We start from the raw sequence: 72089 nt of genomic DNA on the forward strand, positions 1-72089 counted from the left end.
TTTGCTCGTTCTATAAACAACGCCGAGATGACCACCAATCAACAGGATACACTCGCGTTGTTGTGTAACACGCAGTTTGAAATTAATAATCTGCGGAAAGAAATCATCAAACCTGCCATCAGTCCTCGATTTGCCGGGCTGTGTAAAACACCAGCCGATGAGCCAGACAGGCTGCTCTTCGGGAAAGACCTACCTAAACGCATGAAGGACATGACCGAGGCCTCAAGAACTCAAGGCCTCATGAAGGCAGGGTATAAAACGAGCAAACTGTAAACACACACCACCAAGTGGCAGCACCCCGCCGCATCCACCAGTAAACATCCGCCATTCAACACTGGTGAAAGCTCGGGGTCCGCTTACTTTCACCGTAAGTCTTTTTTAGACCAGGGCCCAGAGCGGACCCCATGGAAAATGCGCCAACCCCCAACAAACACGCCACATCAGACACCTCGCAAGCCTCGTCCGACCAAAGGGAATCAGAGGAAATACCCTTAACCATGGAGGTAGGTGGGTCTGGTTCCTATCAACTTTTGGGAGGTGGAGGCTTAATACTAACAGGAGGTAGATTGCACCAGTTTAAAGCAGCATGGGAGTCTATCACGAGTGATCAGTATATACTCAATGGCATTAGTGGATACAAAATACAGTTTATATCAGGTAACTTGCCACCAGTTCAGCATTTACCCCAAAGGGTATTCTCCCTCTCAGTAAAAGAGAGACGAGAAGGACAAGTTGAACTGATGAGACTAGTTACAAAGGGTATCATTGAAAAAGCAAAACATGAACCCTTGGAATTTGAAAAAGGGTATTTCTCACTCCGTCAAAGAGAAACGTGAGGGACAAGCTGAACTGGTGAGACTTATCACAAAGGGGGTCATCGAAAAGACCAAACATGAACCTTTGGAATTTGTATCGAATATATTCACTAAAACCAAAAAAGATGGTGGCTGTCGCATCATCATTGACTTAACATCACTAAACAAATTTGTTAAGTATATACATTTCAAAATGGAGACATATGTTACTGCCAAACAACTGAATTCCAAAGGACACTTCATGGCAAGTATTTATCTTAAAGATGCTTACTATCTAGTACCCATATACAAGGATCATCGCAGATACCTAAAATTTATCTGGATGGTACAAAGCATTGCCCTATGGGCTAACTTCAGCCCCAAGATTATTCACCAAAATATTGAACCCAGCCATGGCAATACTAAGAAAACAAAAACATATTGTCATGGCATATCTGGATGATATTCTGATAGTAGGGGAAATGATGGAATTGGCTGTGGCAGCAGTATCAGCTACAAAACAGCTCCTCGAAACTTTGGGGTTCGTCCTACATCCAGATAAATCTAAGTTGAAGCCATCCACTATCATGGACTACCTGGGCTTCACAATTAATTCAGTCCAGATGACTGTTACCTTGCCAAAGGCAAAAATGGTTGAATTAGCACAATCATGCAACAATTTAATGGTCAACGAGCGACCAACTATTCGACAAGTAGCAAGAGTAATTGGGGAAATGGTAGCAGCATTTCCGGCTACACAATTCGGACCTTTGCACTATCAAAACATTTACAGAGAGCAAAGGTACAGGCAATAAAACGACATACAGGTCACTATGATCGTGTCATGAACTTACCCACTGAAGCAATATCAGAGCTACAGTGGTGGGCAGAAAACGTTTGGCATAGTTTCAGCCCTATCTTTATCACTAACCCTACTTTAGTTATTCAAACAGATGCCAGTGCTCAAGGCTGGGGAGCGACTAACTCCATATCCAGCACAGGTGGTAGATGGACTAACCTAGAGTCATCATTACTACTTACACTGGGCATTAACTATCTAGAGATGTTGGGCACCTTTTATGGTTTAAAAGCATATGTATCTAATATGCAGCACTTGCATGTTCGGTTACAAATTGATAAATACTACGGTGATGGCTTATATTAACCATATGGGTGGCATAAAATCATTATCATGCGACAAATTGGTCAACATGATTTGGCAATGGTGTGTCGAAAGACATATTTGGCTATCAGCTACTTACCTACCAGGTAAGCTAAACACCCATGCCATGAGAAAATTAAACGCCTGGGTTGCAAGTTTGAACAGACCTTACCTGGAACTGGGATTGTCCAAACAAACCATCACCATGTCGGCATCCCTTCGAACATCCACCAAGAGGCAGTACTTAACCAGCATCAAAAAAGGGAGAAGTACTGCCAGGAAACATGGACAACATACGCAACAGCTACAGCCACCAACATACTGGAGTTCCTGGCCATCTACACCACGATGTAGGGATCAGCTACAGTGCCATCAACACAGTGCAGAGTGCTCTTTCTGCTTATCTCAAACCAGCGGCAGGACAACAGGCGATGGGATCCCATCCACTGGTGGTAAAACTGATGAAGGGCATTTACAATATCAAGCCCTAAGCCCAGGTATACCCATATTTGGGATATCAGTGTGGTCCTGACATATCTCAGGGAATGGCCACCAGCCAGATCCCCCGGCCTCGAGCAAGCTACACTAAAGACGCTCATGTTGATGGCACTTGTATCCGCTCAGAGGGTCCAGTCACTACACCTATTGCGACTGGACAACATGATCACAGCTCCAGACCAGATCTGTCGTTATCCAGCGACTGATCAAACAGAGCAGACCAGGAACACCTAATCCAGTCGTGGCTTACCCACCAGAAACACGGTTATGTGCCATGACTCACCTACTATCCTACATAGACACAACCAAAATATTCGAGGGAGATGAAAAGCCTTGTGGGTCAGTCACAAAAACCTTATGGTCGGGGTGACGAGCCAAACCATTGCGAGATGGCTCAAGCAGGGTGCTAGAAACTGCTGGGATAAACACTAACATGTACAAATTTTATTCCACCAGGACAGCATCCATGTCGACGGCTAAAGAATGGACATGCCTATAGACCACATCCTGGCTACAGCAGGATGGTGGGGGGGGGAAAGACCGTTCAGAAATTTTATAATAAGCCGTTGGCAAAACCTGGTTTATTTGCAGTAAAGATTTACGAACTGCAAATATTTAATTTAAGCCCAGGGGAGCAACTTAATTCTTTGTTGTTATTGTTTAAAAAATACCATTGTGTTTTTCTACAAATAGACTCATTGGTTGATTATGATAACACTTCCTCCCTCAAGAACTTCGGCAGTGAGTGAAATGAAACTGTTACACGGTTTGAAATCACAGAGTTTTGAAATCTTCACGTAGTCACTCACGTGACTCCGAAGTAAAATAGTAAGATTAAACGAGAACTTACCAGTTTGAAGTTTGATCTGTATTTTATGAGGAGTTACGATGAGGGATTACGTGCCCTCCGCTCCCACCCTCATTATATGGATCAAACTAATAAATTGATGTCTCCTTATCTTTACTATGTTTACTTCAAATAACTGTGTCTATCTGTGATTCCGCACCGCTGCTTGGAAGTATGCCGCGCCTGCGCACTGAGCGGGTTCTTCACGTAATCCCTCATCGTAACTCCTCATAAAATACAGATCAAACTTCAAACTGGTAAGTTCTCGTTTAATCTTACTATTTTTTGACCTGTCAAATATTTATATATCTCCATTTGTAATCAGTGATTACAATCACACTGTTACTGCACATGCCTCTAGTTTCCTGTTGAACATCACCACATCATCACCAAGTGTTGCTGGCTGGCAACTAATACTATTGAGGAAGTTAGAGAGAGAAGGGGGCTCGACAACTACCAATCACCACCAGTCTCCACTGCCCACGTTGCTCCAAGGTGTGTGGATCGCGGATCAGCCTCCACAGACATCTGCAGTCCCACAAGTAGATGACCCTATGGAGAGGACAGGACAGTCAGACTTGTTTCGAGTGACCGCTGACAATGAAAAGATATCTGACATGTTCATCACATTGGTGCCATCACAAAGCAAGATCATCAATTCCTCTACTTCCTTAGAATAGACAATAGACAATAGGTGCAGGAGTAGGCCATTTGGCCCTTCGAACCAGCACCGCCATTCAATGTGATCATGGCTGATCATCCCCAATCAGTACCCCGTTCCTACCTTCTCCCCATATCCCCTGACTCCGCTATTTTTAAGAGCTCTATCTAGCTCTCTCTTGAAAGTATCCAGAGAACCGGCCTCCACCGCCCTTTGAGGCACAGAATGTCCTTCCTCAAATTAGGGATTGAGGATATTCAGTATGTTGAGGAATACTCGATGGAACTTCTACAGCTGTCTATAACGAGTTCAGTAACTCGAACACCCAGGAATGAAGGAGGTTTGGTGGACAACTGTTCAGTCCATCATGGGCACTGACCTCCCCACCATCGAAGGGATCTACAGAGAGTGGTGGATACTGCCAAGTCCATCACAGGTACTGACTGCATGGCTGCAACCTTCCCTCCATTGATGAACTGTACACTGCAAGGGCCAGGAAGCGAGCGGGCAAGATCATCTCTGACCCCTCCCACCCTGGCCACAAACTCTTTGAATCACTTCCCTCTGGAAGGCGACTCCGGACTGTCAAAGCTGCCACAGCCAGACATAAAAACAGTTTTTATCCACGAGTAGTTGCTCTACTCAACAGCCAAAAATCTGTAGCCTCCCTTTGCTCTGGTATTTTATTTAATTCACAAGTTTAATCAATAATGTTTTATTATTAATGTTTAGTGTTTTATGTCATGTATGTCATGAATGTCATGTTGTTACTTGTGGGCGGAGCACCAAGACAAATTCCTTGTATGTGAATACTTGGACAATAAACTTATTCATTCATTCATGACCTTCCCACCTTTGAAGGGATCTGCAGGAGTTGTCCACGTGCGCCCTGGGGGATTTGTGGGACCTCTGGGCACCGCGGGGGGTTGAATCCATCCTGAATAAGGATTGTAATTTTGTTGTATAGTAGTTTATTTAATATGTGTAAGAAAGAACTGCAGATGCTGGTTTAAATCGAGATAAACACAAAATACTGGAGTAACTCAGCGGGACAGGCAGCATCTCTGGAGCGAAGGAATGGGCGACGTTTCGTGCTTGTTTGTCTTGTTTTATGGTGTTGGGTTTTGTTTTGATTTATTTCGTATTATAAATAATATTGGAAATAATTAGAAACATAGAAAATAGGTGCAGGAGGAGGCCATTCGGCCCTTCGAGCCTGCACCGCCATTCATTGTGATCATGGCTGATCATTCCCAATCAGTAACCCGTGCCTGCCTTCTCCCCATATCCCTTGATTCCACCAGCCCCTAGAGCTCTATCTAACTCTCTCTTAAATCCATCCAGTGATTTGGCCTCCAAAACCGTCTGTGGCAGGGAATTCCACAAATTCACAACTCTCTGGGTGAAAAAGTTTTTTCTCACCTCAGTCTTAAATGGCCTCCCCCTTTATTCTCAGACTGTGGCCCCTGGTTCTGGACTCGCCCAACATTGGGAACATTTTTCCTGCATCTAGCTTGTCCAGTCCTTTTATAATTTTATATGTTTCTATAAGATCCGAATTGATTAAATAATCTTTGGTTACAAAATTTAAAAAAAAAAGGGATCTACAGGAGTCGCTGCCTCAAAAAGGCAGCCAGCATCATCAGAGACCCACACCACCCTGGCCACGCTCTCATCTCGCTGCTACCATCGGGAAGAAGGTACAGGAGCCTGAAAACCATGACCTCCAGGTTCAAGAACAGCTTCTTCCCAGCAACCATCAGGCTCTTGAACACTGCACAACACTGACCTCAGCAACTGTGATCTTCTATGGACTAGTCCTTCTGCAGTTGTACAGGGCCCTAGTGAGACCACACCTGGAGTATTGTGTGCAGTTTTGGTCTCCAAATTTGAGGAAGGACATTCTTGCTATTGAGGGAGTGCAGCGTAGGTTCACCAGGTTAATTCCCGGGATGGAGCGACTTTGTCATATGCTGAGACAATTGAGCGACTAGGCTTGTATACTCTGGAGTTTAGAAGGATGAGAGGGGATCATAGTGAAACATATGAGATTTTACTTCGGAGTCACGTGAGTGATTCCGTGAAGAACCCGCTCAGCACGCATGCGCGGCATTACCGCCGCATGCGCGGACACAAGAGGAGAAAGAAAAAAAAGGAAATAAACAGAGAAGAAGAGACGGGGGGTTTCTTAAATGTGCATATTTTAATGCTAGGAGCATTGTAAGAAAGGTGGATGAGCTTAGAGTCTGGATAGACACCTGGAAGTATGATGTTGTGGCGATCAGTGAAACATGGTTGCAGGAGGGCTGTGATTGGAAACTAAATATTCCAGGATTTCGTAGCTTCAGGTGTGATAGAATTGGAGGGGCAAGAGGTGGAGGTGTTGCATTGCTTATCAGGGAAGATATTACAGCAGTGCTTTGGCAGGATAGATTGGAGGGCTCATCTAGGGAGGCTATTTGGGTGGAACTGAGAAATGGGAAAGGTGTAGCAACACTTATAGGGGTGTATTATAGACCGCCAAATGGGGAATGAGAATTGGAAGAGCAAATATGTAAGGAGATAGCAGATATTAGTAGTAAGCACAAGGTAGTGATTGTGGGAGATTTCAACTTTCCACACATAGACTGGGAAACACATTCTGTAAATGGGCTGGATGGTTTGGAGTTTGTAAAATGTGTGCAGGATAGTTTTTTGCAGCAATACATAGAGGTACCTACTAGAGGAGGGGCAGTGCTGGACCTCCTGTTAGGAAATGAGACGGGACAGGTGGCGGAGGTATGCGTTGGGGAGCACTTCGGGTCCAGTGATCACAATACCATTAGTTTCAATATAATTATGGAGAAGGTCAGAACTGGACCTAGGGTTGAGATTTTTGATTGGAGAAAGGCTAACTTTGATGAGATGCGAGATGATTTAAAAGGAGTGGACTGGGCCATTTTGTTTTATGGGAAAGATGTAGAAGAGAAATGGTGGACATTTAAAGGGGAAATTTTAAGAGTACAGAATCTTTATGTTCCTGTTCGGTTGAAAGGAAACAGTAAAAATTGGAAAGAGCCCTGGTTTTCAAGGGAAATTGGACATCTTGTTCGGAAAAATAGGGAGATCTACAATAATTATAGGCAGCATGAAGTAAATGAGGTGCTTGTGGAGTATAAGGAATGTAAAAAGAATCTTAAGAAAGAAATTAGAAAAGCTAAAAGAAGATATGAGGTTGCTTTGGCAAGTAAGGTGAAAGTAAATCCAAAGGGTTTCTACAGCTATATTAATAGCAAAAGGATAACGAGGGATAAAATTGGTCCATTGGAGAAACAGAGTGGGCAGCTATCTGCAGAGCCAAAAGAGATGGGGGAGATATTGAACAATTTCTTTTCTTCGGTATTCACCAAGGAGAAGGATATTGAATTATGTGAGGTAAGGGAAACGAGTAGAGTAATTATGGATACTATGAGTTTCAAAGTAAAAGAAGTACTGACACTTTTGAAAAATATAAAAGTGGATAAGTCTCCAGGTCCTGACAGGATATTCCCTAGGACATTGAGGGAAGTTAGTGTAGAAATAGCCGGGGCTATGACAGAAATATTTCAAATGTCATTAGAAACGGGAATAGTCCCCGAGGATTGGCGTACTGCGCTTGTTGTTCCATTGTTTAAAAAGGGTTCTAAGAGTAAACCTAGCAATTATAGACCTGTTAGTTTGACTTCAGTGGTGGGCAAATTAATGGAAAAGATACTTAGAGATAATATATATAAGCATCTGGATAAACAGGGTCTGATTAGGAACAGTCAACATGGATTTGTGCCTGGAAGGTCATGTTTGACTAATCTTCTTGAATTTTTTGAAGAGGTTACTAGGGAAATTGACGAGGGTAAAGCAGTGAATGTTGTCTATATGGACTTTAGTAAGGCCTTTGACAAGGTTCCTCATGGAAGGTTGGTTAAGAAGGTTAAACTGTTGGGTATAAATGCAGGAATAGCAAGATGGATTCAGCAGTGGCTGAATGGGAGAAGCCAGAGGGTAATGGTGGATGGCTGTTTGTCGGGTTGGAGGCAGGTGACTAGTGGGGTGCCTCAGGGATCTGTGTTAGGTCCTTTGTTGTTTGTCATGTACATCAATGATCTGGATGAAGGGGTGGTAAATTGGATTAGTAAGTATGCAGATGATACCAAGATAGGGGGTGTTGTGGATAATGAAGAGGATTTCCAAAGTCTACAGAGTGATTTAGGCCATTTGGAAAAATGGGCTGAAAGATGGCAGATGGAGTTTAATGCTGATAAATGTGAGGTGTTACACCTTGGCAGGACAAATCAAAATAGGACGTACATGATAAATGGTAGGGAATTGAAGAATACAGTTGAACAGAGGGATCTGGGAATAACCGTGCATAGTTCCTTGAAGGTGGAATCTCATATAGATAGGGTGGTAAAGAAAGCTTTTGGTATGCTAGCCTTTATAAATCAGAGCACTGAGTATAGAAGCTGGGACGTAATGTTAAAATTGTACAAGGCATTGGTGAGACCAAATCTGGAGTATGGTGTACAATTTTGGTCGCCCAATTATAGGAAGGATGTCAACAAAATAGAGAGAGTACAGAGGAGATTTACTAGAATGTTGCCTGGGTTTCAACAACTAAGTTACAGAGATAGGTTGAATAAGTTAGGTCTTTATTCTCTGGAGTGCAGAAGGTTAAGGGGGACTTGATAGAGGTCTTTAAAATGATGAGAGGGATAGACAGAGTTGATGTGATCAAGCTTTCCCTTTGAGAATAGGGAAGATTCAAACAAGAGGACATGACTTCAGAATTAAGGGACAGAAGTTTAGGGGTAACATGAGGGGGAACTTCTTTACTCAGAGAGTGGTAGCGGTGTGGAATGAGCTTCCAGTGGAAGTGGTAGCGGCAGGTTCGTTGGTATCATTTAAAAATAAATTGGATAGGCATATGGATGAGAAGGGAATGGAGGGTTATGGTATGAGTGCAGGCAGGTGGGACTAAGGGAAAAAGTGTTCGGCACGGACTTGTAGGGCCGAGATGGCCTGTTTCCATGCTGTAATTGTTATATGGTTATATGGTGATAGGCTAACGTTACCTGTAAGGGGGGTGGGGAGGGTGAGATTCAGCAGCTTCCACTAATCCACCCACAACTGGGCTCAACATCTCTTCCATACGTCAGATACTGGAAGGAATTCTTAAATTTAGAGCAATTCAGAAATTAAAACATTTACAATCTCCCCCCCCCACCCTCCACGACCATCATTCCCCCCCCCTCACTCTCCCAAACCACACCTCCCCCCCTCCATCCCCCCAAAACCCCCACCCTGCCTTAATCCCCCAGACCCCCACTCAACCCGCCACTCCCCATCCTGCAGCCCTCCACCCCTCCATCCATCCATCACCGCCCCAATGCTCTCACCCCCTCCTGTGCGGCCCCCTGTCCCCACCCGGACCCCGGGCCATGTGGGTGACGGTGACGGTGACGCTGCCCCCCCCCCCTCGGCCCCGTGTTGTTCACTTCACTCACCGTCGCGGGGTACTGTTTGTGGATGATCAGCCATGATCACATTGAATGGCGGTGCTGGCTCGAAGGGCCGAATGGCCTACTCCTGCACCTATTGTCTATCCACCGTGTACAGATACATGATAAAGGGATTAACGTTTAGTGCAAGGTTAAGTCCAGTAAAGTCCGATTAAAGAGAGTCTGCGTTCACGTTGCTGCAAAATATAATATTTAAAAAAAAACGAAATCTCTACACTAAAGCCGTTAACTGAAAATAATGACATATATTTTCATGACATATATTTTAAGAGATAAATCCACACTGATTTTCCTTGCTTGGGATACATTCCTTACTGGTCTTGCAGCCTCTAATAAGTGCATTTTACCAGCATTCTTCGCCACAAAACTGTCTCTGCATGTTTTCAACACAACGAATGATCGGATAACCACATGTAACAGGCTCATTACCAGCTCTCAGGGGGTGACTCCCATCTGTAAGTACTTACGTTGGACTTTGCGGCTCAGCAGCCCAAATCATTGCTATTGGTATTGGAAAATGTCCAGCTTCCACAAAAGGTAGGTACACACTAGTTCATCAGAGCACCATTCAGTCGTCTACCAATTTCACATAGTCCTTGCTTTCATAGAAACATAGAAACATAGAAAGTAGGTGCGAGAGTAGACCACCAGGTCCGTCGAGCCCGCACCGCCATTCGCTCATGGCTGAACACTAAACAGACACACTTACCCACAAACAGTAGACACAAGACACAGAACACAAGACACTACCCTCCCCTTTATACCGCTATCACCCCTCTCCACCCCAAGAACCTCGTGATCTCCTGGGGGAGGCAAAAAACCGGATAAAAACCCAGGTCCAATTCGGGAAAAAAATCCGGGAAATTCCTCTCCGACCCCAATCCAGGCGATCGACACTTGTCCAGGAGATCACTCAGGTCTTACTATACTAACCATACCTAGGTCCATATCCCTGCCCTCTCCCCGTAGCCCCTTATCCCCTTGGCAGCTAAAAAACCATCTATTTTAGTCTTAAATATATTTAAAGTTTCTGCTTCCACTGCTCCCTGGGGCAGTGAATTCCATAAATTAACCACCCTCTGGGTGAAGAAGTTCTTCCTCATCTCAGTTTTAAAAGAGCCCCCCCTTATTCTGCAACTATGTCCCCTAGTTCTAGTTTCCCCGATCATTGGGAACATCCTCGGTGCATCCACCCGATCAAGGCCCCTCACGATCTTATATGTTTCAATGAGATCGCCTCTCATTCTTCTAAACTCCAAAGAGTAGAGTTCCAGCCTACTTAACCTTTCCTCATATGTCAATCCCCTCATTGCAGGAATTAATCTTGTAAACCTTCGCTGCACTGCCTCCAGGGCTAGTACATCCTTTCTTAAGTATGGACCCCAGAACTGTACGCAGTATTCCAAATGTGGTCTCACTAATACTGTGTACAGCTGCAGCAAGACCTCCGTGTTTTTATACTCAATCCCCCTAGCAATAAAGGCCAAAACTCCATTGGCCTTCCTGATTGCTTGCTGCACCTGCATACTAACTTTTAGTGATTCATGTACTAATACCCCTAGATCCCTTTGCGTTGCATTACAACGCAGCTCCTCCTCATTTAGAAAATAACTTGCCCTATCATTTTTTTTCCCAAAGTGAATGACTTCACATTTATTAGTATTAAATTTCATCTGCCAAGTTGTTGCCCACTCACCTAGCTTATCTATATCCTTTTGCAGACTCTTCCTATCCTCCTCATCCCCTACTTTTCCTCCCATTTTTGTATCGTCCGCAAATTTTGATATAAATTTCCTCCTTCCTTCTCCTCCCAATAGACAATAGGTGCAGGAGTAGGCCATTCGGCCCTTCGAGCCAGCACCACCATTCAATGTGATCATGGCTGATCATCCACAATCAGTACCCCGTTCCTGCCTTCTCCCCATATCCCCTGACTTCGCTATCTTTAAGAGCCCTATCTAGCTCTCTCTTGAAAGCATCCAGAGAACCTGCCTCCACCGCCCTCTGAGGCAGAGAATTCCACAGACTCACCACTCTCTGTGTGAAAAAGTGTTTCCTCGTCTCCGTTCTAAATGGCTTACCCCTTATTCTTAAACTGTGGCCCCTGGTTCTGGACTCCCCCAACATCGGGAACATGTTTCCTGCCTCTAGCGTGTCCAAACCCTTAACAATCGTATATCTCCTTCGCAGCTCTCCCACAGCCCACTGTCTCTGCCTCTTCCTTTCTTCTTCCCGCCCCCCCCACTCCCACATCATGTCTGAAGAAGGGTCTCGACCCAAAACGTCGCCTATTCCTTTGCTCCATAGATGCTGCCTCACCCGCTGAGTTTCTCCAGCATTTTTATCTACCTTTGATTTTTCCAGCTTCTGCAGTTCCTTCTTAAACATTCAGCCGTCTGGTAACAGAGGGGAACAAGCTGTCCCTGAGTGGTGTGGAGTATGCTTTGCAGCATCTTGAGCTTCAGCCCCACAGGAGAGGGGAGAGGAGGGAATGTCCGGGCTGGGAAAGGTCCATGCTTTCCCAACGTGAAGTGTGGATGGAGTCAAAGACACAAAATGCTGGAGTAACTCAGCGGGACAGGCAGCATCTCTGGAGAGAAGGAATGGGTAATGTTTCGGGACGTGACCCTTCTTCAGACTAGTTACGGATATGGGAAACGAGGGATTTAGATGATGATGATGCAGAGAGATAAAGAACTATGAATGAAAGAAATGCAAACAAAGTAAAGATGATAATGGGAACAGGCCATTGTTAGCTGTTTGTTGGGTGAAAATTAGAAGCTGGTGTGACTTGGGTGGGGGAGGGATAGAGAGAGAGAGGGAATACCGGGGCTACCTGAAGTGAGATAAATCAATATTCATACCACTGGGCTGTGAGCTGCCCAAGTGAAATATGAGATGCTGTTCCTCCAATTTGCGTTTAGCCTCACTCTGGCAATGGAGGAGACCGAGGACAGAAAGGTCACTGTGGGAATGGGAAGGAGAATTAAATTGTCCAGCAACTGGGAGATCAGGTTGGTCCAGGCGGGCTGAGCGAAGGTGTTCAGTGAAACGATCGCCCAGTCTGCGTTTGGTCTCACCCGCCGATGTATAATAGTCCACATCTTGAACAACGGATACAGTAGTTGGAGGAGGTGCAAGTGAACCTCTGCCTAACCTGAAAGGACTGTCAGGATTCCTGGACAGAGTCGAGGGAGGAGGTATAGGGACAGGTGTTGCATCTTCTGTGGTTGCAGGGGAAGATGCCTGGTGAAGGAATGGTTTGGGTGGGAAGGGATGAGTTGACCAGGGAGTTGCAGAGAGAACTGTCTCTGCGGAAGGCGGAAAGGAGTGGAGATGGGAAAATGTGGCTGGTGGTGGGATCCCGTTGGTGGAACATGGATACATAGACAATAGGTGCAGGAGTAGGCCATTCGGCCCTGTGAGCCAGCACCGCCATTCAATGTGATCATGGCTGATCATCCCCAATCAATACCCCATTCCTGCCTTCTCCCAATACCCCTTGATTCTGTTAGCCCTAAGAGCTCTTTCTAACTCTCTTTTGAAAGCATCCAGTGAATCGGCCTCCACTGCCTTCTGAGGCAGACAATTCCACAAATTCAAAACTCTCTGTGTGAAAATGTTTTTCCTCATCTCAGTTCTGAATGGCTTACACCTTATTGTGTGTGGGACTGGGCTACATCTACAATGGTGGGGAGTGTGGTGTGTGTGGGACTGGGCTACATCTACAATGGTGGGGAGTGTGGTGTGTGTGGGACTGGGCTACATCTAGAACTCTCTGATATTTCTTGTGGCCTTTGGCAGAGCTGTTCCCAAACCAAGCTATGATGCATCCCGACAGTATGCTTTCGAAGGTTCATCCTCAGAAATTTGTAAGAGTCAGTGGAATCATGCCGAATTTCCTCAATCTCTTGGTCTTGCACTCAAAGTCAATAGTCAATAGACAATAGGTGCAGGAGTAGGCCATTCAGCCCTTCGAGCCAGCACCGCCATTCAATGTGATCATGGCTGATCATCCCCAATCAGTACCCCGTTCCTGCCTTCTCCCCATAATCCCCTGACTCCACTATTTTTAAGAGCCCCATCTAGCTCTCTCTTGAAAGTATCCAGAGAACCGGCCTCCACCGCAAAGTCTGCACTCGGACGAGAATGGTTCCTGGTGGGACCCTGACACCGTGCCGCGCATCCCACGACTCAGGAGTCACCTCAAGGAGAAAGCCAACTCCTGCTTCAGTGAGTGGCACCGATTGGCCTGATGGTTCAGGATCAATGGTCAAATGGATCAGATGGGTCAAGGGTCAAATGGCTCAAGGGTCAGATGGGTCATGGGTCAAGGGTAAAATGGGTCTAGGGTCAGATGGATCAAGGGTCAGATAGGTCAACGGTCAGATGGATCAAGGGTCAGATGGATCAAGGGTCAGATGGGTCATGGGTCAGATGGGTCAAGGGTCAGATGGATCAAGGGTCAGATGGGTCAAGGGTCAGATGGGTCAAGGGTCAGATGGGTCAAGGGTCAGATGGGTCAAGGGTCAGATGGGTCAAGGGTCAGAAGGGTCAGATGGGTCTCGGTCAAGAGGATTAAATTGATGTAAATACCAGCGACAGAGCAATGAAATTCTTTGCTCGTGCTTTACATTCTCATTGACGCAATTACACACAGAAAGATAATTAGATAAATACACATAATCCGCAATAGGAGATAATGACAACAGTTCCAAACTGAAGTCCATCGTGCAACCACAGACACCGTCCATAGAAGATCACAGTTGCTGAGGTCAGTGTTGTGCAGTGTTCAAGAGCCTGATGGTTGCTGGGAAGAAGCTGTTCTTGAACCTGGAGGTCACGGTTGTGTTTGAAGGGCCTGGAGTTGGAGTGAGGCCCCTGATCCACGCTGCTCTGCCATCAGCAGCATCTCACCGGCCCCACAGAAGAAGCCTCCACGTGGCGGGGCTGGAAACTGGAAGTATCCTGAGCTAATTCTGCTGCCGCCATCATCTATTGCCACAAGTGACGGCTTCCACCGATTGTCGCCGGAAGCTTGTGCCCTTTTGTGGACGGATGATGACAGTGTGGACAACATTTGTAACAAGGTGGACACGAATAGAGGAGAAAGAAGCAGCATCTCACCGCCCCGGAGACACACCACCAGCACCGTGTTCACAGAATGGTCCAAGTTCACCAGTAGGTGGACCAATAGACAATAGACAATAGGTGCAGGAGTAGGCCATTCGGCCCTTCGAGCCAGCACCCCCATTCAATGTGATCATGGCTGATCATCCCCAATCAGTACCCCTTTCCTGCCTTCTCCCCATATCCCCTGACTCTGCTATCTTTAAGAGCCCTATCTAGCTCTCTCTTGAAAGCATCCAGAGAACCTGCCTCCGCCTCTAAGGCAGAGAATTCCACAGACTCACCACTCTCTGTGAGAAAAAGTGTTTCCTCGTCTCCGTTCTAAATGGCTTACTCCTTATTCTTAAATGCCAGTCATTGTCCCAGGCCAACAGACTGACCACCGAGACTGCAACCACACACACGGAGGCTGCACCCGGCGAGTGCCATCATTCACACGCCCAACATCAGGCGCTGAAACCCTCTGCATTGAACTCTTAACTCGGTCAGGCAACTCAACCATCCTACAACCAGAGAGCAGTCCTTAACAGTGTTCATTCACGACTCCACCAGTTCTCCCTGGGTGGGTATAAAAGATCTTGTAGAACTACATTGAACAGGAGGGTTATCTGTTATCTTAATCTACATTTATTCCTCCGAACGGCAGTTTATCAGATCGTTGTAACGTGCAGTTTGAGTCGTCTTGCTGTGAGAATTGGCTGCTGTCAGTCACACCATCATTTCCTAGATGACAAAAATATCCTGCACTCTGAAAGGCACCTCATCTACCAGAGAGCAGTGCTGAACTACTATCTACCGCATTGGTGACCCTCGGACTATCCTAGATCAGACTTCACTGGCTTTACCTTGCACTAAACGTTATTCCCCTATCATGTATCTGTCTATACACTGTAAATGTACGATTGTTTTGTCTTTCCGCTGACTGGTTAGCATGCAACAAAAGCTTTTCACTGTACCTCGGTACACGTGACAATAAACTCAACTGAACTGCCCCAGATGAAGATTACTCAAGGATGAAGTCAAGGATTCAAGGATGAACTCAACGTTTTCTCAAAGAAGATGTACAGCATCACGAGCGTTTTCTGGGAAACTCTGGTCCGTGGCAGCTCAAAATAAGATGGCATCGTTAAAGGCTTGTCCCAACCCGGTCATTCCTTCTTCTCCCCACTCCCGTCCGGCAGAAGGTACAGAAGCTTGAAAGCGCGCACTACATAGAAACATAGAAATTAGGTGCAGGAGTAGGCCATTCGGCCCTTCGAGCCTGCACCGCCATTCAATATGATCGTGGCTGATCATCCAACTCAGTATCCTGTACCTGCCTTCTCTCCATACCCTCTGATCCCCTTAGCCACAAGGGCCACATCTAACTCCCTCTTAAATATAGCCAATGAACTGGCCTCGACTACCCTCTGTGGCAGAGAGTTCCAGAGATTCACCACTCTCTGTGTGAAAAAAGTTCTTCTCATCTCGGTTTTAAAGGATTTCACCCTTATCCTTAAGCTGTGACCCCTTGTCCTGGAGACTACCAGACTCAGGAACAGCTTCCCCTCTGTTATCAGGCTTCTGAACAGCCCTTCCATAAGCTAGGGTGCTGTCTGATTCACCTCTACCCCATTGCGGACATTGGACTTTGTCTGTGGAACTGATGCGCTACAATGTTGAGAACTATATTCTGCACTCTGTATCTTCCCCTTTGCTCCACCTGTTGGACTGGAGTTTGACTTGATTGTGCAACAGTATCTATGGTATTACTTGATCTGTTTGGATAGCATGCAAAACATAATTAGGATAGCATGCAAAACACTGCGCCTGCCAGCAGCACTGCAGAAAATCATGAAATATAGTTGTTAACTTCTCTCTCGGTTATGATATTGTTTACAGTGCACGATGTTTACAGATTCTGCTGTGCTGCAGCAAGTGACAAATTAATTGTTGTATCTGGGACATATGACAATAAAACACTCTTGACTCTAGAAAACAGATCAGACAATACCATGGATACGTTTTTCCATTGAACCTCGGCACATGTGACGATAATAAACCTGAACTGGAACGTGAGGCCATGCGTCAGGAGCGCACGAGGACAGCACCACACCTGGAGTATTGTGTGTAGTTGTATAGGGCCCTAGTGAGACCACACCTGGAGTATTGTGTGCAGTTGTACAGGGCCCTAGTGAGACCACACCTGGAGTATTGTGTGTAGTTGTACAGGGCCCTAGTGAGACCACACCTGGAGTATTGTGTGTGGTTGTACAGGGCCCTAGTGAGACCACACCTGGAGTATTGTGTGTGGTTGTACAGGGCCCTAGTGAGACCACACCTGGAGTATTGTGTGTAGTTGTACAGGGCCCTAGTGAGACCACACCTGGAGTATTGTGTGTAGTTGTACAGGGCCCTAGTGAGACCACACCTGGAGTATTGTGTGCAGTTGTACAGGGCCCTAGTGAGACCACACCTGGAGTATTGTGTACAGTTGTACAGGGCCCTAGTGAGACCACACCTGGAGTATTGTGTGCGGTTTTGGTCCCCTAATTTGAGGAAGAACATTCTTGCTATTGAGGGAGTGCAGCGTAGATTTACAAGGTTAATTCCCGGGATGGCGGGACTGTCATATGCTGAGAGAATGGAGCGGCTGGGCTTGTACACTCTGGAGTTTAGAATCTTATTGAAACATATAGGATTATTAAGAGGTACACAAAAAAGCTGGAGAAACTCAGCGGGTGCAGCAGCATCTATGGAGCGAAGGAAATAGGCAACGTTTCGGGCCGAAACCCTTCTTCAGGCCTCAGAGGGCGGTGGAGGCCGGTTCTCTGGATGCTTTCAAGAGAGAGCTAAATAGGGCTCTTAAAGATAGCGGAGTCTGGGGATATGGGAGAAGGCAGGAACGGGGTACTGATTGTGGATGATCAGCCATGATCACATTGAATGGCGGTACTGGATTGAAGGGCCGAATGGCCTACTCCTGCACCTATTGTCTATTGTTAGCTGAGGGAAGCTCGTTACCTCAGCATCCATCGGTGACCCACCCATCTATCTAGCTCCCATTCCATCTGTGGGAGACTCTACCTTACACATTGGTTTAGGGCATTGGGGTGATGAGGGAACGGATTTAGTAGGGAGCTGAGGGACAACATTTATAAACAAAGGGCGGTGGGTGTGTGGAACGAGCTGCCGGAGGAGGTAGTTGAGGCAGGTACTGTCATAATGCTTCAGAAACATTTAGACAGGTACATGGATAGGACAGGCTTAGAGGGATATGGGCCAAATGCAGGCAGGTGGGACTAGTGTAGATGGGACACGTTGGTTGCTGTGGGCAAGTTGGGCTGAAGGGCCCGTTTCCGTGCAGTGTGATTCTATGACTTCATAAATGCAAAAAAACCCTTGACATTATAATCTAGAAGCACAGTGAAGATTGACCTGATGCCAAGAGTGATCCGATATGAAAATAGTTTTTCAAAATAGCCGGAAAGGCAAAGCATTCTGTGATCGCAGCGGAGAGTTGAACAGAGTTGTTGCTGTGAAAATAGTCGACATTTTCTGCACAGACACCGAGTGCTGGAGTAACTCAGCGGGTCAGGTAGCATCTGTGGAGAACATGGATAGGTGACGTTTCACAGAGTGCTGGAGTAACTCAGCGGGTCAGGCAGCATCTGTGGAGAACATGGATAGGTGACGTTTCACAGAGTGCTGGAGTAACTCAGCGGGTCAGGCAGCATCTGTGGAGAACATGGATAGGTGACGTTTCACAGAGTGCTGGAGTAACTCAGCGGGTCAGGCAGCATCTGTGGAGAACATGGATAGGTGACATTTCACATAGTGCTGGAGTAACTCAGTTGGACGGGCAGCATCTCTGGAGAGAAGGAATGGGTGACGTTTTGGGTCCAGACCCTTCTTCAGACTGGTTAGGGAAAAGGGAAACAAGAGATATAGATGGTGATGTAGAGAAATAAAGAACAATGAATGAAAGAAATGCAAAAAGGTAACGGTGATAAAGGCAACAGGCCATTGTTAGCTGTTTGGGGTGTAAACTACCCAAGCAAAATATGAGTTGCTGCTCCTCCAATTTACGGCGGGCCCAGGACAGAAAGGTCGGATTGGGAATGGGAGGGGGAGTTGAAGTGCTGAGCCACCAGGAGATCAGGTTGGTTATTGCGAACTGAGCGGAGGTGTTGGGCGAAGCGATCGCCAAGCCTACGCTTGGTCTCATCGATGTAGAGCAGCTGACATCTAGAGCAGCGGATGTAATAGATGAGGTTGGAGGAGGTGCAGGTGAACCTCTGTTGCACCTGGAAAGACTGCTTGGATCCTTTCTTCCCAATAACCCTTTCTGGCTTAAGCCCTCCCTTCACCACCTCCAGTTTAAATTCCATTTGGAATATTTTGGAGGACCAAGAAACCAAGAACCAAGAATGGAGTCGAGGGGGGAGGTAAAGGGACAAGTGTAGCATTTCTTGCGGGTGCAAGGGGAAAGTGCCCGGGGAGGGGGTGGTGCGGGTGGGAAGGGACGAATTGATCAGGGAGTTGCGGAGGGAGCGGTCTTTGCGGAAAGCAGACAGGGGGGGAGATGGGAAGATGTGGCGAGTGGTGGGGTCACGTTGGAGGTGGCTAAAATGTCGGAGGATTATTTACACGACCTGCTAGCATGTGGGTAGCATGTGGGTAATGCGTGGGTAGCATGTGGACAGCGCAGGGACGGGCGCATGGAGTGGTGTGGAGAAGTGTGGACTTCGTCCCGCATTAAATCTTCGCGCACCAACGGCCTGTGGCGTAACTGACGGCCAAAGTGGGACAGGCCCAAGACCCTGGCGCGATGCAACGTCTCACCTCCAACAGCAGCAGAAGCAGGCAAACGATCGCCGAGCTCGGCCTGGGGCTCACGGCCGTTGCGGTCCGGATCCGCCCCCACTCCTACTCCCAGAACGGGGCCAAGAAAATTGAAGATGGACACAAAATGCTGGAGTAACTCAGCGGGACCGGCAGCATCTCTGGAGAGAAACAATGGGTGATGTTTCAGGTCAAGACCCTTCTTTCAGACTGAAGAAGAGTCTCGACACGAAACGTCACCCATTCCTTCTCTCCAGAGATGCTGCCGGTCCCGCTGAGTTACTCCAGCATTCTGTGTCTACCTTCGAAGTAATGAGCATGATGCATTGCTGGGCCGAAGCGAGAGCTGTAACTAACGCCGCAGGGATATTCTGTTTCTAAATGTGTCCGCGTGCTGTCTTGGACTGAGTCCGTCTCTTTCGTGAAGCTTCAGAATGAAGTTATTGACGTGATGTGTTATTAATTGTACGTGACGATTCGTGTCGAAGCAAGAATGTTTGAAACTGCTCCACTCAAAGACACTGATTGTGGACACGATTACATTCCCAAAGCAACCTCCTGCTGTTGCTGCCCACAACTGAAGTCAGCAATTTGCCAGATTAGTAGATTATTCTCGGCCCAACACTGGACAAAAATAACGTTCTGATTCTAAAAGCTGGAAAACAGGCAGTGTGTGTGTGCACGTGTGTGTGTGTGTACGTATGTGTACGTGTGTGTGCACGTATGTGTACGTGTGTGTGTACGTATGTGTACGTATGTGTGTACGTATGTGTATGTGTGTGTGTACGTATGTGTACGTGTGTGTACCTATGTGTACGCATGTGTACTTGTGTGTACGTGTGTGTGTACGTGTATGTGTGTGTACGAGTGCATGTGTGCGCGTGTGTGTGTACTTGTGTGTACTGTGCATTTGCGTGTGTACTTGTGTGTGTACGTGTGTGTGTGTACATGTATGTACTGTGCATTTGCATGTGTGCGGGTGTGTACATGTGTGTGTATGTGCGTATGCTCTGCATTTCGTGTGCGTGTGTGTGCGTACGCATGTGTGTACGTGTACATAACCACGCCGTATTATTACTGCTGTCACCGCTGTGTGCTTTATGGATGGGGCCGCGTGGCTGCCGAGCAGAGTGGGCTCTCCCGTTGGGTGAGCCGGGGGTCTCCCATAGGGTGAGCCGCCAGCATGGGCTCTCCTGTGCGAGCATCAGCAGCCATGCACAGTGTGAGCACACAGCGGGTGCAGAGGTGGACTAACACTAGTCCAGGACAGTGGGCAGAGCGCCCGTCAGTACCGAGCGGTCACAGCAGCGGGGCCCGGACACACTCCAGCGCTCAGCCCTGCACACTCACACAGCAGGTAGGGGGCCAGTCGGCCCATGCATCAGTGCTGGCCCACACTCTCACCCCAGGGCAGTGGCCTGTCAGCTCACCCCTCAGCCTCCTGTACGCCAGGAAAATTTCCACACCTCCAGATTCAGGGACAGTTTCTTCCCAGCTGTTATCAGGCAACTGAACCATCCTACCACAACCAGAGAGCAGTGCAGAACTACTATCTACCTCATTAGTGACCCTTGGACTATCTTTGATCGGACTTTGCTGGCTTTACCTTGCTCTAAACGTTATTCTTTTATCCTGTATCTGTACACTGTGGACGGCTCGATTGTAATCATATATTATCTTTCTGCTGACTGGTTAGCACGCAACAAAAGCTTTTCACTGTACCTCGGTACACGTGACAATAAACTAGACTAAAAATGCCCAGCCCCGGCTTGTAACTCAATCGGTACATGGATAGGAAAGGGTTAAGAGGGACATGGGCCAAATTAGCCCTCTTGGCCAGCAAGGGCTGGTTGGGCCGAAGGGCCTGTTTCCGTGCTGTGTGACTCTGACTCTGTTTACAGGGCCTGTTTATCTGGGAGCCTTCCATCTCGTGAGCATTGCAGCTCTGCACCTTGCCCTGTAACACATCAGCTGGGACATGCAAAGCAATGTAAATGTATGCGCGTCAGGAAGGGCCAACTTCCTGCTGTACTGGTCTACACTCTACATTCTAACACACTGGGTCGGGGAAAGGTTGCTCCTTGCTGAACCAGCTTTATCTCAGCTGTCTCCACCCGCCATCTTCCCCAGGCTATCACACTCAGTCTCCGTGCAGGCTCTCAGCCCAGTACTTCCACCATTCTGCTCTCTCCAGATTCAAGACCAGTTCGACAGCTCTTATCAGGCGTCACGGTGGTGCAGCGGGTAGAGTTGCTGCCTCGCAGCGCCAGAGACCCGGGTTCTATCCTGACTATAGGTGCTGTCTGTACGGAGTTTGCACGTTCCCCCCGTGACCTGTGTGGGTTTTCTCCGGGTGCTCCGGTTTTCTCCAAAGACGTGCAGGTTGCTAGGCTAAAAATTGCTAGCATACGGGGATCGCTGGTCGGTGCAGACTCGGTGGGCCGAAGGGCCTGTTTCCACGCTGTATCTCTAAACTAAACTGAACCACCCTTGTCACCAACTAACCTCTACATCTACCTCACTGAAGCCCCTCACACTATCTTTAATCAGACTTTACTGGACTTGACCTTGCACTAAATGTTATTGCCTTTATCCAGTATCTGTACACTGTGGACGGCTCGATTATAATCACGTCAATCCACCAGTTCACACTACAAACCTGCACGTCTTTGGAGAGTGGGAGGAAACCTGAGCCCCGCGTGGTCACAGGGAGAACGTGCAAACTCCACACAGACAGCACCCGAGGTCAGGATCGAACCTGGGTATCTGGCGCTGTGAGGCAGCAGCTCCGTCGATGACCACATAAACTGCACAGGAATATAATAGATCTTCATCAGGAACAGCACGCAGAGAGTCGCTACGTTCCACTGCCATCTTGCAACATCCAACTCTCTGAAACGTCCCATCCTGTCCCAAAGAGATGTGCGGTTCCTTATTTCCTCACGTAAGGCCCGGTGACCTGTAGCTCAGCCACAAGGTCCCGGGTTTAATCACGCCATGTGCTGCAGTCTGCCAGGAGTTTGCTTGCTCTACTCGAGAGTGGGGTACGTTTTCCTGGGTTGCTTTCTCCCCACGTCTCAAAGATAGGCAGGCCGGTATATGAAACTGTTTTAGTTTAGTTTAGAGATACAGCGCGGAGACAGGGCCTTCAGCCCACTGAGTCTGCACCAACCAGTGATCCCCGCCTGAAGATGGGTCTCGACCCGAAACGTCACCCATTCCTTCTCTCCACAGATGCTGCCTGACCCGCTGAGTTACTCCAGCACTCTGTGAAACGTCACCTATCCATGTTCTCCACAGATGCTGCCTGACCCGCTGAGTTACTCCAGCACTCTGTGAAACGTCACCTATCCATGTTCTCCACAGATGCTGCCTGACCCGCTGAGTTACTCCAGCACTGTGTGAAATGTCACCTATCCACGTTCTCCACAGATGCTGCCTGACCCGCTGAGTTACTCCAGCACTCTGTGAAACGTCACCCATTCCTTCTCTCCACAGATGCTGCCTGACCCGCTGAGTTACTCCAGCACTCTGTGAAACGTCACCTATCCATGTTCTCCACAGATGCTGCCTGACCCGCTGAGTTACTCCAGTTTTGCACTATCCTACACACACTACGGACAATTTACAATGACCAATTAACCTACCAATCTATACATCATTGGTGTGCAGGGGGAAACTTGAGCATCAGGAGCAAACCCACGCAGGTCACGGGGAGAAGGTACAAACTCCGTACAGACAGCACCCGTAGTCAGGATGGAACCCGGGTCTCTGGCGCTGTGAGGCAGCAACTCTACCGCTGTACCACCTTGTACATTACCCCTGGAGAGGAGGTAGGAAGATAGTGTGGGGTCGGGAAGAGGCATCGGAGGATGGGCTGTTAGGCTTCTGAGAAACCTCAGGTTATAGACAATAGGTGCGGGAGTAGGTCATTCGGCCCTTCGAGCCAGCACCGCCATTCAATGTGATCATGGCTGATCATCCACAATCAGTACCCCGTTCCTGCCTTCTTTCTATATCCCCTGACTCCGCTATCTTTAAGAGCCCTATCTAGCTCTCTTGAAAGTATCCAGAGAACCGGCCTCCACCGCCCCCTGAGGCAGAGAATTCCAGACTCGCAACTCTGTGTGAAAAAGTGTTTCCTCATCTCCGTTCTAAATGGCTTACCCCTTATTCTTAAACTGTGGCCCCTGGTTCTGGACTCCCCCAACATCGGGAACATGTTTCCTGCATCTAGCGTGTCCAAACCCTTAATAATTGTATATGTTTCAATAAGATACCCTCTCATCTTTCTAAACTCCAGAGTGTACAAGCCCAGCCGCTCCATTCTCTCAGCATATGACAGTCCCGCCATCCCGGGAATTAACATTATATTGTCACGAGTACCGAGCTACAGTGAAAAGCTTTGTTCTGCACGCTATCCAAACAGATCAGACAATACTATACATAAATACATTCCAGTCAAACTCCAGTACAACAGGTGGAGCAAAGGGGAAGATACAGAGTACAGGAGATAGTTCTCAGCATTGTAGCGCATCAGTTCCACAGACTGGTCACAGGGAAATAATGTGAGTAATGGGATTCTAATTTGAGCTAGCATGGACTTGATGGGCCGAGTTTCCTCATCTGTTCTCAGAAGATGAAACAAGATAACACAGGGTTGCTTTCAGTGCTGCAGAGAGTTAGCCCACAGCACCAAGCCCAGAGCTGCAGCTGCAGTGCCTGCAGTCAACATTAGCACGCTGCTGGCCATTTCACCACTGGCTTCTTCAGTAAAGTGAGCTCTGTCATTTGCATCGTGTAACCGCAGAGAAAATTAAAGGGCTGAGACCCTGGAGTTGAGAGGCTTCAGAATTAAACCATCAAATGGAATCTGACAATCTAAACCATCTCCACAGCCCAAAAATACGCTTCAAATACACATTAGCTGAACACTCACCCACATCAACTTTGCCACAGTTTCTGGTGCTATTTTTGCTGACGTATTGAAGTGCCACATGAAGGGTCGTGTGTACAGCAGGAGCTTGTGAGATTGGCTGCAGATAACAGAGAATGGGGTGGGGAGGGGTGCTGTACTGATTGGGAGCGTCTGTGACCAGCGGGCGTTCACCAGCCTGGTCTGTCTGTCCATTCCCTCCACACATGGCTGCTGAGTTCCACCAGTGCTGTGTGTTTGTCTCAGGATGGCAGCATCTGCACATTGTGGTGTCTCCATGAAGGAGGCTTGTTCTTTCAGTAACACTGGCACTGTAACATGAAGGCCATTCTCCAACACACAGCAGTCAGATGCTAGAACAGAGATAATGACCCAAAAGCATACATCGCCTACACCATGTTTAAGAAGGAACTGCAGATGCTGGAAAATCCGAAGGCAGGCAAAAATGCTGGAGAAACTCAGCAGGTGAGGCAGCATCTATGGAGTGAAGGAAATAGGCAACGTTTCGGGTCGAGACCCTTCTGCAGACTGATGTGGGGGTGGGGGGTGGGAAGAAGAAAGGAAGATGCGGAGACAGTGGGATGTGGGGGAGCTGGGAAGGGGAGGGGAAGGAGGGAGAAAGCAGGGACTACCTGGAATTGGAGAAGTCAATGTTCATACCGCTGGGGTGTAAACTGCCCAAGCGGAATACGAGGTGCTGCTCCTCCAATTTGTGGTGGGATTCACTCTGGCCATGGAGGAGGCCCAGGACAGAAAGGTCGGATTGGGAATGGGAGGGGGAGTTGAAGTGCTGAGCCACCGGGAGATCAGGTTGGTTAGTGTGAACTGAGCGGAGGTGTTGGGCGAAGCGATCGCCAAGCCTGCGCTTGGTCTCACCGATGTAGAGCAGCTGACACCTGGAACAGCTTTGCCCAACACCTCCGCTCAGTTTGCAATAACCAACCTGATGTACCTTTAAAATGGAGATGAGGAGGAATTTCTATAGTCAGAGGGTGGTGAATCTGTGGAATTCATTGCTACAGAGGCTGTGGAGGTTATCATTGGATATTTTTAAAGCAGAGATTGATGGATTCTTGACTAGTAAAGGCATCGAAGGTTATGGGGGGAAGGCAGGAGAATGGGGTTGAGAGGGAAAGATAGATCAGCTGATGATTGAATGGTGGAGTAGACGATGGGCCGAATGGTCTAATGCTGCTCCTCCGTCTTATGGCCTAACAAACTCCACTGGTATAGAGTCATACAGCATGGAAACAGGCCCTTCAGCCCAACACGCCAATGCTATCAGAGCCAGTCCCATTTGCCTGCATTTGGCCCATATCCCTCTAAACCTTCCCATCATGTTGAAGTATCTGTTTAACTATTGTAATTGTACCCACTCTACCACTTATTTAAGAACGAACTGCAGATGCTGGAAAAATCAAAAGGTAGACCAAAATGCTGGAGAAACTCAGCGGGTGAGGCAGCATCTATGGAGCGAAGGAATAGGTGACGTTTCGGGTTGAGACCCTTCTTCAGATTGATGTGGGGATGGGGGGGGGAAGCCCCACCCACCCCACCCCACATCAGTCTGAAGAAGGGTCTCGACCCGAAACGTCACCAAATGGCCTACTCCTGCACCTATTGTCTATTGTCTATCCCTCCATATCCATGTGCCGTCTAAAAGCCACTAATGTATCTGCTTCAGCCACCACCCCCGGCAGTGCGTTCCAGGCACCCACCACCCTCTGTGTGAAGCACTTGCCCCCACACAGCTCCATTGCCCCCCTCACCTGAAAGCCGTGCCCTCTGGTCAATGGTTCTAAAGATGCTGCTGTATACTGAATACTCTGTAACCTCACTAAGTGCCACATCTCACATGTGAGGATCAAAGTCCATCGGCCATTTCTCTGCCTACAGTTGATCGACACTCAATGTCCTGCCTATAGCAGCCATTTAGCTCAACTCTGTGTGTTAGAACTATAAGCAGTTACCTTTACATTTTACCTGCCTGTAAGTATATGGGTGGGATTTATTACATAGTCAGAGGCCTTTGTGGCTGGGACTCTCATGCAGACACAATATCTTTTAGTTTTAGTGTTGGAGGAAGCATGGGGGGAAGGCACAGCTTTTGACCATGCACCAGTTTGACCATGCACCAGTTTGACCATGCACCAGTTTGACCATGCACCAGTTTGACCATGCACGTGACCATGCACCAGTTTGACCATGCACCAGTTTGACCATGCACCAGTTTGACCATGCACCAGTTTGACCATGCACCAGTTTGACCATACACCAGTTTGACCATACACCAGTTTGACCATGCACCAGTTTGACCATGCACCAGGTTGACCATGCACATGACCATGCACCAGTTTGACCATGCACCAGTTTGACCATGCACCAGTTTGACCATGCACCAGTTTGACCATACACCAGTTTGACCATGCACCAGTTTGACCATGCACCAGTTTGACCATACACCAGTTTGACCATGCACCAGGTTGACCATGCACATGACCATGCACCAGTTTGACCATGCACCAGTTTGACCATGCACCAGTTTGACCATGCACCAGTTTGACCATACACCAGTTTGACCATGCACCAGTTTGACCATACACCAGATTGACCATACACCAGTTTGACCATGCACCAGTTTGACCATGCACCAGTTTGACCATACACCAGTTTGACCATGCACCAGATTGACCATACACCAGTTTGACCATGCACCAGTTTGACCATGCACCAGTTTGACCATACACCAGTTTGACCATGCACCAGTTTGACCATGCACCAGTTTGACCATGCACCAGTTTGACCATGCACCAGTTTGACCATGCACCAGTTTGACCATGCACGTGACCATGCACCAGTTTGACCATGCACCAGTTTGACCATGCACCAGTTTGACCATACACCAGATTGACCATGCACCAGTTTGACCATGCACCAGTTTGACCATGCACGTGACCATGCACCAGTTTGACCATGCACCAGTTTGACCATACACCAGATTGACCATGCACCAGTTTGACCATGCACCAGTTTGACCATGCACGTGACCATGCACCAGTTTGACCATGCACCAGTTTGACCATGCACCAGTTTGACCATACACCAGATTGACCATGCACCAGTTTGACCATCCATTTAGTTTGACTACGAGTAACATCAGTGTGATAAACATACATCTTCTAGATGAGCTGGGACACATCCTCAGTGATGTCACCTGGGGGCATTGGGTGTTTCGGATCTCACAACATCAGACACCCTCACCCAGTCGACCCAGCCGGGGTTGATCAGGCCCTGACTTGCGTCCCAGCAGCAACCGCCCACGGATCAGCCATCTTAGTAACCACTCTGCAGGGGTTGGGAGGGGTTGGGAGACTCTAGTGCGTGGAGGGACTGGGCTCTGTGGGGTGAGTCCTGGCCGGGCTCCTCCTGCGTCTCACCAGGTTCAAGGCCTGTACGTGCTCTGCACCTCTTTCTCCTTCTCCGAGCATTTCATTCTCGCCTGATGTACTCAAAATGTACTTAAACAAGAAGAAGTTTGGATGAATATCTTACTGTTTTTACTAGGACAATAAAGAGACTATTAATTAAGAGACTGTTTTGAAGATTTATCTTCGGACGGCATTGAATGTCTCGTGGAGAGCTCGCATGCGTAACAAAGCTGTCTCCTTACCTCTGTCTTCAATCATAGTGGCTAGAGGTATATCATATCATATAGATATGAATGATATAATAATGTGCCACTACACTGCTTATTCATGCGTCTATCTGCCTGATAACCATTGCTATGCCACTTGCCGCCATCACCTCCCCTAGCAGTACATTCCAGGCATCCACTCAACTTCAGCCATGCAACGTAAATCTTCTTTAAATGTCCACATCTCACCATTGGAGCGTTCTGGACTCTCCAAATCCTCCACATCTTTCTTGTAATGGGGCGAGAAACAGCAGAGGCCCCAGCACCGGTCCCTGCAGAACTCCACTGGTCACAGCCCTCCGGCCTGAAGATTGTCCATCCACCACAAGCCTCTGTCTTCTATCGGTAAGCCCGTTCTAAATCCAAATGACCACGTCTGTTAATTCCATGCATCTTAAGCTCATGGATCAGCCCACCATGGTGGACTTCAGCAAATGCCTTACTAAATTCCATGTAGACAACATAAACCACCCAACCCTCATCAATCATCCTCGTTACATCCTCAAAAATCTCGATCAAGTCCGTAAGACAAGACCCGCCGCTTACTAACTTAATTGTTCGATCATCCCTCAACAATAACGTTTGGCTTTAGTTTCTTTTTAGGTAACTTTCTGGGTAACTTTTTAAGGGGTAACTTTATCCACGCAAAGGATGATGGGTGTATGGAACAAACTGCCAGACGAGGTGGTTGAAGCAGGGACTACCCCAACATTTAAGAAACAGTTAGACTGATACATGGATAGGACAGGTTTGGAGGTATGGACCAAAAGTAGGTAGTGTAGCTGGGACATGTTGGCGGGTGTGGGCAAGTTGGGCCGAAGGGCCTGTTTTCACATTGTATCACTCTATGACTACATTATACCCCCAGCATGCATGAATGCTTCAAAATCAAGTGGTCGAGTTTTATTGCCATATACTCAGGCATAGAAAATAGGTGCAGGAATAGGCCATTCGCCCCTTCGAGCCAGCACTGCCATTCAATATGATTATGGCTGTCCATCTAAAATCAGTACCTCTTTCCTGTTTTTCCTCACATCCCTTGATTTCGTTAGCACCAAGAGCTAAATGTAACATCTCTCTTGAAAACATCCAGTGAATTGGCCTCCACTGCCTTCTGTGGCAGAGAACCCCACAGATTCAATGCACAAACTAAATGAGGAGTTGAAGAAAAATGGTGGTAGGACGTTGAGTGACAAAGCATTCTTTGTGGCAAACTTCTGCCTCCGAATCAAAGTCTGATCAAACTTCCAGTTGTTCACTAGTCTGGTTAACCTACAGCAAGGACACCAGATGTTACAGATGCTGCAATCCAGAGCGACAAATCTAGGGAGCCCAGAGCAAGCTCAGCTGTCCTTAACACGCCACCTTGTGGATAAGAAGTAACTGCAGATGCTGGTTTAAACCGTAGACACGAAATGCTGGAGTAACTCAGCGAGACAGGCAGCATCTCTGGAGAGAAGGAATGGGTGACATTTCGGGTTGAGACCCTTCTTCAGACAAGGGTCTCGACCCGAAACATCACCCATTCCTTTTCTCCAGAGATAGACAATAGTCAATAGGTGCAGGAGTAGGCCATTCGGACCTTCAAGCCAGCACCACCATTCAATGTGATCAGGGCTGATCATCCCCAATCGGTACCCCGTTCCTGCCTTCTCCCCATATCCCCTGACTCCGCTATTTTTAAGAGCCCTATCTAGCTCTCTCTAGAAAGCATCCAGAGAACCAGCCTCCACCGCCCTCTGAGGCAGAGAATTCCACAGACTCACCACTCTCTGTGAGAAAAAGTTTCCTCGTCTCCATTCTAAATGGCTTACTCCTTATTCTTAGATGCTGCCTGTCCCGCTGAGTTATTCCAGATTTTTATGTCTACCTTGTGGATAATGTTTGACTTGCAGGATTATTCACAACTCTTTCATCCTTTTCTCTTACACCTTGTGGCTTTTCATCTCCGGCCTTGGTCCAACCATCTACCTATCAAACCCCCCTCCTCACCTCTGGCAGCATATTACCTGCCATGAACACAAGATGCTGGAGAAAATCTAGACACGCTAGAGGCAGGAAACATGTTCCCGATGTTGGGGGAGTCCAGAACCAGGGGCCACAGTTTAAGAATAAGGAGTAAGCCATTTGGAACGGAGACAAGGAAACACCTTTTCTCACAGAGAGTGGTGAGTCTGTGGAATTCTCTGCCTCAGAGGGCGGTGGAGGCAGGTTCTCTGGATACTTTCAAGAGAGAGCTAGATAGGGCTCTTAAAGATAGTGGAGTCAGGGGATATGGGGAGAAGGCAGGAACGGGGTACTGATTGGGGGTGATCAGCCATGATCACATTGAATGGCGGTGCTGGCTCGAAGGGCCGAATGGCCAACTCCTGCACCTATTGTCTATTGTCTAACTCAGCGGGACAGGCAGCAAATCTGGAGAGAAGGAATGGGTGTAATTTCAGGTTGAGACCCTTCTTGAGTGACAGTCAGGGGAGAGGGAGACATAGAGATAAGGAAGGGCAAGGTGTGAGAACCAGACATCAAGGGATGAGGATCAATCAGAATGTAGAATCGATCATTGTTCACTTGAAGGTGGTCACGTACCATACCGAAAAGAGATGGAAAATCTCGGCAGCGCCCATGTTTTACTCAGTCTTGCTGTAACAATAACTAGTCAAGATGACCCAAGCCTAGAGAATACACACACAAACCAACCTCCCTTCCATTGACTCCATATATACCTCACGCTGCCTCGGCAAGGCCAGCAGCATAGTCGAGGACCAGTCGCACCCTGGCCACTCCATCAGGCAAAAGGTACAGAAGTGTGAAAACACACACCTCCACATTCAGGGACAGTTTCTTCCCAGCTGTTATCAGGCAACTGAACCATCCTACCACAACCAGAGAGCAGTGCTGATCTACTATCTACCTCATTGGAGACCCTCGGACTATCCTTGATCGGACTTTGCTGGCTTTATCCAGCACTAAACGTTATTCCCTTGTCATGTATCTGTTCACTTTGAGTGGCTCGATTGTAATCATGTATTGTCTTTCCGCTGACTGGTTAGCACGCAACAAAAGCTTTTCACTGTACCTCGGTACACGTGACAGTAAACTAAAGTGTAACAGGATGTAATGTGGGGTGCTGTTCCTAGAGTGGGTCCTGTTACGATGCCTGCTGGCCACTGATTGCTGCATAGACTGTGTGGCCCAGCGCACTGTCATGTTTAACTATTTTCACCTGTGTGTCATTATCTTTTGTGTTACCTATTGAGTTCCCTATTTAAGTGCTGATGTTTGATTGTCTTTGCTCAGGCTTGGATTAGTCCCCATGCTGAGCCTTTTATTCTTGTTGTTCAGGATTCTAGTCAAAGGCTTTTTGGGTTTAACTTCCACCTGTGTCTTTTCTGTACTCATCTCTCTAGTTCAAGTGCCTGTTGCCATTGCCTACTGTAGCAGCTTGTCCATACACCCACCAGCCTGTGTGTGGGAAATCAATTGAGAATGTCATGTTTAATGTGGAGGCTTTGTCTAATTCCACAACATTGAGGGGGGGGACCTCATTGAAACATACAGAATAATTAAAGGCTTGGATAGAGTGGATGTTGTGAGGATGCTTCCATTAGTGGGAGAAACTAGGACTAGAGGCCACAGCCTCAGAATTAAAGGACATTATTTTAGATAATAGACAATAGCTGCAGTAGGCCATTTGGCCCTTCAAGCCAGCACCGCCATTCAATGTGATCATGGCTGATCATCCCCAATCAGTACCTCGTTCCTGCCTTCTCCCCATATCCCCTGACTCCACTATCTTTAAGAGCCCTATCTAGCTCTCTCTTGAAAGCATCCAGGGAACCTGCCTCCACCGCCCTCTGAGGTAGAGAATTCCGCAGACTCGCCACTCTCTGTGAGAAAAAGTGTTTCCTCGTCTCTGTTCTAAATGGCTTACTCCTTATTCTTCTAGGAAGGAGATGAGGAGAAATATCTTTAGTCAGAGGGTGGTGAATCTGTGGAATTCTTTCCCACAGATGGCTGTAGAGGCCAAGTCGGTGGATATTTTTAAGGTAGAGATTGATAGATTTTTGATCAGTACGGGTGTCGGGGTTTATGGGGAGAAGGCAGGAGAATAGAGTTAGGAGGGAGATATAGATCAGCCATGATTGAATGGCGGAGTAGACTTGATGGGCCGAATGGCCTAATTCTACTCCTTTTTCTTATGACATAACATTAACTCAAGACTCAGAATACCAATGGTACAGATCTAGATTTCTCTGGAACCATGTGGCAACGATTACAAGAGAAGCCAGGATGGACTGTCTGTCCACAGGTTCTTGTCATACGAGTAGAATTAGGCCAAATTTAGGCCCATCGGGCCTACCTCGCCATTCAATCATGGCTGATCTATCTTTCAAAGCTGATCTGACTTCCATTCTTCTGTCCTCCCCATAACCCTTGACATCTTTACTACAGGGCAAAGGTGAACAGCCGGAAGTGGTAGTGCATGTCGGCACAAACGATGTTGGAAAGAAGGGGATTAATATTCTGCAGTGAGACTTTAGAGAGCTCGGAAAAATGCTGAAAAGCAGGACCTCCAGGGTTGTTATCTCCGGTTTGCTTCCAGTTCCTCGTGCTGGCGAGAGCAGGAACAGGGAGATACGGGACCTGAATGTGTGGCTGAGGAACTGGTGCACGGGGCAGGGATTTAGATTCTTAGATCAATGGGATCTGTTTTGGGGTAAGGGGGAACTGTACAAAAGGGACAGATTGCATCTTAACAGGTGGGGGACCAGCATTCTGGCAGGCAGGTTTGCCACTGCTACACGGGTGGTTTTAAACTGAATAAGGGGGGGGTGGGGTGTCAAATGGGATAGTGGAGGATGGAGTTAAAGAGAAAAGGTTTCTTAAATGTGTGAGCGGAGAGACAGAGGGGTGTAAAATGAGGGTAGAAGCAATAGGTAGCAAGGTGAAAAGTAAAAGTGGCAGGCAGACAAATCCAGGGCAAAAATCAAAAAGGGCCACTTTTCAACATCATTGTATAAGGGGTAAGAGTGTTGTAAAAACAAGCCTGAAGGCTTTGTGTCTCAATGCAAGGAGCATTCGTATTAAGGTGGATGAGTTGAATGGGCAGATAGCTATTAATGACTATGATATAGTTGGGATCACGGAGACATGGCTCCAGGGTGACCAAGGCTGGGAGCTGAACATCCAGGGATATTCAATATTCAGGAGGGATAGACAGAAAGGAAAAGGAGGTGGGGTAGCGTTGCTGGTTAGAGAGGAGATTAACGCAATAGAAAGGAAGGACATTAGCTTGGAGGATGTGGAATCGATATGGGTAGAGCTGCGAAACACTAAGGGGCAGAAAACGCTAGTGGGTATTGTGTACAGGCCACCTAACAGTAGTAGTGAAGTTGGGGATGGCATCAAACAGGAAATTAGAAATGCGTGCAACAAAGGTAAAACAGTTATAATGGGTGACTTCAATCTACATAGATTGGGTGAATCAAATTGGCAGGGGTGCTGAGGAAGAGGATTTCTTGGAATGTATGCGGGATAGTTTTCTACACCAACATGTAGAGGAACAAACGAGAGAGCAGGCTATTCTAGACTGGATACTGAGTAATGAGGAAGGGTTAGTCAGCAGTCTTGTTGTGCGTGGCCCCTTGGGCAAGAGTGACCATAATATGGTTGAGTTCTTCATTAGGATGGAGAGTGGCATTGTTAATTCAGAAACAAGGGCCCTGAACTTAAAGAAAGGTAACTTTGAGGGTATGAGACGTGAATTGGCCAAGATTGACTGGCAATTAATTCTTAAAGGGTTGACGGTGGATATGCAATGGAAGGCATTTAAAGACTGCATGGATGAACTACAACAATTGTTCATCCCAGTTTGGCAAAAGAATAAATCAGGGAAGGTAGTGCATCCGTGGATAACAAGGGAAATCAGGGATAGTATCAAAACAAAAGATGAAGCATACAAATTAGCCAGAAAAAGAAGCCTACCAGAGGACTGGGAGAAATTCAGAGTCCAGCAGAGGAGGACAAAGGGCTTAATTAGGAAAGGGAAAATAGATTATGAAAGAAAACTGGCAGGGAACAGAAACTGACTGCAAACGTTTTTATAGATATGTGAAGAGAAAAAGATTAGTTAAAACAAATGTAGGTCCCTTGCAGTCAGAAACAGGTGAATTGATCATGGGAAACAAGGACATGGCAGACCAATTGAATAACTACTTTGGTTCTGTCTTCACTAAGGAAGACATAAATAATCTGCCGGAAATAGCAGGGAACCGGGGGTCAAATGAGATGGAGGAACTGAGTGAAATCCAGGTTAGCCGGGAAGTGGTGTTAGGTAAATTGAATGGATTAAAGTCCGATAAATCACCAGGGCCAGATAGGCTGCATCCCTGAGTACTTAAGGAAGTAGCTCCAGAAATAGTGGATGCATTAGTGATAATTTTTCAAAACTCTTTCGATTCTGGAGTAGTTCCTGAGGATTGGAGGGTAGCTAATGTAACCCCACTTTTTAAAAAGGGAGGGAGAGAGACCAGTTAGTCTAACGTCGGTAGTGGGGAAACTGCTAGAATCAGTTATTAAAGATGGGATAGCAGCACATTTGGAAAGTGGTGAAATCATTGGACAAAGTCAGCATGGATTTATGAAAGGTAAATCATGTCTGACGAATCTTATAGAATTTTTCGAGGATGTAACTAGTAGAGTGGATAAGGGAGAACCAGTGGATGTGTTATATCTGGACTTTCAGAAGACATTCGACAAGGTCCCACATAGGAGATTAGTATACAAACCTAAAGCACATGGTATTGGGGGTTCAGTATTGATGTGGATAGAGAACTGGCTGGCAAACAGGAAGCAAAGAGTAGGAGTAAACGGGTCCTTTTCACAATGGCAGGCAGTGACTAGTGGGATACCGCAAGGCTCAGTGCTGGGACCCCAGCTATTTAGAATAGAATAGAATATTTATTACATGTCATTTGAACCTCAGTGAGGCTCAAACGAAACTTAGTTTCCACAGCCATACAGACAGAGACAATTCCTACAAGACACACACACAATTCAAGTTACACAAAAGGCAAAGTCTTTCTCTCCCCTGCACCATTTTCTCCCAATGTTGAAGCCCCTGGCGGGCGCTGGAATGTCCCACGGCCATTGAAGCCGCACAGGGCGATGTACGGCCCCGCGACACGTGCTGGAGAAGTCGCGTTGCGGGAGCTCCGGAAAGCGGTCTCTCACCCGGACCCGCGAGCTCCCGATATCACAGTCCACTAGACCTGCGGCTGCAGCTGGAGCTTCCGAACTCCGTGGTCGAGCCGCAGCAGCAAGCCACCACCGCTCCCTACGCTCTGAGGCCGGCCAGCCCCACGATGGTAAGTCCACAGCTCCGCAGGCTCCGGGACTGGAGCCCCCAAGTCGTTCCAGCTGGAGGCCGCTCCACGGTACTAGGCCCCAACGACAATGGAGACCCGACAGGAAAAAGGTCGGGTCTCCCGTGCAGGGAAGAGATTTTTTAAAGTTTGGACGAGGGAATTGAATGCAACATCTCCAAGTTTGCGGATGACATGAAGCTGGGGGGCAGTGTTAGCTGTGAGGAGGATGCTAGGAGGCTGCAAGGTGACTTGGATAGGCTGGGTGAGTGGGCAAATGCATGGCAGATGCAGTATAATGTGGATAAATGTGAGGTTATCCACTTTGGTGGCAAAAACAGGAAAGCAGACTATTATCTGAATGGTGGCCGATTAGGAAAAGGGCAGATGCAACGAGACCTGGGTGTCATGGTACACATGTCATTAAAAGTAGGCATGCAGGTGCAGCAGGCAGTGAAGAAAACAAATGGTATGTTTGCATTCATAGCAAAAGGATTCGAGTATAGGAGCAGGGAGGTTCTACTGCAGTTGTACAGTGTCTTGGTGAGACCACACCTGGAGTATTGCGTACAGTTTTGGTCTCCTAATCTGAGGAAAGACATTCTTGCCATAGAGGGAGTGCAGAGAAGGTTCACCAGACTGATTCCTGGGATGTCAGGACTTTCATATGAAGAAAGACTGGATAGACTCGGCTTGTACTCGCTAGAATTTAGAAGATTGAGGGGTGATCTTATAGAAACTTATTCTTAAGGCGTTGGACAGGCTAGATGCAGGAAGATTGTTCCCGATGCTGGGGAAGTCCAGAACAAGGGGGAAATCTTTTAGGACCGAGATGAGAAAAACATTTTTCACACAGAGTGGTGAATCTCTGGAATTCTCTGCCACAGAAGGTAGTTGAGGCCAGTTCAGGCGGTCGGTGGGGGCGCTGCAATGGCGGCAGCCCTGTCAGCAGCGCGTTAGTTTTTTCAACTTTTTTAATTTTTTTAGTATGTTTTAAAGTATGTTTGTAATGTTTCTTTGTGTGTTTTGTGTGGGGGGTGGTGTGGGGGGGTGAGGGGGAAACCGTTTCGGCCACATCCTCCATGGAGAGGCGACTTTTTCCAGGTCGCCTCCCCGTGGCCTAACATCAAGGATCGGCGCGGCCTTTCCCGGAGACGCGCCCGGGGCTTCAGCGGCGGGCGCAGTGTGGACTCTCGGCGTGGAGCGGGCGAGCCCTCGCTGGAGGGGAGCGCTCCGTTTCGCTGGCCCGGGGCAGCCGGCAGCCTGAAGCCGCGGTCTGCAGTTTCAGCTGGCGCGGCGTCCGCAGCCCGGGATCCCTCATGGGGGACCCGGGGGAAGAAGAAGCCATCACTGCCGGCCCGCGGCCAACTTCTACCGCCAGCGCGGTGGCGACTTACCATCACCCCTAGAGGGGAGCTTCGACCGCCGGCCCTGCGGTCTACGGTGCTTCTGGCTGCGGGAACTTTAAACTTTTAATCTTCGACCGCCGGTCTGTGGCCTACACCAACTTAAAGCCGCGGTCTCCGGTGGGGAAGAGCCGACTCTGGTCTTACCTGGACTTGTACCTTGTCCTTTTACCATCTGGACGCCCGCAGCAACAGCTGCGGAGGGTTGAGATCCCGACCACGGGGGAAAATGGAGGTGGTCTGGCCAAATTGTGTGCCTTCCACCACAGTGATGAATGCTGTGGTGGATGTTTATGTTACATTTTTATTGTGTTTTTGTGTGTGTTCTTTATCATTGTACCGCTGCTGACATATTCATTTCACTTGCACTTATGTGCAATGTGAGAAATAAACCGTATTGCATTGTATTGTATTGGCTATATTTAAGAGGGAGTTAGATGTGGCCCTTGTGGCTAAAGGGGTCAGGGGGTATGGAGAGAAGGCAGGTACAGGATACGGAGTTGGATGCTCAGCCATGATCATATTGAATGGCGGTGCAGGCTCGAAGGGCCGAATGGCCTACTCCTGCACCTATTTTCTATGTTTCTAAGCAAGAACCTATCAAACTCCGCTTTAAAAATACCCAATGAATTAGGTAGTCTATAGTAATGAATTCCACAGATTCACCACTCTCTGACTGAAGAAATTCCTTATATCCTTTCAAAAGGCACATCCTTTTATGCTGAGGTTGTACTCTCAGGTCCTAGACTCTCCCACTAGTGGAAACATCCTCTCCACCTATCCATGTGCTCCACAGATGCTGCCTGACCCGCTGAGTTGCTCCAACACTCTGTGAAACGTCACCTATCCATGTGCTCCACAGATGCTGCCTGACCCGCTGAGTTGCTCCAGCACTCTGTGAAACGTCACCTATCCATTTTCTCCACAGATGGTGCCTGACCCGCTGAGTTACTCCAGCACTCTGTGAAACGTCACCTATCCATGTTCTCCACAGATGGTGCCTGACCCGCTGAGTTACTCCAGCACTTTGTGAAACGTCACCTATCCATGTTCTCCAGTAACTCAGCGGGTCAGGCAACATCTCTGGAGAAAAGGTGACATTCCGGGTTAGAACTCTTCTTCAGACGGAGAGAGGGGGTGGGCGAGAAAAGACAAGAACAAATCAGGACCTCAGGAAGGGTGGAGTCCATAATGATTCAAGAATCAAGAGAGTTTATTGTCATGTGTCCCAGATAGGACAATGAATTTCTTGCTTTGCCATTGTTGGCTGGTAAAGATGTGCTAACGAGAGGGAAAGAAGGATGTGAACAGTGGAAGGAGTACGACTAGGGTTGGGGGTGGGTAGAGGGAATGCAGGGGTGACTGGCGCCACTACACAGCAACCTCCCCTTTATTTCCTCCTTGTTTGATTGTAAAGAAACAACATTTGGTTCAATTGTTTGATTGAACATCTGCACCTATTGTCTATTCCTTTGATACGTGGCCTTCTGAGTTGTTCTACATTTTTCTCAGTGTTCCTGTCCACGTTACGTTTGCCCAGCAGGTCATTCCTGTAAGATGAATGGAATGTTTTGTGTGTTTAAGAGTTTGTTCATATTGACCAGGAGATAATAAGAAAATGTAACCAGAAATCTTATCTTCATTCCCGCTCCTCCAAACATCCAGCAGCAAATGAATAAAGGCATGGGAAAAATACTTATGGTTAATCATGTTTATTGGAGTATTGCACAGTAGCGTTTATCACCATACGTGTTGTGAAACACGTTCATTTTAGTCATACAAAATAATAAAAGCACTTTGCATTTTGCAAACAAAACAAACAGCATTATCAAACTATTTTGCTGGAAAACAGAATTTGTCCAGTCTGAAGGAGGGTCCTGAGCCAGAATGTCGCCTGTCCGGCCCCTCCACAGATGCTGCCTGACTGACCCACCCGCTGAGTTCCTCCAGCACTCTGTGCTTTGCTTTGTAACCGAATTTCAAAGCCTAGCCGGACTTGATTCTGGCAGTCTCTTTCTTATATTAACTAACCCGTACAATATTTCTCTCACCTCTCAGTAACTGTGACATGGCTGTGCTTAAAAACCTCTTAGCCGGGCTTGGAGAGTCCCGATAATTGTTTGTCAAAGTCATTCGCCCAATGCAGAATGATTAAATAATTTAAATAGTTAAAGTCTGTCAAAACTTAAAAATAGCTTCATCTCAAGTCAATATTTAAAAGGTGCCACACATAGCAGCTGCAACTCTTACATTAGTGGCCAAGCCCACAACCTGGGCCTAGTCCCGCTGTCAGGTAGCAGGATGTATAAGCAGGTAACTCACCTGCCATCCAAGGTAACACACCTGCACGCCCCAGATAACACCCCTGCACACCCCAGATAACTCACCTGTACGCCCCAGGTAACTCACCTGCAAGCCCCAGATAACACCCCTGCACACCCCAGGTAACTCACCTGCACACCCCAGGTAACTCACCTGCACGCCCCAGGTTACTCGCCTGCACGCCCCAGGTTACTCGCCTGCACACCCCAGATAACACCCCTGCACACCCCAGGTAACTCACCTGCAAGCCCCAGATAACACCCCTGCACACCCCAGGTTACTCACCTGCACACCCCAGGTAACTCACCTGCACGCCCCAGGTTACTCGCCTGCACGCCCCAGATAACACCCCTGCACGCCCCAGATAACACCCCAGGTAACACCCCTGCACACCCCAGGTAACTCGTCTGCACGCCCCAGGTAACTCGTCTGCACGCCGCACGTAACTCGCCTGCACGCCCCAGGTTACTCGCCTGCACGCCCCAGGTAACTCACCTGCACGCCCCAGGTTACTCGCCTGCACGCCCCAGGTTACTCGCCTGCACGCCCCAGGTTACTCGCCTGCACGCCCCAGGTTACTCGCCTGCACGCCCCAGGTAACTCACCTGCACGCCCCAGGTTACTCGCCTGCACGCCCCAGGTAACTCACCTGCACGCCCCAGGTAACTCACCTGCAAACCCCAGGTAACTCGCCTGCACGCCCCAGGTTACTCGCCTGCACGCCCCAGGTTACTCACCTGCACGCCCCAGGTTACTCGCCTGCACGCCCCAGGTAACTCACCTGCACGCCCCAGGTTACTCACCTGCAAACCCCAGGTAACTCGCCTGCACGCCCCAGGTAACTCACCTGCACGCCCCAGGTAACTCACCTGCAAACCCCAGGTAACTCGCCTGCAAACCCCAGGTAACTCACCTGCAAACCCCAGGTAACTAACGATCAGCAGTGTGCTTCAAATACAAAATGATCTTGCCAATGAATACTGTCATTCTTCTGACATGGAGAACTCATTCTTAAAACAACTCCAGAAGCAGCTCTAATTCTTGTTCTGCACTCTTAAAATAGGACAGCAGCTGACTGACACACACACACAATTCCTGGAATGGCAGCATTGAAATGCAAGGATTGTGCTTTGCATTGTTCTAAAGCAACACAAGGTTTGTCCTAAAGCAACACGTCATCGCCCGTACCAGGAACTAGAACATTTGCAAATCAAACCAGACCTTCATTGCCTGGATCACTGATACTGCAGATAGAGGCACTCTGCAGTGATTGGATCAATCAATGGCAGGACTTTGCAAACTAGCCAAGTGGCAATTTGCAGATCCAAGTAATATCCCCAAAACACTGGAAAACTCGGAGACAAAGAGTTGTTTAGTAAAGTAGGAAAAGCAGATATTGGTTTAAGACACAAAATGCTGGAGTAACTCAGGCAGGCAGGCAGCATCTCTGGAGAGAAGGAATGAGTGATGTTTTGGGTCCAGACTCGGGTCAAGCCACGGTCTCCAGCAGGAAAGTGCCAATTTGGGACCTCCGAGTGTGTTTGACCGTCACGACGTTGGAGTTTGGATCATCCCTACCAGAGGGCCTGTACATCGGGCCGTCCGTAGCGGCGACTACGAAAGGTTCATGGCCCCGACCACGGGTGAACAATGGAGGAGGACTGACTGAACTTTGTTGCCTTCCACCACAGTGAAGAATGCAGTGGTGGATGTTTGTGTTAAATTCTATTGTGTATTGTGTGTTCTTTTTAAGTGTATCGCTGCTGGCAAATTCATTTCACTGCATCTTCGGGTGCATGTGACAAATAAAATTGACGTTTACTTTTTTCTTTAGGCTAAAGAAGGGTCTGGACCCGAAACATCACCCATTCCTTCTCACCAGAGATGCTGCCTGTCCCGCTGAGTTACTCCAGCTTTTTCTTAGATGTTTAGTAAAAATTTGTTTGATTTGCAGTTCCATTGCAGAGTTTGGGTATTCTTGAAGGACTTCCCCCAGTAACCTCATCATCATCATACCCAGTAACACACAGAAATAAACATACAGGCAGTTGACTGTCATGTCAATCGCCTGCAATTAAGGTTAAACTGAACAGATTTGCAAGCACAACAGGACATATTTTGGGCTTTCAGGAATACAGAAATATTAAAAATGTAAAATACTCTTCAACGATTAATAGCTACATCGAGAGCGATAAATAAAAGTTAAATTGAAAGAGTTAGCATGACTCCTTCGGGACAAAATAAGAACCTGTCCCAGAGTATTATGTATGGTGTTTACAAGTTAGTGATTCCTGCAAATACTGCGTTGATGTGAAAGGCCTAGATAGAGTGGATGTGGAGAGGATGTTTCCACTAGTGGGAGAGTCTAGGACCAGAGGACACAGCCTCAGAATTGAAGGATGTTTCTTTGATGCTGGCACGAAGGGCCAAATGGCCTACCCCTGCATCTATTTTTCTATTTTTAGGTAGGAGATGAGGAGGCATTTCTTTAGTCAGATGGTGCTGAATCTGTGGAATTCATTGCCACAGACGGCTGTGGAGGCCGTAATGGATATTTCTAAGGCGGAGATTGATAGATTCTTGATTAGTACGGTCTTATAAGGTCATAAGGAATAGGAGTAGAATGAGGTCATTCGGCCCATCAAGTCTACTCTGTGTCATGGGTTATGGGGAGAAGGCAGGAGAATGGCGGCAGGAGATAGATCAGCCATGAGCATTGAATGGCCTAATTCTGCTCCAATCACTTATGACCATATGACATGAGACCATATGACATGACAGGAAGCGGAGAACACAACAGGCGTGAACATTGCGTGAACATTTCAGTGGCAACCCCCAAGAAACAAAATCCGCAAACATTAATGCTATCATTTAGTTGCCATGATGTATCACGTCTGAGGATGAACTTTAAAAATTAAAGACTTTTGACAAATCTATGGCGTAACAAAATATTTAAAGAATGAATAGTTAGTTAAATGAGTTCCATTCTAAACGTGTCAAGCGGGCAGTTATGTCTAAAGTGAATGGATTTCACTGCGAGGCCCTCCACTGCCATGTTTAACCATTACTGCACCATCTTCATGCCATGACCTCCCGGCATCATCTCATGGCCACATCCACACAGATTATACAGCAACATGGCTCATGGCCACATCCACACAGATTACAATTTGCAAGGACATGTCGTGTTAATCTAAATTTTCCTGTAAGCAGTTAGCGGAAGAGAACATTTAAAATTGTGTATCAAAGGTTATTTTTTCCGGATGCTCCCAGCACACCCACCACAGGAGGGCGGGGGGGGGGGGGTGATCAGATGCCAAATCTAGAACACAGTGGTGATCCAGACTTCCGTCAGTGTTAAGTTGCAAGAGATGACGTTTCACGCATTTATCCCCAAACCCGCAGCATTTGCACCTCATGTTGTTTTCTTGCCAGCCGCGCCGGTGCCACCATTGGCCACTCCCTTGGTCTCAGTGGCAAAGTTCCAGTCGACAGGGTTCAGGAGCTGCAGGGTCTTCTTGTGGGTCCAGTACGGGTTGATGATGAACGTCAGCAGCAAGAGGCCGGGGAAGAAGAGCGCGGCCTGTGGCGCGGGGACGTGGCGCTGGATGGAGTCCAGGTGCTGCCAGCACACCCACCACATGTGGTAGGTGAGGACCATGCGGCAGTGGAACATGTGGATCATCAGCCACTGGTTCACTTTCCACAGCCGCATGTGTGACAAGCCAGCCTGGTGGAGAGAGAAGAAGAAGTCAGCATGTGTCTGTCTGTCCCGTTGGATGGAGCCTGCTAGCACACACTGGCATCATGGTGTCACACTTACACCCACACAAGTCACAATGACAGCATGAAATATTCATCCACACTCTAGTGCATGCACACAGTCAAATAAAACACTTTTGGTTTACAGATAAGACATGGAAACAGGCCCTACCCCAGCGAGTACGCCCACTCATCCATCACCCTTTCACACTAGTTCATAGAAACAGACAATAGGTGCAGGAGTAGGCCATTTGGCCCTTCCAGCCAGCACCGCCATTCAATATGATCATGGCTGATCATCCCCAATCAGAACCCTGTTCCTGTTTTCTCACCATATCCCTTGATTCTGTTAGCCCTAAGAGCTAAATCTAACTCTCCCGTTAATGCCTCCAGTGAATTGGCCTCCGCTGCCTTCTGTGGCAGAGAATTCCACAGATTCACAACTCTCTGGCTGAAAAAGATTGTCCTCATCTCAGGAAAAGATCGGGTAGATGCACAGAATCTTTTGCCCATAGTGGAGTCAAGAATCTATGCCTCTCATCATTTTATATATTTAACCTCACTCACTCATGGACACACTAAATCTCTCTCTCTCTCTCTCTCTCTCTCTCTCATGGACAGCCTCCCGTAATTCCGCGTTTACTGGTGCCCCCCCTAAATCTCCATTGTTCTACTTTCTATTTTCAATATAAAATTACCCTTCCCATTACCAGGTTTAAAGCTGAGCTGGGATATTAAAATTCACACGCAGTGGGTATTTTGGAACGGCACTGTGGCACAACAGTAGAGTTGCTGCCTAACAGCGCCAGAGATTAGAGCGGCTGTCATGGATTGTGGGGAGAAGGCAGGAGAATGAGGTTATGAGGGAAAGATAGATCCGCCATGATTGAATGGCGGAGTAGACTTGATAGGCTGAATGGCCTCATTCTACTATCAGAGTTAGATCTAGCTCAGGGCTAACGGAATCAAGGGGAGAAAGCAGGAACGGGGTACTGATTTTGGATGATCAGCCATGGTCATATTGAATGGCGGTGCAGGCTCGAAGGGCCGAATGGCCTACTCCTGCATCTATTTTCTATGTGTCTATGTGTTCTAAATGGCCCACCCCTTATTCTTAAACTGTGACCCCTGGTTCTGGACTCCCCCAACATGGGGAACATGTTTCTGCATCTAGCCTGTCCAATCCCTTAAAAATTATTTTATATTTTTCGAAAAAATTCCCTCTCATCCTAAATTCTATAAGATACCCTCTCATCCTTCTAAATTCTATAAGATCCCCTCTCACCACAGTCCCGCCATCCCGGGAATTAACTTTGTAAACCTACGCTGCACTCCCTCAATAGCAAGAATGTCTTTCCTCAAATTAAGAGACCAAACCTGCACACAATACTCCAGGTGTGGTCTCACCAGGTCCCTGTACAACTGCAGTAGGACCTCCTTGTTCCTATACTCAAATCTAATCGTTATGAAGGCCAACATGCCATTCGCTTTCTTCACTGCCTGCTGTACCTGCATGCTTACTTTCAGTGACTGATGTACCAGGACACCCAGGACTCGTTGCATCTCCCCTTTTCCTAATCTGATCGATGTTATCCCACTTTCTCATCCACTCCCTACACACTAGGGGCAATTTACAGAGGGCCGATTAACCTGCAAACCCACACGTCTTTGGGATGTGGGGGAAAATCCAAAGCACCTGGAGAAAACCTACACAGTCACAGGGAGAACGTGCAAACTCCACACAGACAGCACCCGAGGTCAGGATAGAAGCCGGATTGCTGGAACTGTGAGTCAGCAACACTATCCGCTGCATCACTATGCCACCCTTAAACATGGTTGTGTATTTTCACTTGTATCCCTTGGTTATTCAATGGAACGTTATGGTCACATGAACCAAGAAACAGTGAAATGCTTCGTATTGCATACAATTCAATAACATCTTGTTCGACATAAGCATAATCACACCCAAGTACAGGAGTGTAATGTTCGTAGTGCAAGAATAACACATTGCAATGAGGCTGTACACAGAGTTGCCAGCTTTCCAGCACCCTCGAGCCTTTCCAGTTTTAAAGTTCTTAAAGATATCCAGTCTTATCTTGACCTTAGTACACTTTATACACAAGAAGCAATAAAACATTCAATGAACTAAGAGTTAGCAGAATGAAGACGACTGAACAGTTTAAGAAGGAACTGCAGATGCTGGAAAAATCGAAGGTGGACAAAAATGCTGGAGAAATTCAGCGGGTGAGGCAGCATCTATGGAGCGAAGGAACAGGTGACATTTCAGGTCAAGACCCTTGGGTCTCGACCCGAAACGTCACCTATTCCTTCACTCCATAGATGCTGCCTCACCTTCAAGGGTCTCGACTCGAAACGTTACCTATTTCCTTCGCTCCATAGATGCTGCCTCACCCGCTGAGTTTCTCCAGCATTTTTGTCTACCTATGACTGAACAGTGTACTGTTTCATATCTCAAACCTGACTTCTGTGAATTAGGAGCTTTCATCCACAGTATTAGTTCAGTAGATGTTATGCTGGGCACTAGAAATTGTTACTTTAATGCAGGGCAATAAACTATTCAATCCAACCGCAAATGCCAGAAACTCAAACATTGTCTGAAAGGTCGTCCCACAGTCCCATCAGGCAGCATCAGTGTCCAGAGAAACCGTTAATATAGAAACACGGAACAGCAGATGCCGGTTTACACAAAAACACACAGTGTGCTGGAGTAACTCAGCGGGTCAGGCAGCATCTGTGGAGAACATGGATAGGTGACGTTTCAGAGTGCTGAAGTAACTCAGCGGGTCAGGCAGCATCTGTGGAGAACATGGATAGGTGACGTTTCACAGAGTGCTGGAGTAACTCAGCGGGTCAGGCAGCATCTGTGGAGAACATGGATAGGTGACGTTTCACAGAGTGCTGGAGTAACTCAGCGGGTCAGGCAGCATCTGTGGAGAACATGGATAGGTGACGTTTCACAGTGCTGGAGTAACTCAGCGGGTCAGGCAGCATCTGTGGAGAACATGGATAGGTGACGTTTCACAGAGTGCTGGAGTAACTCAGCGGGTCAGGCAGCATCTGTGGAGAACATGGATAGGTGATGTTTTGGGTCAGGACCCTTTTTCAGACTAAGTCTGGGTCATTCCAGACTTGCGTGAGGATGCTCTTCATAGACTATAGCTCTGCCTTCAATACGGTCATCCCCACCAAGCTCACCACCAAACTCCACCAGCTAGGCCTCAGCTCGCCCATATGCGACTGGATCCTGAATTTTCTGACGGAGCGACCGCAGGCAGTGAGACTGGGCCCGCACCTGTCCTCCACTATCACCCTGAGCACCACAGGGCTGTGTACTGAGCCCCATGCTCTACTCCCTCTTCACACACGACTGTGTTCATGCATTCGACACCAACACCATCGTGAAGTTTGCAACAGTGATCGGGCTGATCACCAACGGTGATGAAACAAAATACATAGCGGAGGTGCAGAACCTGGCGGACTGGTGCTCACGTAACAACTTGTCACTAAACACCTCCAAGACCAAGGAGCTGATTATCAACTTCAGGAGGACACATAATGGAGAATACGCCCCAATCTCCATCTACGGGGACAGTGTGGAGAGAGTGTCCAGCTTTAAGTTTCTGGGCACTCACATCTCAGAGGACCTCACATGGTCCACCAACACCGCTGCGCTGGTCAAAAAGGCACAGCAACGACTGTTCTTCCTGAGAACATTGAAAAGGACTGGTCTTCCCCAACAGCTGCTGACAACCTTCTACCGCTGCACCACAGAGAGCATATTAACGTATGGCATCTCTGTGTGGTATCTCAGCTGCACGGAGGCGGAGAGGAGAGCTCTTCAGCGCGTCGTCCACAGAGCGCAGAAGATTATTGGGGCACCGCTACTAGCCTTGGAGGGCATCTACTACACACAGTGCCTCAGGATATGCCGTCAGCATCCATAAAGACTCCTCACACCCTTGTAATGGACTGTTCGAACTCCTACCTTCCGGCAGACGTTACAAGGTCTTCTACGCCCGCACCTCCAGACTCAGGAACAGCTTCATCCCCAGAGCTATAGCGGCTCAGAACCGGCCCCCCATTCACCCCCACCTATCCATAAGCAGATTTAGACCATTCCGCCATTAAATCATGACTGATTTATCTTTTCTTCTCAACCCCATTCTCCTGCCCTCTCCCCTTAATTCCGACACCCATACTAATCAAGAAGTGATCAAGAGGAGAATTTACCCCTTTGCAAAATGTCCCTTAATACAATAAGACAGAACTTCTGTTATACTTTAATTGAGCCTTAATGTCATACAGCTTGGAAACAGGTGCTTTAGCCCAACTTCCCCATGCCGACCACAATGCCCCAACTACACTAGCCCCATCTGCCCGCGTTTAGCCCATATCCCACTAAACCGTTACTATTCATGTACCTGTCTAAATGTCTTTTCAATGTTGTGGTAGTCCCTGCCTCAACTAGCTCCTCTGGCAGCTTGTACCATATGAAAAAGTTGCCCTTCGGGTTCCTATTAAATCTTTCGTCTCTCACTTAAAAAATATGTCCTCTGGTACTTAATTCCCCTACTTTGGGGAAAAGACTCTGTGCATTCACTCTATCTATTCCCCTCATGATTTTATACACTTTTATACATTCTTAGAACATCACCAGAGCTGCCAAGTTTTGTCAGAGTATTTCAGTATTCTAGTACCTGAAAATCAGCATTTTGTTGAGGAAATCAGTATTTTTACGCAGTCCCATTTTGCTGTAAAAAATGTTGTTTTTTATGTGCGGTCATACCCATGTAAGAGTACAAGAATGCATAACTTTGCTACCAATTGACATGTCTTCTACGCACCTTACTTGACAGTGCATTCATTGCCATCTTTTTGTATACTTCTGTTTGAACGGCTGTTCCTGCTTTTAGCATCAAATGATGATGTAGAAGCCATTTTGGAAGCCTCCCTCTCTCTCTCCCTCCTTCCTCTCTTTCCCTCCCTCTCCCTCTCTCCCTCCCTCCCTTTTTTCTCCCTCCCTCTCTTATTCCCTCCCTCCCTCTCACTCCCACTCTCCTTCTCCTTCTCCCTCCCCGAACAGTCTGTGACCCATGTGTAAAGCCCATAGCACTAGGTGTAAAGGCAATAGCATTCCAGCTGGTAGCGCTATAATTGGAACCCATAGCGCTGTTCATTTAAATTCCCACGTGCTAAACTGACAGCGCTGTTTAAACCTGTGGCGGGGCAGGCAGATCAAAGCTTACAAAAATAATCATCTAGATCTTGAAATTTAAAATACTAATAGATTTAATCTGCTATCATTTTTAGTTACAGTATGACTTTTTGTATCCTTGCATTTTTTTAAGCAGCAAGATGAAACAGGAAGTCGGGTCGATTTTTAAAAGACACATATTTTACAAAGCAAATTCGTACATCCGTATTCTGATCACATTTCCGTACAAAATACGGATAATCCGTACTACTTGGCAGCTCTGCATCACTTATTCCATTTAATAATTTACTTTTTAAAGCATAAAATTGCTTGAATCAGGAGTAACAAACTAATATGTTGCCAGTTGCTAAGTGTGCAGATGTTGAGCTGTACATGTGCTGTGTATGAAGGAGACATTGAGCTGTGTGTACAGCAGCTGTGACAGTGATCCACATGGAGAGCAATTAGACCGCAACTAAATCAACACCTTCACACTCAGCTGCCACTTCTAAAGAATGAATCAAACCAAAAATCTGAGGGAGCGTCTCGACCCAAAACGTTGCCTATCCATGTTCTCCATAGATGCTGCCTCACCTACTGAGTTACTCCAGCACTTTGTGACTTTTGGAAAATCATCACCCTGCACTTCCTTCTGTCCACAAAAATCACCAACTTTGGCACGGTGGTGCAGCGGTAGAGTTGCTGCCTCACAGCACCAGAGGCCCAGGTTCAATCCTGACCACGGGTCCTGTCTGTACAGAGTTTGTACGTTGCTGAGAGAATGGAGCAGCTGGGCTCCGGTTTCCTCCCATACTCCAAAGACGTGCAGTTTTGTGGGTTAATTGGCTTTGGTAGAATTGTACATTGTCCTGAGTGTGTGTAAGATAGTGTTAGAGTACGGCGGTCGCTGGCCAGCACGAACTGGGAGGGCCGAAGGGCCTGTTTCCGTGCTGCATCTCGATTTAAACTCAACTATCCAAGTTAGAAATTCTTCCCAGTTTGATGGTGCTATTTGTACGGAGCACGTCATTTGTGTGGGATGGGGAGCACTGATCTCCTTACCTTCAGCAGGATCCAGGAGACGCAGGTGAATGGTGTGCTCATCTCCAGCAGCAGTATCAGCATTGGCAGGTAGTGGCCAACTGTGTCCCACACCAAGACACTGCCAAACCCAGACACGGCAAAGAAGTGGTGGATTGCCAGGGCGGCGTCGAAGCTTCCGAAGACCACGTTGGAGCCGTGAAGAGCTGCGTTCTCAAACGTGAAGAAACCAAACGCTGTGAGGACGTTGAACCAACTCCAGCTCTGTTGGCCGAACATTCTGTCGGCCTGCAGCACGGGATCCTTCAGCAGAGCCCAGAGCCCAGCCACCATGCTCTGGATCCCAAACGCCCCACGGCTGACAGCCAGGTTCCAGAACACCCTCTCCTTGGCTGCCAGTGAGCGGTAGGTCAGTGACAGAGCGAGGCTTAGCACGTGCGAGAAAATAAAGACCCCAAAGTAGAACAGGAAGCCGGCAGCTATCAGCTTGCCCCGGACTTGCCAAGATAAATAGTTCATGTCAAAAATGCTTTCAGAAACATCGGCGCTGGGGAGAGGTTTCATTCTGTCAACAGAATGCATCGTGCCCAGTTGTAGCTCGAGCTGTAACCGATTAAACTTGTGGTCGCGTGGTGAAGAACATGCAAACAGCAGGAACAACCAGAGACCATGTGAAGATCGCAACTCCAGCAATTACACGCTACCTGCAGGAAAACACACACAAAATGAAACGCAAGAAAAACACAATCAGGAGCAGTATGCTTCTGTAATGCTCGAGTGGCTGAAGTTACGCAAATTATAGCTGAAATGTTCTCCTAATTGAATTGTGGTCCCAGCCCTGCTCGTAGTGAGTGGCTCTCATTATCAGCAGCGCCCATCTGCTGCCTGACGTTTCTCACACCACAGAACAGTACAACACAAGAACAGGCCCTTCAGCCCGCGATGGCTTTGCTGAACCAGATGCCAAGACCAACTCCTCTGCCTGCACGTGATCCATATCTTCATTCCCTGCATGTCTATGTGGCAAACCAAAAACCTCTTGGTCACCACTATCACATCGACACAAACCACCACCCCCTGAAGCACGTTCCAGCCACTCACCACCCCCCATGTAAAAAAACATGTCCCGCACATCTTTTAAACTTTGCCTCTCAGCTTAAAAAGATGCTCTCTAGTATTTGACATCACCACCCTTGAAGGGTCTCGACCCGAAACGTCGCCTATTTCCTTCGCTCCACAGATACTGCCTCACCCGCTGAGTTTCTCCAGCATTTTTGTCTACCCTGGAATAATGTTCTGATTACCCTATCTATGCCTCTCATAATGCATATACTCATAGTTGTACATGTTTTATCTTAAAGGGACTTATCTGAATTATCAGTTATTACTTGCCATGGGTAGTCATCAAATCAAACCTGACCCTACCTTAGGCAAAACTCAAAGTGCTGGAGGAACTTAGCAGGTCAGGCAGCATCGGCAGAGGGAATGGACAGACAACATTTGGGTCTACAAAACCCACTATCGCCTCTCAGCCTGAAGAGTCCTGATCCAAAATGTCTCCCGTCCATAGATGCTGCCTGACCCACCAAGTTCCTCCAGCACTTTGTGTTTTGCTCGATGTTTCCCCCCACACTCCAAAGACGTGCAGGTTTGTAGGTTAATTGTCTTGGTAAATGTAAAAATTGTCCCTAGTGGATGTAGGATAGTGTGAATGTGCGGGGATCGCTGGTCGGCGCGGACCTGGTGGGCTGAAGGGTCTGTTTCCGTGCTCTATCTCTAAACTAAACCTGCAGTTCCTGTGTCTGTAACCTTACATTATCCAAGTGGATCCTTTCAGCTTTTCCCTTCCCTCAGCTCCAAACCTTTCACTGTCCTTACTGAGATTGTTTAACGTAATGAAGGCAACAGGCAATTTCATGTTCCATGAGCCCAGATAAACATTATTCCTTTATCAGGTATCGGCTCGATTGTAATCATGTATTGTCTTTCTGCTGACTGGATAACACGCAACAAAAGCTTTTCACTGTAGCTCGGTACACGTGACAATAAACTAAACTGAAGTGAGATAACGCTATTCCTCACGTAATCCTACAGGTGGATAGGGGACGTCTTGGGAAAGTTTTCTCTTGGGGTTTTGTCAGGTTGCTGTAACTTGCATCAAGAAAAATCATGGAATTGTAATTCCTTGGTGTTGAGTTCTGGATTCAAACTGTAGGAGCAGGATTCATGCATGACCACATTAGTCGACCTGAGGAACAACTCTTGGTACTTGCCTGATTATGAGCAAACCGAGAATAAAGCTGGCACAGTTTAGTTTAGATACAGCGTGGAAACAGGCCCTTCAGCCCATTCAGTGCACGCCAACCAGCAATCCACGCACACCAACACTATCCTAAACACACCAGGGACAACTTTGCAGTTATACCAAGCCAATTAAACTACAAACCTGTACGTCTTTGGAGTGTGGGACTAAACAGGTGATCTCGGAGAAAACCCACGCAGCTCACAGGGAGAACGTTCAAACTCCATACAGACAGCACCTGTAGTCAGGATGGAACCCGGGTCTCTGGCGCTGTGAGGCAGCAACTCTACCGCTGCGCCACCGTGCCAGCCCTTGGTACTTTGTTGGTACTTGCCCGACTATGAATAAAGGTGGCACAGTTGGCCTGCATTAACACACTGAAGACTGCTGCCCACTCATTGTATATACCAAGAGCAATCACCATCTCACCATCTGACAGTCCAAAGCCTTGCCACCATCTCCAAGGAACAACTATGGAGGGTGATGGAACGCTCTCCCCTTGTCTGCATGAGTGCAGCCGCAACAACACTCAAGCAGCTCCACACCGCCCAGGACATCGGCATGCTTCACCACCAGTGCAGCGCACTACATTCTTGCACCCAGGACCCTGCAACAGCACCTCCCAAACATGCAACCGTGGAGTGAGAATCCGAGAGAAAGGTTCAGGTCAATGAACAACCACCAAAGGGAAGGAAGGAAATGTCTGGGAAGAAGATAGAAACCAAGAGTTGAGAAAGACAAAAATCTGCGCATGTTGGAAAACTAAAACAAAAGGTGCCATAAACTATCTGCATCTGATCGGTAGGAAAATCAATACAAAATAAAGCACTATTGTAAACGAGAGTGGCAGATCCATCGACAGGGATCATTCGGAGAAAGTGGAAGGGCAGATTGAGGAAGTGGTTTCATTCAGGAGTCTGCAGTTTACAAATATGTTGAGAGTAAGTGCAAGGAAGTCACCGTGAGCTTTAGAAAGTTGACTGAAGACACTGCAGGTGTGATGGAGGCGGTGGTAAGAGGGGGAGTATGTGGACGAACTGGGTGAACATCACAACATCACAACAGGGTGATCATCACATACTTTCAAGAGAGAGCTAGATAGGGCTCTTAAAGATAGCGGAGTCAGGGGATATGGGGAGAAGGCAGGAACGGGGTACTGATTGTGGATGATCAGCCATGATCACATTGAATGGCGGTGCTGGCTCGAAGGGCCGAATGGCCTACTCCCGCACCTATTGTCTATTGTCTAACAGAACCTCCCAAACATGCAACCGTGGAGAGAGAATCCGAGAGAAAGGTTCAGGTCAATGAACAACCACCAAAGGGAAGGAAGGAAACGTCCGTGCCCGGGTGCGGATGGAAAGGGAATACGCCCTGTCTACGGGCACCCTGAGGGAGTTCCGGGACCGCTGGGCACCGAGGGGGGTTGAATGTATCCTTGACAAGGATTGCAATATAATTGTTTAGCAGTTGCTTAGCATATTTGTTCGTCTTGTATTATGGTGGTGTTTTGTTTTATTGTATTGTCAATACTATTTTAATATTTGAATAAATATTTTTGATTTAAAAAAAAAAAAAAAAAAAAAAAAAAGGGAAGGAAGGAAATGTCTGGAAAAAAGACAGAAACCAAGAGTTGAGAAAGACAAAAATCTGCGCATGTTGGAAATGTTGTGGAATTCCCTGCCGCAGAGGGCAGTGGGGGCCAAATCACTGGATGGGTTTAAGAGAGAGTTATATAGAGCTCCAGGGGCTGGTGGAATCCAGGGATATGTGGAGAAGGCAGGCACGGGTTATTGATTGGGGACGATCAGCCATGATCACAATGAATGGCGGTGCTGGCTCGAAGGGCCGAATGGCCTCCCCCTGCACCTATTTTCTATGTTTCTATGTAACAGAGGGAGGACATTCCTTGGGGATTCTACGCCCAAGCTTTAGGAGTGGAACTGAGTGATAAGACGGTGGTGATCATTTCCCTACAATAGTCAGTGGGAATTTGTGCAAACATGTAGGGCTTTGACAGACAGCTGGAAGAGCAGTCAGGCTGTAGGTGATTTTAAGGTCCCTCATATTAACTGGAAATGTTGTAAAGCTGAGCTTCGATGGGGCAGAATTTATAAAGCGCGTCAAGGAAAGGTTACAAGGTTAATTCCCGGGATGGCGGGACTGTCATATGCTGAGAGAATGGAGCAGCTGGGCTTATATATTCTGGTTTAGAAGGGTGAGAGGGTATCTCATTGAAACATATAAGATTGTTAAGGGCTTAGACACGCTAGAGGCAGGAAACATGTTCCCGATGTTGGGGGAGTCCAGAACCAGGGGCCACAGTTTAAGAATAAGGAGTAAGCCATTTAGAACGGACACGAGGAAACACTTTTTCTCACAGACAGTGGTGAGTCTGTGGGATTCTCTGCCTCAGAGGGCGGTGGAGGCCGGTTCTCTGGATACTTTCAAGAGAGAGCTAGATAGGGCTCTTAAAAATAGTGGAGTCAGGGGATATGGGGAGAAGGCAGGAACGGGGTACTGATAGGGGATGATCAGCCATGATCACATTGAATGGCGGTGCTGGCTCGAAGGGCCGAATGGCCTACTCCTGCACCTATTGTCTATTGAAAGTTTTCCCAAGCAATATCTGTGCTGTACCTGTAACCTAAACATGAACTAAACAACAAGAGATGCAGCACAGAAACAGGCCATTTGACCCACCAAGTCCACACCGACCAGAGATCCTCACACATACACAATCCTACACAGCCAAGAAGGCAATAACGCTACTTCCTGAGAAGATTGTGGAAATTCAGCGTGTCTCCAGTGACTCTTGGACAGTTCTACAGATGTACTGTAGAAAGCATACTGTCGGGATGCATCACAGCTCTGCCCAAGACTGCAAGAAACTGCAGAGAATGTTAATGTAGCCCAGTGCATCCCACAGATCTGACCCACTGCATCAACTCCACCTACACTTCACCCCGCCTCAGGAAAGCAGCCAACACAATCAAAGACTTGACACACGCCTGCCATTTCTTCATCTCCCTTTAGACTTTCCACATTAAACTTTGAGACTATACATTTTTATATTTTCAACTATATCTTCCAAGCCGCTGAGGAGTGTTTCTCCATCATCCGGCAAGAGGGCCTGAAAACATCAGACTGGCTGCGGAGGCCACAATAGGCCCCAACCTCGGGTGATCACAGAGGACTGAACTTTCTGTTGCCTTTCCCCACAGTGGAACATTTTGATTCTGCTGTGGGGGGACGTTCATGTTGAATTCTATAATGTGTTGTGTCATTTTTCTTTTTTTAATTTTTCTATGTACGGAAACCTAATTATTTCTTCTATGTAACGCACTTTGGTTTCAACGCGAGTTGATTTAAACATGCTATATAAATAAAATGTACTTACTTACTTACTTACATATAATTAAAACTGGACACTACATCCAAGTGTGCTGGCATGTGTCTGTAAGGGTCCATTGCCGTGAGGCTGGATAACACCAGTGTCTGCCTGAGGCCCAGCGACTGGCAGTGTGAGCAGCTCCTGTGTGCACCAGATGCATCTGTTGTCTTCCAACAGTAAATGGCTCACTGCTCACTCTGCCACAGCTTGTTCCAGCATTGATATTTACCAGAGGATTACAAATGTAATTTGTTTGTTTCCAGTTGAACTGGATTTGGTTACAACCCAAGGCCAAGCCTCCTTCAGAGCTACCAAGGACCTCTGCTCGACACCAAGTTGTGATAATAACACAAAACTGTGCAAGGAACACCAAACACAAGCGATGATGGCGTTAAGTAAATACCATGTTCTCTCCATGTCTAAACTTTCAATCGACCTTTCCTATTCCCTCTGCTATGGAGTATTTAAAATAACCATGAAAGAGGAAGCATTTTGACGAGCTTTAATTCTATTTACAGTAAAAATGCACTGTGAATTTAAACTTCAACTTAAGTGGAACACAAACATCACCTGCACACTTCTCTTTTTCACAAGTATCAGTTCCTTTATCAGAGTTTAGTTAGAGTATGAATGATAACCAAGAATAGGATGGAAAAATTAAATACTAGAGGGCAGAGCTGTAAGGTGAGATGGGGAAAGTTTAAAGGAGACATACAGGGCAAGTTTGTTTTTACACAGAGGGTGGTGGGTGCCTGTATAGGAACAAAGAGGTCCTTCTGCAGTTGTACAGGGCCCTAGTGAGACCACACCTGGAGTATTGTGTGCAGTTTTGGTCTCCAAGCCTGAGGAAGGACATTCTTGATATTGAGAGAGTGCAGCGTAGATTCATCGGGCTAATTCCCGGGATGGCAGGACTGTCATATGCTGATAGATTGGAGCGGCCGGGCTTGTATACACTGGAATTTTGAAGGATAAGAGGGGTACTTATTGAAACATATAAGATTATTAAGGGTTTGGACATGCTAGAGGCAGGAAACATGTTCCCAATGTTGGGGGAGTCCAGAACCAGAGGCCATAGTTTAAGAATAAATGGTAAGGCATTTATCTGAAAATAAACCGGCCTCCACCACCCTCTGATGCAGAGAATTCCCCACATTGTGAGTGTGGGGAATTCTCTGCATCAGAGGGTGGTGGAGGCCGGTACTCTGGATGCTTTCAAGAGAGAGTTAGATAGAGCTCTTAGGGATAGCGGGGTTAAGGGATATGGAGAGAAGGCAGGAACGGGGTACTGATTGTGGATGATCAGCCACGATCACATTGAATGGCGGTGCTGGCTGGAACGGCCGAATGGCCTACTCCTGCACCTATTGTCTATTGCTTGGCACTTGCTGCCGGGGGTAGTGGTGGAGGCAGTTACTACAGTGGTGTTTAAGAGGCTTTTAGATTAGCACAGAGATGTACAGACAATGGAGGGATATGGATTATGCGCCGGCAGAGGAGATTAGTTTAATTTGACGTTGTCATAAGTGACAGGAACATAATTAGGCCATTCGGCCCATCTAGTCTACTCCACCAGTCAATCATGGCTGATCTATCTCTCCCTCCTAACCCCATTCTCCAGCCTTCTCCCCATAACCCGACACCCGTCATGTCCATGCATCATGTTGAACACAGATATTGTGGGCCGAAGGGCCTGTTCCTTTGCTGCACTGTTCTATATTGTCAATCATTCACTTCTACAAGAAAATCTCACAATGAAATTGGTAAGTGGGTGGTCAGTGGCGCAGCGGTAGAGTTGCTGCCTTACAGCGAATGCAGCGCCGGAGACCCGGGTTCCATCCGGAGTACGTTCTCCCCGTGACCTGCGTGGGTTTTCTCCGAGATCTTTGGTTTCCTCCTACACTCCAAAGATGTACAGCTTTGTAGTATAATTGGCTTGTTAAATGTAAAAATTGTCCCTAGGGGTGTAGGATGGTGTTAATGTGCGGGGATCGCTGGTCAGCGCGGACCCGGTGGGCCGAATGGCCTGTTTCCGCACCTGTATCTCTAAACTAAACTCCTTTGGAAGTCTGCATTATAAAAAGGATTGACATGGGCAGATGCAGCTCTGCACGCTAATGGCTCCGAGGTTATAAACCCACATCTAGCCGCATGCTACTGATGGCAGTCTGAAGAAGGGTCTCAAGTCTAAATGTCACCTATTCATTTTCTCCAGTGATGCTACCTGACCCGCTGACTTATGCCAGCTTTTTGCTTCTGTCTTCAGCTTATTGATGGCGCCTGGCATTTATACAAAATTGATCTACTAACCTTGGAAAATACTATATGGAAAACACACAAACTCTCTCCTTACATGCTTGGACTTGTTTTGAGACATGAAATACTTGTCAATTATTTGCTGAGATAAGCTCCCCACAGAGCCACGCAACTGGCTGTCTATCTGTGTATCGTTAACCAGCAAGGAAGCTGGCCTGAGTGCGGGCAGATGTGATGTCAACGATAGGCTAACGTTACCTGTAAGGGGGGTGGGGAGGGTGAGATTCAGCAGCTTCCACTAATCCACCCACAACTGGGCTCAACATCTCTTCCATACGTCAGATACTGGATGGAATTCTTAAATTTAGAGCAATTCAGAAATTAAAACATTTACAATCTCCCCCCCACCCTCCACGACCATCATTCCCCCCCCCCTCAGTCTCCCAAACCACACCTCCCCCCCTCCATCCATCCCCCCTTCCCCCGCCCTGCTTTAAACCCCCCACATCACCCCCTCCCCAACTACCCCTCCATCCCACACCCCCACCATCATTCCTCCCCGTCCCCACATCCCCCCCAAACCCTCGCCCTGCTTTAGACCCCCCCAGACCCCCACTCAAACCGCCACCCCCCATCCTGCAGCCCCCACCCCTCCATCCATCACCCCCCCAATGCTCTCACCCCCACCTGTGCGGCCCCCTGTCCCCACCTGGACCCCGGGCCATGTGGGTGACGGTGACGGTGACGCTGCCCCCCCCCGGCCCCGTGTTGTTCACTTCACTCACCGTCGCCGCCCCCTCACCAACCGCCGCTGCCGGCCCCAGCCCCGCCCCCTCACGTCATGCCGTCACACGTTTCACCCCCGCCCCTCCCCCTCACCAACCGCCAACCGCCGCTGCCGGACCAGCCCCGCCCCATCACGTCATGACGTCACCACGTATCAGTCCCGCCCCCGCCCCTCGCCCCCGCCCCTCCCCCTCACCAACAGCGAACCGCCCCACACGTCATCACGCCAGTACGGCACAACCCCGCCCACGTTCGTCACTACGTCTCAGCCCCCGCCCCCATTACGTCACCATGTCTCAGCCCCGCATCATTATCACGCAGCACGTCACCACGTCTCAGCCCCGCCCCATGCCTCATTACGTCATAGCCAACGCTCCCAATTACGTCACCATGTCTTAGCCCCGCCCCCAGGACGTCACCGCGTCATCACGTCTCAGCCGCACCCCTATTACGTCACCGCGTCTTTACGTCACCAAACTCAGCCCCGCCCCCCGCGTCACCGCCACCAGCAACACGCTCCCGGGCCCGCCTGTCACTCAGCGCCCCCAGCCCGTGCAGACCGCACCTGGTCCCGCGGCACACACCTGCCTGCACACCTGCAGCCGCGGCACACACCTGCCTGCACACCTGCAGCCGCGGCACACACTTGCCTGCACACCTGCAGCCGCGGCACACACCTGCCTGCACACCTGCAGCCGCGGCACACACCTGCCTGCACACCTGCAGCCGCGGCACACACTTGCCTGCACACCTGCAGCCGCGGCACACACCTGCCTGCACACCTGCAGCCGCGGCACACACCTGCCTGCACACCTGCAGCCGCGGCACACACCTGCCTGCACACCTGCAGCCGCGGCACACACCTGCCTGCTCACCTGCAGCCGCGGCACACACCTGCCTGCACACCTGCAGCCGCGGCACACACCTGCCTGCACACCTGCAGCCGCGGCACACACCTGCCTGCACACCTGCAGCCGCGGCACACACCTGCCTGCACACCTGCAGCCGCGGCACACACCTGCCTGCACACCTGCAGCCGCGGCACACACCTGCCTGCACACCTGCAGCCGCGGCACACACCTGCCTTCACACCTGCAGCCGCGGCACACACCTGCCTGCACACCTGGTCCCGCGGCATCTGCCTGCAATGCCTCCCAATGCACCGAGCTGCACCGCACATGCCTCATCCAGTCCCAACAAGGCTCTCCACGCCAAACCAAACCTCACACACTCCCTTTCTCCACAGATAGAAAACATAGAAAAATGAGTGGGCCATTTGGCCCTTTCAGCAAGCGCCAGCATTTAATATCATCAAGGCTGTTCATCCACAATCAGCACCCTAGATGCTGCCTGACCTGCTGAGTTACTCCAGCACCTTGTGTCTACTCTATGCTTATCCAAGACGCATATAAGTGCTGAAGATAGACACAAAGTGCTGGAGTAACTCAGCAGGTCAGGCATAAAAGGAATAGGTGACTTACACAGAGAGTGGTGAATCTGTGGAACTCTCTGCCACATAAGGTAGTTGAGGCCAGTTCATTGGCTATATTTAAGAGGGAGTTAGATGTGGCCCTAGTGGCTAAAGGGATCAGGGGGTATGGAGAGAAGGCAGGTACAGGATACTGAGTTGGATGATCAGCCATGATCATATTGAATGGCGGTGCAGGCTCGAGGGGCCGAATGGCCTCTACTCCTGCACCTATTGTCTATGTTTCTATGACCGGAGGGGAATGGAGTGATGTGGAATATGTGCAGGACTTGAGATACATGGAGAGTGTGATTGGGCCTCAACTCTCCGGCTAACGCGAGGTAATAAAACAAGAAGGGAACGGCAATAGCTGTGAGTCACCCTTACAAACAGACCAAAGATAGATTGTGAAATACAACAGCAGCTGGATCCAGTCTAACATAAACTAAAGATACACACAAAATGCTGGAGTAACTCAGCGGGACAGGCAGCATCTCTGGAGATATGAAAACGCACACCTCCAGATTCAGGGACAGTTTCTACCCAGCTGTTATCAGGCAACTGAATCATCCTACCACAACTAGAGAGCAATGCAGAATCACTATCTACCTCATTGGTGACCCTTGGACTATCTGTGATCGGACTTTACTGGCTTTACCTTGCACTGAATGTTATTCCTATATCATGCATCTGTTCATTGCGAACGGCTCGATTTGTAATCATGTATTGTGTTCCACTGGCTGGATAGCACGCAACAAGACATGGGAGGTCGTGTCTCACAAATTTGATTGAGTTTTTTGAAGACGTGGCCAAAAAGGTCGATGGGGCCAAAGCTGTAGATGTTGTGTACATGGACTTCAGTAAGGTGTTCGACAAGGTTACACATGGTAGGCTGCTCTGGAAGGTTAGATCGCATGGGATCCAAGGAGAGATAGCTGAATGGATAGCAAATTGGCTCCATGGAAGGAAGCAGAGGGTGATGGTGGAAGTGTTCAAAAGGGAACTGCAGATGCTGGAATCGAAGGTACACACAATTGCTGGGGAGATATCGCAGTGGAGTAGACAAAGTGTTCAAAAGGGAACTGCAGATCCTGTTGTCTCACTCCAATCTTTCCCCCTCTGAACGCACTGCCATCGAATCACTCCGCAAAAACCCAGACTGAGTCATCAAACCAGCCGACAAGGGAGGTGCCGTGGTAGTCTGGCGCGCCGATCTCTACAAAGCTGAGGCCACGCGCCAACTCTCGGACACCTCCTCCTACTTACCCTTGGACCATGACCCCACTGACGAGCACCAGGCCACCATTTCTAGCACCATCACCGACTTCATCAATTCCCACGCCCTACCTGACCAAGCCTCCAAACTCATCATTCCCCAGCCCCGCACGGCCCGTTTTTACCTTCTCCCAAAAATCCACAAACCCGGCTCTCCCGGCAGACCCATTGTCTCTGCGTGTTCGTGCCCCACCGAACTCATCTCCACATACCTTGACTCCATCCTATCCCCCTTGGTCAAATCCCTCCCCACCTATGTTCTAGACACCTCAGACACTCTCCGCCGCCTCCACGTATTCCACTCTCTGGGCCCTCACCCCCTCATCTTCACCATGGATGTCCGGTCACTCTACACCTCCATCCCCCACCAGGATGGCCTCAGAGCCCTCCGGTTCTTCCTCGACCAGAGGAGCAACCTATACCCAGCCACTGACACTCTCCTCCGCTTAGCGGAGTTGGTCCTCACCCTCAATAACTTTACATTTGACTCCTCCCATTTCCTCCAAACACAAGGCGTAGCTATGGGCACACGCATGGGCCCCAGCTACGCCTGCCTTTTTGTCGGGCACGTTGAACAATCCTTGTTCGAGACGTACCAGGGCCCCATCCCCGACCTCTACCTCCGCTACATTGACGACTGCTTTGGTGCCACCTCCTGCACCCACACACAACTGACTGACTTCATCCACTTCACCACCAACTTCCATCCGGCACTCCAATACACCTGGACGATTTCCGACACTTCCCTACCATTCCTTGACCTCACCATCTCCATCGCAGGGGACAGACTCCTGACCGACATACATTACAAACCCACTGACTCACATGGCTATCTGGACTACACGTCTTCCCACCCTGCCCCCTGTAAAGACTCCATCCCCTACTCCCAATTCCTCCGCCTACGCCGCATCTGTTCCCAGGATGAGACATTTCATACCAGGGCATCGGAAATGTCCTCGTTCTTCAGGGAACGGGGATTCCCCTCCGCCACCATAGATGAGGCTCACACCAGGGTCTCATCCATACCCCGTAACACTGCTCTCTCTCCCCATCCCCGCACACGCAACAAGGGCAGAGTCCCTCTGGTCCTCACCTTTCACCCCACCAGCCGGCAAATACAACACATAATCCTCCGCCATTTCCGCCACCTCCAACGTGACCCCACCACTCGCCACATCTTCCCATCTCCCCCCATGTCTGCCTTCCGCAAAGACCGCTCCCTCCGCAACTCCCTCGTCAATTCTTCCCTTCCCTCCCGCACCACCCCCTCCCCGGGCACTTTCCGTTGCAACCGCAAGAATTGCAACACCTGTCCCTTCACCTCCCCCCTCGACTCCATTCAAGGTCCCAAGCAGTCGTTCCAGGTGCGACAAAGGTTCACCTGTATCTCCTCCAACCTCATCTACTGCATCCGCTGCTCTAGATGTCAGCTGATTTACATCGGTGAGACCAAGCGTAGGTTGGGCGATTGTTTCGCCGAACACCTCCGCTCAGTCCGCAATAACCTACCTGACCTCCCGGTGGCTCAGCACTTCAACTCCCCCTCCCATTCCCAATCCGACCTCTCTGTCCTGGGTCTCCTCCATTGCCAGAGTGAGCAACAGCGGAAATTGGAGGAACAGCACCTCATATTCCGTCTGGGGTCCTTGCGTCCTTATGGCATTAACATTGAATTCTCCCAATTTGGCTAACCCGTGCTGTCTCCTCCCCTTCCTTAACCCTCTAGCTGTCTCCTCCCACCCTCCCATCCGCCCGCCCTCGGGCTCCTCCTCCTCCTCCCCTTTTCCTTCTTTCTTTCCCCACCCCCAATCAGTCTGAAGAAGGGTTTCGGCCCGAAACGTCGCCTATTTCCTTTGCTCCATAGATGCTGCTGCACCCGCTGAGTTTCCCCAGCAATTGTGTGTACCGGTGATGGTGGAAGGTTGCTTCTCAGACTGGAGGCCTGTGACTAGTGGTGTGCCTCCGGGTTCGGTGCTGGGCCCGTTACTGTTTGTCATCTACATCAATGATTTGGATGAGAACATACAGGGCAAGATTAGCAAGTTTGCTGATGATACAAAAGTGAGTGGTTTTGCAGATAGTGAAGATGGTTGTGAACGATTGCAGCAGGATCTGGATCGATTGGCCAGGTGGGCGGAGGAATGGTTGATGGAATTAAATACAGAGAAGTGTGAGGTGTTGCATTTTGGGATGTTGAACAAGGGCAGGACCTACACAGTGAATGGTAGGCCTCTGGGTAGTGTTGTAGAGCAGAGGGATCTAGGAGTGCAGGTGCATGGTTCCTTGAAGGTTCAGTCACAGGTAGATAAGGTGGTCAAAAAGGCTTTTGGCACTTTGGCCTTCATCAATCAGAGTATTGAGTATAGAGTTTGGGAGGTCATGTTGCAGTTGTATAAGATGACTGCATTTAAAATATTGTGTTCAGTTCTGGGCACCATGTTACAGGAAAGATATTGTCAAGCTTGAAAGAGTGCAGAGAGGATTTACGAGGATGTTGCCAGGACTAGAGGGTGTGAGCTACAGGGAGAGGTTGAGTAGGCTGGGTCTCTATTCCTTGGAGCGCAGGAGGATGAGGGGTGATCTTATAGAGGTGTATAAAATCATGAGAGGAATAGATCGGGTAGATGCACAGAATTACCTTGCCCAGAGTCGGTACATCGAGGACCAGAGGACATAGGTTCAAGGTGAAGGGGAAAAGATTTAATAGGAATCTGAGGGGTAACTTTTTCACACAAAGGGTGGTGGGTGTATGGGACAAGCTGCCAGAGGAGGTAGTTGAGGCTGGGACTATCCCAACGTTTAAGAAACAGTTAGACAGGTACATGGATAGGACAGGTTTGGGCAGGTGGGACTAGTGTAGCTGGGACATGTTGGGCGGTGTGGGCAAATTGGGCTGATGGGCCTGTTTCCACACTGTATCACTCTATGACTGGTGTAACTGGGACATGTTGGCCAGTGTGGGCAAGTTGGACTGAAGGGCCTGTTTCCACACTGTATCACTCTATGACTCTATGAGTCTATAACGTGACATTCAACTAAACTGAAATAGAAACTAAGAAAAGGAATAGGTGACTTTTCGAGTCAAGACCGTTTTTTCAGTTTGAAGAAGGGACCCGCTGAGTTTCTCCAGCATTTTTGTCTACCTTCGATTTTCCAGCATCTGCAGTTCCTTCTTAAACATCACACAATGGCTATTAGTGTGCTGCTGATATGAGGTAGAGGTAGAGGTCGGGGCTGTGCTGTGTGGACACTTCTCATGTTGATGGGAAGAAACTGTTCATGGAATTCAATGTTGTCACACGTTACACATCTCTGAAGATCTCTCCTGGTCCCAGAACACTAATGCAATTATTAAGTAAGCTCATCAGCGCCTCTACTTCCTGAGAAGATTACGGAGAGTCGGTTTGTCAAGGAAGACTCTCTCTAACTTCTACAGGTGCACAGTAGAGAGCATGCTGACCGGTTGCATCGTGGCTTGGTTCGGCAACTTGAGAGCCCTGGAGGGGAAGAGACTACAAAAAGTAGTAAACACTGCCCAGTCCATCATCGGCTCTGACCTTCCTTCCATCGAGGGGATTTATCGCAGTCGCTGCCTCAAAAAGGCTGGCAGTATCATCAAAGACCCACACCATCCTGGCCACACACTCATCTCCCTGCTACCTTCAGGTAGAAGGTACAGGAGCCTGAAGACTGCAACAACCAGTTTCAGGAACAGCTACTTCCCCACAGCCATCAGGCTATTAAACTCAAACAAAACTCTGAACATTAATAACCCATTATCTGTTATTTGCACTTTATCAGTTTATTTATTCATGTGTGTATATATTTATACAATGGTATATGGACACACTGATCTGTTTTGTAGTCAATGCCGACTATGTTCTGTTGTGCTGAAGCAAAGCAAGAATTTCATTGTCCTATCAGGGACACATGACAATAAACTCACTTGACTTGACTTCCTTCCGCATTCCACAGAGACAGTTCCCTCCGCAACTCCCTGGTTCACTCGTCCCTTCCCACCCAAACCACCCCCTCCCCAGGTACCTTCCCCTGCAACCGCAGAAGATGCAACACCTGTCCCTATACATCCTCCCTCGAGTCAATAGGCAATAGACAACAGGTGCAGGAGTAGGCCATTCGGCCCTTCGCTCCAGCACCGCTATTCAATGTGATCATGGCTGATCTTCCCCAATCAGTACCCCGTTCCTGCCGACTCTGTGCAGGGACCCCGACAGTCCTTTCAGGTTAGGCAGAGGTTCACTTGCACCTCCTCCAACCGCACATACTCTATCCGCTGTTCCCGATTTGGCCTCAGGTACGCCGCTGAGACCGAGCGTAGACTCGGCGACTGCTTCACTGAACGCCAAGGCCTGCTGGATCTAGGTTCCCGCACTGACCTTTCTGTCCCGGGCCTCCTCCATTGCCAGAGTGAAGCCACACGCAAACTGGAGGAACAGCACCTCATATTCCGCTTGGGCAGTTGACACCTCAATGGTGTGACCATTGAACTCTCCAATTTCAAGTAACATCTCCTCCTCCCCGCCCTTGTTCCTCTGCCACCCCCTACCCACTGCACACACATGTCCCCCCTCCCACCCACCCCCGTCACTCTGCCCCTTCCCCCTCCCCCGCACACTCATCTCCCATCTCCCACACACCCCTCCCTCCACCTTTACATTCCACTCCTCCTCTTCTCTCCGTATCTGACTCCCTTTTGGCTCCTTTTCACCTCCAGCCTTTGTCACTTACTCCACCCATCTGTCACTCACCCCCCCCCCCCTCACCTGTATCCACCTATCACTCGTGTAGGAAAGAACTGCAGTGGCTGGTTTAAGTCAAAGGTCGATACAAATTACTCCAGCATTTTGTGTCTACCTTCTAACTATCTCTTTAGACTTTAGAGATACAGTGTGGAAGCAGGCCCTTCGGCCCACCGAGTCCGTGCCGACCAGCGATCGCCCGTACACTAGCACCAGGGACAATTTAGTATTTACAGAAGCCAATTAACCTACAAACCTGCACGTCTTTGCAGTGTGGAGGAAACCGGAGCACCCGGAGAAAACCCACGTGGTCACGGGGAGAACGTACAAACTCTGTACAGACAGCACCCGTAGTCAGGATCGAACCAGGGTCTCTGGTGCTGTGAGGTAGCGACTCTACCGCTGCACCACCGCTGCCCCTAAACCTTGCCAGGTCTGAAGAGGGGTCCCGACCTAAAACGTTGCCTGTCCATTCACTCCACAGATGCTGCCTGACTACTGAGTTCCTCCAGCACTTTGAGTATTGTCTCCATGGCAGGCAGGTTTGCCACTGCTACACGGGTGGTTTTAAACTGAATAAGGGGGATGGGGTGTCGAATGGGCTAGTGGAGGATGGAGTTAAAGGGAAAGGGTTTCTTAAATGTGTGAGCGTAGAGACAGAGGGGTGTAAAATGAGGGTAGAAGCAATAGGTAGCAAGGTGAAAAGTAAAAGTGGCAGGCCGGAAAATCCAGGGCAAAAATCAAAAAGGGCCACTTTTCAACAAAATTGTATAAGGGGTAAGAGTGTTGTAAAAACAAGCCTGAAGGCTTTGTGTCTCAATGCAAGGAGCATTCGTAATAAGGTGGATGAGTTGAATGTGCAGATAGCTATTAATGACTATGATATAGTTGGGATCACGGAGACATGGCTCCAGGGTGACCAAGGCTGGGAGCTGAACATCCAGGGATATTCAATATTCAGGAGGGATAGAGAGAAAGGAAAAGGAGGTGGGGTAGCGTTGCTGATTAGAGAGGAGATTAACGCAATGGAAAGGAAGGACATTAGTTTGCAGGATGTGGAATCGGTATGGGTAGAGCTGCGAAACACTAAGGGGCAGAAAACGCTGGTGGGTGTTGTGTACAGGCCACCTAACAGTAGTAGTGAAGTTGGAGATGGTATCAAACAGGAAATTAGAAATGCGTGCGACAAAGGCAAAACCGTTATAATGGGTGACTTCAATCTACATATAGATTGGGTGAATCAAATTGGCAGGGGTGCTGAGGAAGAGGATTTTTTGGAATGTATGCGGGATAGTTATCTAAATCAACATGTAGAGGAACCAACGAGAGAGCAGGCTATTTTAGACTGGGTATTGAGTAATGAGGAAGGGTTAGTTAGCAGTCTTGTTGTACGTGCCCCCTTGGGCAAGAGTGACCATAATATGGTTGAGTTCTTCATTAGGATGGAGAGTGACATTGTTAATTCAGAAACAATGGTTCTGAACTTAAAGAAAGGTAACTTTGAGGGTATGAGACGTGAATTGGCCAAGATTGACTGGCAATTAATTCTAAAAGGGTTGACGGTGGATATGCAATGGAAGACATTTAAAGACTGCATGGATGAACTACAAAAATTGTTCATCCCAGTTTGGCAAAAGAATAAATCAGGGAAGGTAGTGCATCTGTGGATAACAAGGGAAATCAGGGATAGTATCAAAGCGAAGGATGATGCATACAAATTAGCCAGAAAAAGCAGCATACCGGAGGACTGGGAGAAATTCAGAGACCAGCAGAGGAGGACAAAGGGCTTAATTAGGAAAGGAAAAATAGATTATGAACGAAAACTGGCAGGGAACATAAAAACTGACTGCAAAAGTTTTTATAGATATGTGAAAAGAAAGAGATTAGTTAAAACAAATGTAGGTCCCTTGCAGTCAGAAACGGGTGAGTTGATCATGGGGAACAAGGATATGGCGGACCAATTGAATAACTACTTTGGTTCTGTCTTCACTAAGGAAGACATAAATAATCTGCCGGAAATAGCAGGGGACCGCGGGTCAAAGGAGTTGGAGGAATTGAGCGAAATCCAGGTTAGCCGGGAAGTGGTGTTGGGTAAATTAAATGGATTAAAGGCCGATAAATCCCCAGGGCCAGATAGGCTGCATCCCAGAGTACTTAAGGAAGTAGCTCCAGAAATAGTGGATGCATTAGTAATAATCTTTCAAAACTCTTTAGATTCTGGAGTAGTTCCTGAGGATTGGCGGGTAGCAAACGTAACCCCACTTTTTAAGAAGGGAGGGAGAGAGAAACCGGGGAATTACAGACCAGTTCGTCTAACATCGGTAGTGGGGAAACTGCTAGAGTCAGTTATTAAAGATGGGATAGCAGCACATTTGGAAAGTGGTGAAATCATTGGACAAAGTCAGCATGGATTTACAAAAGGTAAATCATGTCTGACGAATCTTATAGAATTTTTCGAGGATGTAACTAGTAGCGTGGATAGGGGAGAACCAGTGGATGTGGTGTATCTGGACTTCCAGAAGGCTTTCGACAAGGTCCCACATAAGAGATTAGTTTACAAATTTAAAGCACACGGCATTGGGGGTTCAGTATTGATGTGGATAGAGAACTGGCTGGCAAACAGGAAGCAAAGAGTAGGAGTAAACGGGTCCTTTTCACAACGGCAGGCAGTGACTAGTGGGGTACCGCAAGGCTCAGTGCTGGGACCCCAGCTATTTACAATATATATTAATGATCTGGATGAGGGAATTGAAGGCAATATCTCCAAGTTTGCGGATGACACTAAGCTGGGGGGCAGTGTTAGCTGTGAGGAGGATGCTAGGAAACTGCAAGGTGACTTGGATAGGCTGGGTGAGTGGGCAAATGTTTGGCAGATGCAGTATAATGTGGATAAATGTGAGGTTATCCATTTTGGTAAGTAAGTAAACTTTATTTATATAGCACATTTTAAGTCAACTAGCATTGACCCCAAAGTGCTTCACATAATTTAAATAATAAGTTCCATTGCAAACTATAGAAAAAGGTTTAAATTTTTTTTTTTTTTAAAATAAAAATGGACACCCCATATTACAGAGTTCAACACAAACATCCCCCCACAGCATAATCAAAACATTTCCACTGTGGGGGAAAGGCACCAGAAAGTTAAGTCCTCTTCCTTAGCGGTGCAGGCTCGAAGGGCCGAATGGCCTACTCCTGCACCTATTGTCTATTTCTATTTCTCCTCTGTGAAACACCCGAGGTCAGGGCCCATCTGTGGCCGTGCAGCCAGTCCGATGATTTTCAGGGCCCTCTTGCCGTAAAGATGAAACATCGGCGTCGGGTGAAACATTCCTCAGCGGCTTGGAAAAGTCTGGAGCGGCTGTCCCCTCCCCGGAGACCGGAGACCGCGGCACTCGTAGTCCTCCGGCCGCGCCGGCTGGAGCTCCGACCCCGGCGAACTCGATCCCTGGCTCTGCGGCGCTCCAAATCCAGCGCCGCCCGCGGCCGGACGCCCGCAGCCACAGCTCCGCGATGTTGGAAGTCGGCGACCAAAGCGCTCCGGTGCTTACCGCCCGGCGACCCGGTAGGCATCGCCCGCTCCTTGTTGGTATCCCAGCGCTGCGCCACCGCCGCCGAAGCTGTAGTCCCAGCCGGTCCCGACAGGAAAACGCCGCTCCACTTTCGGTGGTAGGCCGCGAGGACGGGGCGAAGAAACAGCACGGAGGGATGCTGCCTCTCCGACCAGGAAGGGGACTAAGAATAAAGTTTCCACCTTCCCCACCCCCACCACCCCACATAGAAGACCTCCACTAACATTTTTTAACATGACTTAAATGTTAAGTCAATTGGTGGCAAAAACAGGAAAGCAGACTATTATCTAAATGGTGGCCGACTAGGAAAAGGGGAGATGCAGCGAGACCTGGGTGTCATGGTACACCAGTCATTGAAAGTGGGCATGCAGGTGCAGCAGGCAGTGAAGAAAGCGAATGGTATGTTAGCTTTCATAGCAAAAGGATTTGAGTATAGGAGCAGGGAGGTTCTACTGCAGTTGTACAGGGTCTTGGTGAGACCACACCTGGAGTATTGCGTACAGTTTTGGTCTCCAAATCTGAGGAAGGACATTATTGCCATAGAGGGAGTGCAGAGAAGGTTCACCAGACTGATTCCCGGGATGTCAGGACTGTCTTATGAAGAAAGACTGGATAGACTTGGTTTATACTCTCTAGAATTTAGGAGATTGAGAGGGGATCTTATAGAAACTTACAAAATTCTTAAGGGGTTGGACAGGCTAGATGCAGGAAGATTGCTCCCGATGTTGGGGAAGTCCAGGACAAGGGGTCACAGCTTAAGGATAAGGGGGAAATCCTTTAAAACCGAGATGAGAAGAACTTTTTTCACACAGAGAGTGGTGAATCTCTGGAACTCCCTGCCACAGAGGGTAGTCGAGGCCAGTTCATTGGCTATATTTAAGAGGGAGTTAGATGTGGCCCTTGTGGCTAAGGGGATCAGAGGGTATGGAGAGAAGGCAGGTACGGGATACTGAGTTGGATGATCAGCCATGATCATATTGAATGGCGGTGCAGGCTCGAAGGGCCGAATGGCCTACTTCTGCACCTAATTTCTATGGTTCTATGTTTCTATGAGTTGACCTGCAGCTCTCCGATACCCCACTAGATGGAGCACTGTGATCATTTAATCGCTTTTAGCCAAGTTTAAACTTTATTGGTCAAAGTTTCTGAACTTTGTCGTCAAACTGGTGCTTATTTTTATTGCAGTGGCTTCACAGAGTGCTGGAGTAACTCAGCGGGTCAGGCATCATCTGTGGAGAACATGGATAGGTGACGTTTCACAGAGTGCTGGAGTAACTCAGCGGGTCAGGCATCATCTGTGGAGAACATGGATAGGTGACGTTTCACAGAGTGCTGGAGTAACTCAGCGGGTCAGGCAGCATCTGTGGAGAACATGGATAGGTGACGTTTCACAGAGTGCTGGAGTAACTCATTATGGACTCCACCCTTCCTGAGGTCCAGATTTGTTCTGGTCCTTTCTCACCTCCAGTTCCCCCACCCCCTCTCTCTCTCACTCGTAAGAAGGGTCCTGACCTGGAACGTCACCTACTCCTTTTCTGCAGAGATGCTGCCTGACCCGCTGAGTTACTGGAGAACATGGATAGGTGACGTTTCAGCTCCTGACCTCCCCAATCTCACGGAAGAGTCCCGACCTGAAATGTCACCTATCCATTTTCTTCAGAGTTGCTGCCTCACCTGCTGAGTTACTCCAGTACTTTGTGTCTTTTTGTGCAAGCCAATATCTGCAGTTCCTCTTGCCTACAGGCATACAAGACCTTGTTCAGACCAAGCCTGGATTATTGCACATAGATCTGGTCAGGGTAGTGTGGGATGGAACCTGAGTCTGTGGCACCGTGAGGCAGCAGACCTACCCGCTGCGCCACTGAGCCGTCCCTGGCTTGTAACTTGCCCAACTTTACTTTGAGTTTTTCGTATGCTAATCACTCTTATTGGGATTGTTTGAACCAACGTCACGGTAGTGCAGCGGGTAGAGCAACTGCCTCACGGAGTCAGGGGCCCGGGTTCGATCCTAACTACGGGTCAAGTCAAGTCAAGTTTATTTGTCACATACACATACGAGATGTGCAGTGAAATTAAAGTGGCAATGCTCGCGGACTTTGTGCAAAAAGACAAACAAACAAACAACCAAACAAACTATAAACACAATCATAAACACACACGTATTCTTTTACATATTAAATATTGTGGGCGGAAGGAAAAACGTTCAGTAAAGTTAGTCCCTGGTGAGATAGGCGTTTACAGTCCGAATGGCCTCTGGGAAGAAACTCCTTCTCAACCTCTCCGTTCTCACCGCATGGCAACGGAGGCGTTTGCCTGACCGTAGCAGCTGGAACAGTCCGTTGCAACGGGTGGAAGGGGTCTCCCATGATCTTATTGGCTTTGGAGTTGCACCTCCTGATGTATAGTTCCTGCAGGGGGGCGAGTGAAGTTCCCATAGTGCGTTCGGCCGAACGCACTACTCTCTGCAGAGCCTTCTTGTCCTGGGCAGAGCAATTCCCAAACCAGATGGTAATGTTCCCGGACAAGATGCTTTCCACAGCCGCTGAGTAGAAGCACTGGAGGATCCTCGGAGACACTCTGAATTTCCTCAATTGCCTGAGGTGGTAAAGGCGCTGCCTTGCCTTGCTCACGAGTGCTGAGGCGTGTGCTGCCCATGTCAGATCCTCAGAGATGTGGACTCCCAGGTATTTAAAACAGTTCACCCTATCCACAGTATCCCCATTTATCCTCAATGGAGTGTACGTCCTCGGATGATGTGCCCTCCTAAAGTCCACGATCAGCTCCTTAGTTTTTTTGATGTTCAAGAGGAGGCTGTTATCCTGGCACCAGAGTGCTAGATCAGCCACCTCCTCCCGGTAGGCCTTCTCATCGTTGTCTGAGATCAGGCCCACCACCACAGTGTCATCAGCAAACTTAATTATTGTGTTGGAGCTGAACCTACCCAAACAGTCATGTGTGTACAGGGAGTACAATAGGGGGCTGAGGACGCAACCCTGGGGCGATCCTGTGCTCAGGGTGAGGGACTTCGATGTATTCCCTCCCATCTTGACTACCTGGGGCCTGGCGGTGAGAAAGTCCAGGGCCCAGGC

General features: G+C 48.3%; 1 protein-coding gene across 1 annotated transcript; it reads right to left on the bottom strand.

Annotated features, from left to right (window-relative positions):
* Nucleotides 1-38546: 38546 nt before the first annotated feature.
* On the bottom strand, nt 38547-57501 carry cln8 (CLN8 transmembrane ER and ERGIC protein). Its single transcript, XM_033022028.1, has 3 exons — nt 57401-57501; nt 49212-49894; nt 38547-42902 (listed from the first exon to the last, which is right to left on the bottom strand). Exons 2-3 carry the CDS (start codon nt 49770-49772, stop codon nt 42588-42590), a joined length of 876 nt encoding a protein of 291 aa, XP_032877919.1. The 5' UTR covers nt 49773-49894; nt 57401-57501; the 3' UTR covers nt 38547-42587.
* Nucleotides 57502-72089: the final 14588 nt, after the last annotated feature.

This window comes from Amblyraja radiata, chromosome 5 (assembly GCF_010909765.2).
Source record: "Amblyraja radiata isolate CabotCenter1 chromosome 5, sAmbRad1.1.pri, whole genome shotgun sequence".
NCBI lineage: Eukaryota > Metazoa > Chordata > Chondrichthyes > Rajiformes > Rajidae > Amblyraja > Amblyraja radiata.

Bases quoted from the DNA above. Each gene is read 5' to 3' on its own strand.
- cln8 (XM_033022028.1), bottom strand. From the start codon at position 49,772: ATGCATTCTGTTGACAGAATGAAACCTCTCCCCAGCGCCGATGTTTCT. The intron at 42,903-49,211 runs GTAAGGAGATCA...TCTCTCCACCAG, and splicing joins TCTCCTGGATCCTGCTGAAG to GCTGGCTTGTCACACATGCG.